Raw genomic sequence first — 72,089 nt, forward strand, 5'->3', positions numbered from 1 at the left:
GGGAGAAGTGCAAATAGCCCTAAAGCTCTGGAAACTGCCAGAGAAAAATGCCCCAGAGGCTGTTCATGGACTAAAGGCAAGGTCTCCAGCAAGTGCTATTGTCCCTAGTGTTCTTCCCTTTCTGCTTCTTCCTCCCTCCCTCCCTTATCATTCAATTTCATTTGGGAATTATCTCTTCATATCCTTTGTCCATTTCATGTATGTGTGTGTGTGTTAAATTGGTTTTTCTGTGTTGTTTATCATGTTGAGATATAATGCTAGCTCCCTATTTGATCTCTTCAGGCAGAGGACAGACTCTGAAAGGAATCTTTTTAGGTGCAATTATCTACTAGCCACCTAATTCTTGCCACTTTATGTAATGTTAATGCAGGATATATGCCACTGGACACTGGCACTTTTAGGTGAATGGGAAGCAAAAAATGCCAGCTCTTTATTCATTTTGTCTAGGCCAACCCATCAAGAATATCAACACTGGGGACTTCCCTGGTGGGGCATTGGTAAGCTCCCAATGCAGGGGACCCAGGTTCGATCCCTGGTCAGGGAACTAGACCCCACATACATGCTGTAACTAAGAGTTCACATGCCACAACTAAGGAGCTGGTGAGCTGCAACTAAGGAGCCCTGGAGCCGCAACTAAGACCCCATGGAAAGAAAGAAAGAGAGAAAGAGAGAAAGAGAGAAAGAGAGAAAGAGAGAAAGAGAGAGAGAGAGAGAGAGAGAGAGAGAAAGAAAGAAAGAAAGAAAGAAAGAAAGAAAGAAAGAAAGAAAGAAAGAAAGAAAGAAAGAAAGGAAGAAAGAAAGTCAACTCTGTTAAACCTTAAAAAATATTTTTGCTTAGTTGTCATTAGTCTTTTTCCTTTTGTTCATTGTGGGCTTTGGTGGCTAGAAGTTTTAAAGTTTCATGCAGTCAAATCTATGCTTCTAATTAGGATGTATTTCCACATCAGAGTTTCTTGCAATTCCTGCTTTAAAAACCATTGTGAATATAAATTTTAAAATATGCAATTAAGAATAAAAACAGTTTTGGGCTTCCCTGATGGCGCAGTGGTTAGGAATCCACCTGCCAATGCAGGGGACACGGGTTTGAGCCCTGGTCCGGGAAGATCCCACATGCCACGGAACAACTAAGTCCGTGCGCCACAACTACTGAGCCAGCACTCCACAACAAGGAAAGCCACCTCAATGAGAAGCCAGTGCACCGCAGCAAAGAGTAGCCCTCGCTCGCCTCAACTAGAGAAAAGCCCAGGTGCAGCAACAGAGACCCAGTGCAGCCAAAAATAAAAAATAAATAAATTTTTAAAAATTAAAAAAAAATAAAAACAGTTTAAATATAATATATAACTATATATTATCTATATGATTATATGTATTATATATACATAATTATAATATATAACTATAATAGCTCAAACCAGCACAGTGTTTCCTGGTGTTTAGCAGTATGACAATGGGCTAACAGAGTCAGGAACTTGCTTGTCTGATCTCTAACCGTATGCCTGTTGTGCATACTTGATGTTCTGCAGGAAACTCTAAGAACCTTCCTTTTTCTTTTTCCCTTCTTTCCCGAAAAAGTCAGTCCTAAAGAAGTAGAATTGAGCAAGGTAGGCATGAGCTTTAGGGCAGAGTTGTGTGGCTGGGGAGCTGGAGTGCTCCAGAGGTTATGTCAGAGCGCAAGTGGAACAGGGACTTCCCTGGCGGTCCAGTGGTTAAGACTCTGCGCTTCCAGTGCAGGGGGTGCAGGTTCAATCTCTTGGTCAGGGAACTAAGATCCCACATGCCAAAGAAAAAAACAGAGCTTGAGTGGAATGAGGAGGATGTATATCAGCCTTCACTTAATACTTGTAATTGTCAGCTCAAGGTCCACGGCAGGGGAGAATATTTCATGTTCTTATCAAGAAGCTAATTGTTTACTAGGAAGACTTCGTTCTTTAGGTTTCTATTGGTTGCAAGGGATAATGACAAGTTACATTAGCTTAAGCAAAAAATGGAACTTACTGGAAGACTTTGGAGATCTCTCACCGAATCTAAGGAGAAGGTGAATAACCAAGTCACAGGAAAGGCCAGAATGCAGTCGAGTCCTCTGGAGCAACTCAAGTCGGGAGCTTAAATATCCTTAGGTTGTTCTCTATGCCTTTCATGTCTGTTTCTCTTCTCTCTCTCTCTGTATTCTTCACATGTAAAAGAAAAAATGACTGCCAAAGGATTCATGATTTTACTTGCAACACATACAACTGCAGGAGGGAGACCACCAGTTCCAGTGTTCCCAGGTCCCAGAATCCCTGTGAATGGAGCCCTTGGCCAGCTCAGGCACCCAGTCATGGCTGCTCCTACAGCAGTGGAGCTCTGGGAGAATAAGGGAATGAGGGAGTATTTGAGGTATTTCCCAGAATGGAGATGCTGTGTAGATAACCCCTAATTGTCTCGTACGTAGACATTCCTCCTTTCTCCATCTCTTAGGGGTATAGGTGATCAGTTTTGCTTTAAACTTATCCTGAGTTAGCTCTGTTTTCTGCAAATGGCTATACTCAACTCTGGTGGTGAACTCAGGAAAAGGACAACATTTATAGAAGTGAGGATTTCTTGGTTAGTATGTTGCCTTCTGTGTTACATGGAGTCTATAAGAGATTGTCAAAAGTGAGATGTCAAAGTGTAAGCCTATCTTTAATGAATAAATTCTACCAGTTACTTTCCAAAAAGATTTCCTATAACCACATGAGCACTGGACATCATTAACTTTTTTAATATTCATCAATCTGATAGGTATTAAATGGCATACTGTTTTGTTTTGCATTTTTCTGACTACTGGTAAGATTGATATCTTCTACTATATTTATTATCCACTTTACTTTGTTCTCTAATACATTTCCTGTTCCTATATTTTGCCTATTTTTCTCTCGTTAGTTTTTTTCAACTTGTAGTATTTCTTTGTGTGAAGATATTAATTTATTATATTTTAATTTTTTATTATATATTTAATATTAGTAATAATCTCTTTGGGTAATGATCCCTGGTGGTCCAGTTGTTAGGGCTCTGTGCTCCCACTGCAGGGGGCACCGGTTCCATCTCTGGTCGGGAAACTAAGATCCTACAGGCCACACGGCACAGCCAAAAATAAATTAAAAAAATATATATATCTTTTTTGTCACATGTCACCATTTTTTTTTTCATTTTTACCTATCGTTTGTATCAGCTTTGTTTATGATGTTTCTTATACTGAAACTTTTGTTTTGTTTTGTTTTGGTCAGATGTGTTCATCTTTTCTTTACGGATGCTTATCTTCCTGACTTACTTAAGAAAGTTTTCCCACCCATCCCTACTCTTGTGGATCTATCTGCACATTTTTAAAAAATATTTATTTATTTATTTATTACTTATGGCTGTGTTGGGTCTTCGTTTCTGTGCGAGGGCTTTCTCTAGTTGCGGCAAGCGGGGGCCGCTCTTCATCGCAGTGCGCAGGCCTCTCACTATCGTGGCCTCTCTTGTTGCGGAGCACAGGCTCCAGACGCGCAGGCTCAGTAGTTGTGGCTCACAGGCCTAGTTGCTCCGCGGCATGTGGGATCTTCCCAGACCAGGGCTCGAACCCGTGTCCCCTGCATTAGCAGGCAGATTCTCAACCACTGCGCCACCAGGGAAGCCCCTATCTGCACATTTTTAAACTTTTCTTCTACTGGTTTTTATTTTAGTAATGTAGTCCAAGTGGATTTTATTTTGTATATAATGTAGAAGTCTAACTCGCAGCTGGAAAGCCATTATTCAGGACTATATAAAATAAATAAATCCCCACCTCTCCAAACGTACCCCTCAGAGTAGTACATATTTGATGTTAACCTTAGACTTTTTCCTATGCACATGTAATCGTTTGATACTTGTGTGTGTGTATGTTTGTTTATATGTACACACACATACATACACAAATAAATACTACATGTTTACCATGATGTTTTTATTTTATTCTTCTTCAGTTTGCTTTCTTTGCTTAAAATACTGCAAAAGAACTCCAAACCAGTAGTATAAGGCTCTACCTCATTCTTTTAAAAGGCATTCTTTTAAAAGCATGCTATCTTAAGAATTGACAAACCTGACTCATTAAGTCATAGCCAATTAACTGTTCCCAGATGAAGAAGTCCCCAGGGTAAAATCTTCAGCTGCCCAGGTCCTGCTCTGAATGGTGAGCTCAAATCTCTGCAAAGTTCTTTACTCAGCTCCCCAAGGACAGAGTCACAGTATCTACCACTACAAAAAGGGCAACCTTCTACTGTGCCAGCTTCCATCAGTCAGTCAGCTCCATGGTCTCTCAACATTCTGCGTTTGCATGCTTGCTTCTTAATGAGTTGCAGATCTGACTTATCCATTTAACACCCTGCATGAAAAAGGAGCATTTAAAGCACCACTATTCTATTGCTGACCTTTTTTGGTGCTTTTTAATCTATGGGAGGTTTGGGGGTAGATACAGTTAAAAATAACTGAAGAATCCTGCAATATTTATTGATCTCTCATCAATCTTTGATTCCATAGACAGGTACCACTTAACCAAGCCATATGATTCTGATATTGATTCAAGGTTTTTAATCTTCCCTTAGAGTTTTTACTGCCACAGAATCTCAAGCAGGGTTCATTCATTCCTCAAATATGTATTGATGCCACTGTTTACCAAGCACTGTGTTAAGAGCTGTGGATATACTGGTGAGCAAAATAGTCACAATGCTGGGTAGTTATGGATTGCTTTGAACAAATTCTAATCCCAAATGTGATTAAAAACATTCTTTGTCTTCAACTCTCCTTTGAAGCATCTATTTAAATATTTGATGCAGATTTAGCCTCCCTTATGTCTTCCTGCCATAAGAAACAGCCAGCTCAGCATCTTTTCCTATTGAAAAGGGAAGGTATTTCATGCCATAGGCACCACCACGACACTTTTCAAATAATTTTTGTCTGAATAGTTTAGTGTCTTTTTAATAGAACCAATATTGTTGATATGGGTTAAAGATCATTTGGTATTCAAGAAATATTTACTGAGCCCTTATTATATGTTAGACACACTATTCTAGGATCTAGACCCAGAGGCTCTTTTTTGTGCCATGGACCCCTTTAGCTTTAGTCTATGAACTCCTTCGCAGAACAATATTTTTTATAAATTCATAAATTAAAATACATTGTGCTGCAGAGAAAACCAATTGCCCAATACCTTGGTTAACAATGTTAATTCATTTCTATAAGCCCAGCTGTCTTTAAATTAAAAAAAAAAAACTGTTAATTTTAATGGGAAAATTTATTATGTATTACATCTTACATTCTAACCTAAGACACCCAAACAATTTTCAAAGATTTAAATATATATAGGATATATATCCTATATATCCACACACACACATACGTAATAAAAGTAAGTTTGTATGAGCAACAATAAAGAATTTGAAAGTAAGCAAACAAGTAATCCAGTGAAGGTTTATTGTATTCACCAAAGGAAGAAGAGATGACTGGATAGTGGGTGGTACATTGGGTTGGCCAAAAAGTTCGTTCGGATTTTTCCATAAGATGGTATGAAAAACCCAAACAAACTTTTCGGCCAACCCAATATATACAAGGAAGGAGTGAGGGAGTTTGCTATTGGAAATCTCATTATTCTTTGTGCACTATTTTCTTCATAGACTTTTTGATCTTTTGAGGGCTCATTATTATCGAGGTCAAATTTTACTTAAAATAAGCTTAAAAATTTATCTCTAGAACAAAAATAAAAGCAAAACACATGCACACAACAGACCAAAGTGTTGTAAGAAATGAAGATGCTATGTCTTCACCTCTTGCTTGGTATCCACAGGCAAAGCGAACATGTTTGCCTTCATCCAAACAGGGCAATTTGTTCCAATATAAATTTGTTCCCCATAATACTCTGACTACAAAAAACTCTTTCTTTGCCTGAGATCATCATATTGACACAATTTCTAGTACTACATGTATTTAGTGTGTTTTGGGTGAAACTTTTCTTTATACCGGACATAAAACAAAGTTGCCCAAAAGTGATATGAGTTTTTAAGAATTATATTGGTAAAAAGTCATTAACTGAACATTCATTTGGTGAGGTACATCTGTTATTAGCTCTCAGCATATTATTCTATAGACAAAACTTGAGGATCCATGGATTCAGCTAGGGGTTAAAAAGAAAAACTGAACAAAACAGACACAAATCCCTGCCTCTAAGGAGCTTAGATTTCTCACAGTCTACACAGATGATAATTCCGTTCACAGGGTCAATTTGTTCAGCTCACAGAAGGTGCCTTTTGTCCCTTATTTATGGTCCCATCACAGCACAGTCTTCCACAAAATCAAAGTCCCAAGGAAATACAGCTATCCCATTAAAGGTCTGTTTACTTAGATGTTTACCATATCCTCCAAAATCTTCCATCCTGATCTCTCTTTGATGCTGCTTGATCTAGGTCAGGGATAGGCAAAGTATTGCCCAAGGGCTAAATCCATTACCTCCTGTTCTTTGCAAACAAAGTTTTATGGGATCACAGCCATGCTCACAATGTTGATGGCTGCTTCTACACTACAATAGCAGAGTTGAATACATGTGACAAAAGATCCTCTAGCCCACAAAGTCAAAACTATGTACTATCTACCTCTTTATTTTAAAAAGTTTGCCCATCCTGATCTAGATTTCTAGGGTTTCAAGTATTATTGAATATTTGAGCAGATCTATAGAAGCTTCTTAAGAGATGTGGCCACGGTTATAGATTTTCTTATAGCTCTCTTTTTTAAAAAAATATTTATTTATTATTTATTTTATTTATTTTGGCCGTGCGGGGTCTTAGTTGCGCCATGCGGACTCTTAGTTGTGGCATGCATGTGGGATCTAGTTCCCTGACCTGGGATGGAACCCCCTGCATTGGGAGCACAGAGTCTTACCCACTGGACCACTGGGGAAGTCCCCTTTCTTATAGCTCTCTTATAAAGCAAATAAGGAATAGAGTGCCTTAGGAATGGATCTTCACTTTTTAATTTTTATAATGATACCAGAATTCTCATTGCCCTGGTACTTAATGGGTGTAACTCCTTTATTTTTTTTTTCAAAATGTCTTTTAATTATTTTTTAAAATTTAGTTATTTATTTTTGGCTGCATTGGGTCTTTGTTTCTGCACACGGGCTTTCTCTAGTTGCGGCGAGCAGGGGCTACTCTTCACTGTGGTGCACGGGCTTCTCATTGAGGTGGCTTCTCTTGTTGCAGAGCACTGACTCTAGGCATGCAGGCTTCAGTAGTTGTAGCAGGCGGGCTCAGTAGTTGTGGCTCGTGGGCTCTAGAGCGCAGGCTCAGTAGTTGTGGTGCACGGGCTTAGTTGCTCCGCGACATGTGGGATCTTCCTGGACCAGGGCTCGAACCCGTGTTGTCTGTATTGGCAGATGGATTCTTAACCCCTGAACCACAAGAGAAGCCCTGGGTGTAACTCTTAATATGCTTAAAACTCTTGGGTGATTTCCTAGTTATTCTTTGGATAAGATTAACATCTTAAATGCACCTTAAATGCAATTTACAAGGTGCCTCAGGTTCTAGCCTCACATACTTTTCCAGTCTTACCTTTGGTCTCTCTCTTACTCTCCCTGTTAGGACCACAGGATTCTGCTTTGGGCAAACCTGTGTCCTCTTTGTAAATTCGTTTCATTAGTCTGGAGAGCAATTCTCATCCCCTAAGGTCCCATCCAGGTTAATTCGTACTCATTTTCAGATCTCTGACTTTTTGCTGCTGTAGGAAAGACTTTTCTGATTGTCCTTCTGTCCCATCATCTAAGTTAGACTTTAATAGTGCCTGTATTTCTCTTTCAGCAATTTTCGAAATGGCAAATATATACTTACTTACACTATTTACTTAATTTCAGTCTTCCTACCAGATTCCATAAAGAGTAGGACAGGTCTATTCTGTTTGTGGATGGATCTTCAGGGCTTAGCCAGTACCTTATTATTATTATTTTTTTAACATCTTTACCGGAGTATAACTGCTTTACAATGGTGTGTTAGTTTCTGCTGTATAACAAAGTGAATCAGCTATACGTATACATATATCCCCATATCCCCTCCCACTTGCGTCTCCCTCCCACACTTCCTATCCCACCCCTCTAGGTGGTCACAAAGCACTGAGCTGATCTCTCTGTGCTATGCAGCTGCTTACCACTAGCTATCTGTTTTATATTTGGTAGTGTATATATGTCCATGCCACTCTCTCACTTCATCCCAGCATAACGTTCCCCCTCCCCGTGTCCTCAAGTCCATTCTCTACGTCTGGGTCTTTATTCCTGTCCTGCCCCTAGGTTCTTCATAACCATTTTTTTTTTTTTTTTAGATTCCATATATATGTGTTAGAATACGGTATTTGTTTTTCTCTTTCTGGCTTACTTCACTCTGTATGACAGACTTTAGGTCCATCCACCTCACTACAAATAACTCAATTTCATTTCTTTTTATGGCTGAGTAATATTCCATATGTACCACATCTTCTTTATCCATTCATCTGTCGATGGACACTTAGGTTGCTTCCATGTCCTGGCTATTGTAAATAGAGCTGCAGTGAATATTGTGGTACATGACGCTTTTTGAATTATGATTTGCTCAGGGTATATGCCCAGTAGTGGGATTGCTGGATCGTATGGTAGTTCTATTTTTAGTTTTTTAAGGAACCTCCATACTGTTCTCCATAGTGGCTGTATCAATTTACATTCCCACCAACAGTGCAAGAGGGTTCCCTTTTCTCCGCACCCTCTACAGCATTTATTGTTTGTACATTTTTTGATGATTGCCGTCTGACCGGTGTGAGGTGATACCTCATTGTAGTTTTGATTTGCATTTCTCTAATGATTAGTGATGTTGAGCATCCTTTCATGTGTTTGTTGGCAATATGTATATCTTTTTTGGAGAAATGTCTATTTAGGTCTTCTGCCCATTTTTGGATTGGGTCGTTTGTTGTTTTGTTATTGAGCTGCATGAGCTGCATGTAAATTTTGGAGATTAATCCTTTGTCAGTTGCTTCATTTCCAAATATTTTCTCCCATTCTGAGGGCTGTTTTTTGGTCTTGTTTATGGTTTCCTTTGCTGTGCAAAAGATTTTAAGTTTCATTAGGTCCCATTTGTTTATTTTTGTTTTTATTTCCATTTCTCTAGAAGGTGGGTCAAAAAGGATTTTGCTGTGATTTATGTCATAGACTGTTCTGCCTATGTTTTCTTCTAAGAGTTTTATAGTGTCTGGCCTTACATTTAGGTCTTTAAATCCATTTTGAGTTTATTTTTGTGTATGGTGTTAAGCAGTGTTCTAATTTCATTCTTTTATATGTAACTGTCCAGTTTTCCCAGCACCACTTATTGAAGAGGCTGTCTTTTCTCCATTGTATATTCTTGCCTCCTTTATCAAAAATAAGGTGACCATATGTGCGTGGGTTTATCTCTGGGCTTTCTATCCTATTCCATTGATCTATATTTCTGTTTTTGTGCCAGTACCATACTGTCTTGATTACTGTAGCTTTGTACTATAGTCTGAAGTCCAGGAGCCTGATTCCTCCAGCTCCGTTTTTCTTTCTCAAGATTGCTTTGGCTATTCGTCGTCTTTTGTGTTTCCATACAAATTGTGAAATTTTTTGTCCTAGTTCTGTGAAACACACCATTGGTAGTTTGATAGGGATTGCATTGAATCTGTAGATTGCTTTCAGTAGTATAGTCATTTTCACAATGTTGATTCTTCCAATCCAAGAACATGGTATATCTCTGATCTGTTTGTATCATCTTTAATTTCTTTCATCAGTGTCTTATAGTTTTCTGCATACAGGTCTTTTGTCTCCTTAGGTAGGTTTATTCCTAGATATTTTATTCTTTTTGTTGCAATGGTAAATGGGAGTGTTTTTTAATTTCACTTTCAGATTTTTCATCATTAGTGTATAGGACTGCAAGAGATTTCTGTGCATTAATTTTGTGTCCTGCTACTTTACTAAATTCATTGATTAGCTCTAGTAGTTTTCTGGTAGCATGTTTTGGATTCTCTATGTATAGTATCATGTCATCTGCAAACAGTGACAGTTTTACTTCTTCTTTTCCACTTTGGATTCCTTTTGTTTCTTTTTCTGCTCTGATTGCTGTGGCTGAAACTTCCAAAACTATGTTGAATAATAGTGGTGAGTGTGGATGGCCTTGTCTTGTTCCTGATCTTAGAGGAAATGGTTTCAGTTTTTCATCATTGACAACGATGTTGGCTGTGGGTTTGTCATATAAGGCCTTTATTATGTTGAGGAAAGTTCCCTCTATGCCTACTTTCTGGAGGGTTTTTATCATAAATGGGTGTTGAATTTTATTGAAAGATTTTTCTGCATCTATTGAGATGATCATATGGTTTTTCTCCTTCAGTTTGTTAATATGGTTTATCACATTGATTGATTTGCATATATTGAAGAATCCTTGCATTCCTGGGATAAACCCCACTTGATCAAGGTGTATGATCATTTTAATGTGCTTTGGATTCTGTTTGCTAGTATTTTGTTGAGGATTTTTGCATCTATGTTCATCAGTGATATTGGCCTTTAGTTTTCTTTCTTTGTGACATCATTGTCTGCTTTTGGTGTCAGGGTGATGGTGGCCTTGTAGAATGAGTTTGGGAGTGTTCCTCCCTCTGCTATATTTTGGAAGAGTTTGAGACGGATAGGTGTTAGCTCTTCTCTAAATGTTTGATAGAATTCGCCTGTGAATCCATCTGGTCCTGGGCTTTTTTTTGTTGGAAGATTTTTAATCACAGTTTCAATTTCAGTGCTTGTGATTGGTCTGTTTAAATTTTCTATTTCTTCCTGGTTCAGCCTCAGAAGGTTGTGCTTTTCTAAGAATTAGTGCATTTCTTCCAGGTTGTCCATTTTATTGGCATATGGTTGCTTGTGGTAATCTCTCATGATCCTTTGTATTTCTGCAGTGTCAGTTGTTACTTCTCCTTTTTCTTTCCTAATTCTATTGATTTGTCTTCTCCCTTTTTTCTTGATGAGTCTGGCTAATGGTTTATCAGTTTTGTTTATCTTGTCAGAGAACCAGCTTTTAGTTTTATTGATTTTTGCTATAGTTTCCTTCATTTCTTTTTCATTTATTTCTGATTTGGTCTTTATGATTTCTTTCCTTCTGCTAACTTTGGGTTTTTTTGTTCTTCTTTCTCTAATTGCTTTAGGTGTAAGATTAGGTTGTTTTTTTGAGATGTTTCTTGTTTCTTGAGGTAGGATTGTATTGCTATAAAGTTCCCTCTTTTAACAGCTTTTGCTGCATCCCATAGTTTTGGGTCATTGTGTTTTTATTGTCATTTGTTTCTAGGTATTTATTGATTTCCTCTTTGATTTCTTCAGTGATCTCTTGGTTATTTAGTAGTGTATTGTTTAGCCTCCATGTGTTTGTAGTTTTTACAGTTTTTTTTCCTGTAATTGATATCTAGTGTCATAGCGTTGTGGTTGGAAAAGATACTTGATACAATTTCAGTTTTCTTAAATTTACCAAGGCTTGATTTGTGAGCCAAGATATGATCTATCCTGGAAAATGTTCCATGAGCACTTGAGAAGAAAGTGTATTCTGTTGTTTTTGGATGGAATGTCCTATAAATATCAATTAAGTCCATCTTGTTTAATGTATCATTTAAAGCTTTTGTTTCCTTATTTATTTTCGTTTTGGATGATCTGTCCATTGGTGAAAGTGGGGTGTTAAAGTCCCCTACTATGATTGTGTTACTGTCAATTTCCCCTTTTATGGCTGTTAGCATTTGCCTTATGTATTGAGTGGTCCTATGTTGGGTGCATAAATATTTACAATTGTTATATCTTCTTCTTGGATTGATCCCTTGATCATTATGTAGTGTCCTTCTTTGTCTCTTGTAATAGTCTTTATTTTAAAGTCTATTCTGTCTGATATGAGAATTGCTACTCCAACTTTCTTTTGATTTCCATTTGCATGGAATATCTTTTTCCATCCCCTCACTTTCAGTCTGTATGTGTCCCTAGGTCTGAAGTGGGTCTCTTGTAGACAGCATATATGCGGGTCTTGTTTTTGTATCTATTCAGCTAGTCTATGTCTTTTGGTTGGAGCATTTAATCCATTTATATTTAAGGTAGTTATCGATATGTATGTTCTTATTACCATTTTCTTAATTGTTTTGGGTTTGTTATTGTAGGTCTTCTCATTCTCTTGTGTTTCTTGCCTAGAGAAGTTCCTTTAGCATTTGTTGTAAAGCTGGTTTGATTGTGCTGAATTCTCTTAACTTTTGCTTGTCTGCAAAGGTTTTGATTTCTCTGTCGAATCTGAATGAGATCCTGGCTGGGTAGAGTAATCTTGATTGTAGGTTTTTCCCTTTCATCACTTTAAATATGTCCTGCCACTCCCTTCTGCCTTGCAGAGTTTCTGCTGAAAGATCAGCTGTTAACCTTATGGGGATTCCCTTGTATGTTACTTGTTGTTTTTCCCTTGCTGCTTTTAATATTTTTTCTTTGTATTTAATTTTTGATAGTTTGATTAATATGTGTCTTGGCCTGTTTATCCTTGGATTTATCCTGTATGGGACTCTCTGTGCTTCCTGGACTTGACTGACTATTTCCTTTCCCATATTAGGGAAGTTTTCAACTATAATCTCTTCAAATATTTTCTCAGTCCCTTTCTTTTTCTCTTCTTCTTCTGGGACCCCTATACTTCAAATGTTGGTGTGTTTAATGGTGTCCCAGAGGTCTCTGAGACTGTCCTCAATTCTTTTCATCCTTTTTTCTTTATTCTGCTCTACAATAGTTATTTCCACTATTTTATCTTCCCGGTCACTTATCCGTTCTTCTGCATCAGTTATTCTGCTATTGATTCCTTCTAGAGAATTTTAAGTTTCATTTATTGTGTTGTTCATCATTGTTTGTTTGCTCTTTATTTCTTCTAGGTCCTTGTTAAACGTTTCTTGTATTTTCTCCATTCCATTTCCAAGATTTTAGATCATCTTTAATATCAGTACTCTGAATTCTTTTTCAGGTAGACTGCCTATTTCCTCTTCATTTGTTCTGTCTGGTGGGTTTTTACCTTGCTCCTTCATCTGCTGTGTGTTTCTCTGTCTTCTCATTTTGCTTAACTTACTGTGTTTGGGGTCTCCTTTTCGCAGCCTATAGGTTCGTAGTTCTGGTTGTTTTTGGTGTCTGCCCCCAGTGGGTCAGGTTGGTTCAGTGGGTTGTGTAGGCTTCCTGGTGGAGGGGACTGGTGCCTGTTTCTGGTGAATGAGGCTCGATCTTGTCTTTCTGGGGGTCAGGATCATGTCTGATGGTGTGTTTGGGTGTGTGTGACATTATGATTTTAGGCAACCTCTCTGCTAATGGGTGGGATTGTCTTCCTGTCTTGCTAGTTTGGCATGTGGTGTCTAGCACTGTAGCTTATTGGTCATTGAGTGGAGCTGGGTCTTAACATTGAGATGGAGATCTCTGGGAGAGCTTTTGCCATTTGATATTACGTGGAGCTGGGAGGTCTCTGGTGGACCAATGTCCTGAACTCAGATATCCCACCTCAGAAGCACAGGCCTGACACCCAGGCAGACCATCAAGACCCTGTCAGCCACACAGCTCAGAAGAAAAGGAAAGAAGAAAGAAAGAAAGGAAGGAAGGAAGGAAGGAAGGAAGGAAGGAAGGAAGGAAGGAAGGAAGATAGAAAGAAAGAAGAGAGCAACCAAACCAAAACACAAATCCACCAATGATAACAAGTGCTAAAAAACTATACTAAAAAAAAAAACAAAAACAAAAAACGGACAGGCAGAACCATAGGACAAATGGTAAAAGCAAAGCTATGCTGACAAAATCACACGAAGTCCACTGTCTCAATTTTGGGAAGATTCGTTGTCTATTCAGGTATTCCAGAGATGCAGGGTACATCAAGTTGATTGTAGAGATTTAATCCACTGCTCCTGAGGCTGCTGGGAGAGATTTCCCTTCCTCTTCTTTGTTCCCACAGCTCCTGGGGTTCAGCTTTGGATTTGGCCCCACCTCTACGTGTAGGTCACCTGAGGGCGTCTTTTCTTCGCTCACACAGGACGGTGTTAAAGGAGCAGCTGCTTCGGGGACTCTGGCTCACTCAGGCCGGGGGGAGGGAGGGGTACGGAGGAGGCAGGGTGAGCCTGCGGCGGCAGAGGCCAGAGTGACATTGCACCAGCCTGAGGCGCGCCATGTGTTCTCCCGGGGAAGTTGTCCCTGGATCACGGGACCCTGGCAGTGGCGGGCTGCACAGGCTCCCGGGAGGGGAGGTGTGGAGAGTGACCTGTGCTTGCACACAGGCTTCTTGGTGGCCACAGCAGCAGCCTTAGCGTTTCATGCCCGTCTCTGGTGTCCGCACTGATATCCGCGGTGCCTGTCTCTGGAGCTCGTTTAGGCAGTGCTCTGAATCCCCTCTCCTTGCGCACCCTGAAACAATGGTTTCTTTCCTCTTAGGCAGGTCCGGACTTTTTCCTAGACTCCCTCCCAGGTAGCTGTGGTGCACTAAGCCCCCTTCAGGCCGTGTTCACGCAGCCAACCCCAGTCCTCTCCCTGGGATCTGACCTCCGAAGCCCGAGCCTCAGCTCCCAGCCCCCACCTGCACTGGCGGGTGAGCAGACAAGCCTCTCGGGCTGGTGAGTGCAGGTTGGCACAGATCCTCTGTGCAGGAATCTCTCCACTTTGCCCTCTGCACCCCTGTTGCTGCGCTCTCCTCCGTGGCTCCGAAGCTTCCCCCGCCCTGCCACCCGCCGTCTCCGCCAGTGAAGGGGCTTCCTAGTGTGTGGAAACTTTTCCTCCTTCACAGCTCCCTCCCAGAGGTGCAGGTCCCATCCTTATTCTTTTTCTCTGTTTTTTCTTTTTTTTGTTTTTGCCCTAACCAGGTACGTGGGGAGTTTCTTGCCTTTTGGGAAGTCTGAGGTCTTCTGCCAGCATTCAGTAGGTATTCTGTTGGAGCCGTTCCACATGTAGATGTATCTCTGATGTATTTGTGGGGAGGAAGGTGATCTCCACGTCTTACACCTCCACCATCTTGAAGGTCTCCAGCCAGTACCTTATTAATCAGTCAAGTTTGTGGAATGAACTTATGAACACCACAGAACACTTATACATCAGACATTTAACAGTGAACTTATTCTCAGCTCTTGTTGGGAGGGTCAAATTAAGAATGCACTACCTGAAGCATGTTTCCCTGAACGTTTTATATAAGTATGTAAAATTGTTCCATATTATAAATTGATAAATTTATCAGAATTTAATGCTAGTACAATTTTGGGGGAATAGAGTCCTTTTTTTTAGTTAGCAAGAGCAAAATACTTTGTTGTGTTTCTCTTTTTCCTGGACGCCACGAAGCTCAAAAGTAAATATATTGCTTATTTACAGGAATGTTCTCCAAACCCAGATTCCTGGTAAAAATTCTTTCTACTTTCTTTACATGGCATATTAGGCCTTTTATTTATTTATTTTTAAAATCTGTTATTATGTAACAACCTAAGTGGGAAAAGAATTTGAGAAAGAGTAGATACATGTATATGTGTAACTGAATCACTTTGCTGTATACCTGAAACTAACACAACATTGTTAATAAACTATACTCTAATATAAAATTAAAAGTTAACATAAAAAAATTTTAAAATCTGTTAGATATTTGCTTCAAATCAAGTTGCCTCAATTTTGAGTAATTATATTTTGATCCTGTTGAAGATATAACTTTTCTCATTGGAGTAAGTCCAGAAAAATATATAAATAGCACATCTTGAGCCATACCTGAACAATTGCTAAGAATGGAAGCTACAACCAGGCTCAGATGGTTCCTGTTTTTGTTTTAATTAATTAATTTATTTATTTATTTATTTATTTATTTTTGGCTGCATTGGGTCTTCATTGCTGTGTGCGGGCTTTCTCTAGTGGCAGCGAGTGGGGGCTACTCTTCGTTGCGGTGCTTGGGCTTCTCATTGAGGTGGCTTCTCTTGTTGCAGAGCATGGGCTCTAGGCACGTGGACTTCAGTAGTTGAGGCACGTGGTCTCAGTAGTTGTGGCTCACAGGCTCTAGAGCGCAGGCTCAATAGTTGTGGCGCATGGGCTTAGTTGCTCCGTGGCGTGTGGGATCTTTGCGGACCAGGGCTCGAACCCATGTCCCCTGCATTGGCAGGTGGATTCTTAACCACTGCGCCACCAGGGAAGTCCAAGACTCAGGTGGTTCTGAGTGTCCTGAATGAAATTATATGATGGCCTTAGGCGTGGGAAAGAGAGGTTGGGGAGGGTAGATGTCCTTGAAGTCACTCTTTTTTTAAAAAAGCAGCAAAATAAACTGGAGTCGGTTATCCACTCCTCATGAAATTCGAACAACTTATTAGTACACTGTGGAAGCAACTAGGCAAAACTCAGCTTCTTGTGCCGTAAGTGGGAGGCGTAGCCTTGCCTGTGTGTATCCAGTTTGAAAACTAGGACCTGCTGGGTCAATTCTTGCTTCCCTGATAGGCAGGTTTTCAAGTTACTTCCCTAAATAGAGCAGGGGGTTGGGGGTGGATGGGAGAGGAGGTGACTTAAAAGAAATCATCCCTTTAGGAGGTGGGGGAACTTAATCATAGCTCTGCACTTTCTTCGGATTATTAAACAATGAGTGTTTATGAAATCAAGAAAAATATTTCCCCCCCAGAGTTTTCTTTTCAAAGAGTTCTCTGTGTGCTCTGGCTAATTTAAAAAGAACCCCATAGGGTGCTTATTTTTTTACACATATATTGCCAGAGTAGTTCCTGTTTTGGTTTAAATGTGTTCCTTCTTTTTAGTCAGATGAAAGAGAACTTTCTTTAAAAAGAATTTGTCTGCTGATTCTGTTTGTTCGAATGAGCCTAAATAAAACTTCTGTTAAGAGTTTAACTGTTGAGCTAAGTCCTCTCAGCTAAATTATCTGGAAATTTTCATTCTTAGTTGGACTATGTAACTAGAGTGTTCTTATTACCCTCTTTCCTACCTGAAATGTCTGCCTCCCCCGAGGACTCCTCTGAAGTAAATGTATTGAGGAAAGGGCTTTTTCCCTCAATTCAGTTAGCTTATTCCTCATGGAATGTGATATTAGGGTGTGGGTGTGTGGAATATGCTAGGCACCATAAGTGAGCAAGTCATTAATTCTGCACCAGGCAATGGCCTGGGAGAGGAATGACTAGGTCAACCTATGGAGAAATGACATCTTGAAGGCTTTAGAGATGGTGACAAATGTCTAAAGGAGAAGAGCCGTGGAAAGAGGATATAGAAGCCCCCAAAGTTGTCCCCCATCAGCCTAGCATGCAACTATAACATGAAGCTTTCTTAATGCAGAGTTTCAGTCAAGAGGAAGTTCTGGGATGATACAACAGGAAAAATAATTAAACAATCAAGCAAACGAAGAAACAAATAAATAATTCTTTGATACATGCTGAACATGGATGAAACTCAGAAACGTTATGCTAAGTGGAAGAAGTCTGATATAAGAGCCTGGAACAGCAGAGAAAGGTGCGGGGCACAACCATTAAAAGAATGACATAGCCCTTGAGGATGCAACATAAACTGGTTAGGTCCAAGATGGCAGAAGATTTGACTTCCAGTAGACCTCAAGCCTCATTATGTGCTCATTGTAATACATCAGCATGCTAAATGACACACCCATAGGCGCCATGACAGTTCCAAGGCCGACCACAGAAGGCCAAAAAGTGGGCGGTGGCCAAATTCCTGGAAATCCCTGCCCCTTCTCCAAAATAGTTGGAATACTCCTCCCATTCGTTAGCCTGTAACATTACCCAGCCCATAAAAGCTAACCGCCCAGATTTGGGAGCCACTCTAGCCTTCTGAGACAGACTGCATTCTGCCTATGGAATGTGTATCTCTCTAAATAAACCTGCTTTGACTTACTATGGCTCGCTCTTGAATTCTTTCCTGCAGGAAGCCAAGGACCCTCACTTGGTAGCCCGTCCCAGCGCCTTGCCTGAGACTTGCGACATGACCGTCCTCTCTGTGCCCCATTCTCCTGCAACAAGCCCATTTATTGCATGATTTCCTGTATATAAAATGTCCAGAATGGGCAAATCTATAGAGACAGTAAGAAAGTTTGTGGTTTCCTGGGGCTGGGCGGGCCAGGGGTAAGACTGAGATTTTGTTGAGGGAGATGAAAGTGTTCTGAAACTGATTGTGGCAATGGCTGGACAAGTTGATAAATTATCTCAAAATCATTGAATGGTACACTTGAAATGGGTGAATTTTATGATACGTAAAATATATCTCAATAAAGCTATTTTTAAAAAAGGAGAGATCATCTATTCAAAGGGACTAAGGATAGAACTTTCAAGGATAAAGATGGAAGTGCTCATCTTAACTCTCATAGCCCCCATCACCTAAAGATTATACAGACAGCTTTGTTTCTACAAGGGAGAAGACCATGAAATGAACCATTCGTGAGTGTTTTAATGCTGTGTCTCTTACTACTGTTTCAATGTTTGAAGTCTACTTGTGCAATAAATAGCAAGGTCAGACATTAAAAACAACAGGGAGACGGACCATTCCTTGAGTTTGAAGGTGGTCATCACAGTCAGAATTCAAATAAGTTCTCAGAAGATGAGAATGTTTCCTACATTTTGCTGAAAATGATGAAAAGATTTAAAGAAGAGGCCTTTACTAAGAAACATGCAAATATAGAATGTTTTCAACACATGCAGTAATGCTAATAAAGGATCCTTCGCTTTCACATTCATCTAAATTAAACTGTAAACATTATCTAGGCTGAAGATTGCTTCTGCTTCATTTACAAGTATTTACTAAACAAATGGCTAAGGACACAAGATAATGGGAAGTTTCTTACTTTATCCCCTTTGGAAAATAAATGCAATTTGACATGCTAATCATAGCCCCCCCTTCCTTTTTTTATTTCTTCAGAGGACTTCTCCATAGCTAGAATATAGTCTTTTCAGGAATTTGAATCAGTCTAACTCACTATGCCCCATAAATGATACATCCTAAATTGCATTTTCCAGTGGGATTTCAACCCTTGAATTCCTGCTAAAGTATACCAAAATGCATGATGGTTTCCACAATCATGTTGGGCATCTATATGTAGGACCTCTATGTTTATTTTTTTATTGCACTTACTTTTGCAACTTGAGTGAGGCTTTGTTTTAGTTGGACATTTAGTTTTAAAGGGATGCCGTGACATTACTTAATGCATGTAAATGCTAATCTGCTTTGAGATTTTAAATTCAAGTTCCTTAAAAAGGGCAAGTTGCTGCTTTTCTTAGAAGTGAAAATAAAAGCATGGACTATGCCAACATTTGATTAGATGATTATTTCACCAAGCTTCCTGAGTATTATCTTCTCTCTTTATAGTAACATATGGACATCACTTTATATTCTGAGAAGCTGAGAAAAATTCATTTTACCTAGACTGAAGAACCTCAGTAAAGCAAATAACCACTCACTTAAAATTTATTTGATACTTAAAGGCAGTTTTTACATATTAAATTAGTTGTTTTTTTTTTTTTTTAAGGTACAAGATTTCTGTTTGAGATAGTATATGCCTGGATAAGAAGTTTGTTTGCCAGCTTTAAATTACAGAATTTTGCCATTACTTTTTTAAAGCAGTTGTTCTGAAACATTACTGTCTAAATAGTTGAACCCCACTCCTAGAGTTTCTGATTTAGTAGGTCTGGTTTGCATTTCTATCAGTTTCCTGGGGTGATGTTGAGATGGCTGGTCTGGGGACCACGCTTTGAAACCCCACTGCCCTATTAGAAGGGGAGGTCCGTGTGCTCCATATTCAGAAAGTTATAACTACTGTAGGCCAGGATCATAACTTATAAGAACTTTGTATGATTCCTTAAAGTTTTCAGTTTTCCAAAGTTGATTCTTATCATCTGTCTCTTTCCCCACACTATTGTTAAACCTTAAAACTGAAATAGATTGTTGGTGCTGGGAAGATGCAGAAAAACATCCAATAAGCCTGAACACTGGGGGTCTGCCCCAGCAGACAGAGTAGATGGTGACAGCTTTAAAAAGAAGAAAGTAAGTAGAGTCATAGGATCTGCTAAAAAGAAGAATAAGAAGGTCTGAGAAGGAGGAGAGAGAGACTCAAAAGCAGCCCTTCTTGCTGCTCTCCAGGCCCTCCATGTTAGCTCTCAGAGGTCACCAGACTCCCCTTAGTTGTTAGCTCTCAGAGGTCACCAGACTCCCCTTAGTTGCTGGGGAAGAGGGACCGTGGGGTCGATCCACTTCCTCGTTCCTCCTGCCAATTTAGGCCAAAGGAGAAGTGAGATGCTTAAATAGTCTAAAATAGAAGGTATTTTTGCTGCTTTCTCTTATCTGCCCCTAGGGATAGTTTTCATTCCAGAGAAATTATTTTATTTGGCAGATTAATGTTTTAATATGTCCTTTGATTCATTTTTCAGTGAGCCTTTTAAGAAATGTAGCTGTATTTTCCAGGGTATGTCAGCCATGAGAAGTCTCCCAAGCTGCCTTGAGTTTTGTTTTTTTTCCTTCTACCGTCTCTACTCATCTCCAAATGGTTTTCTACCTTTATAAGGTTTTCTTTCTCACAGTCCCTTTTAGAAAAGGTAGTATCAGGAACTCACCTCCAAGTTTTGCAGTTTAGGACTTGAGGTTTCAAGTCTGGTCATAAGACCTGGAGTAAATTACTTATTTTCTTTAGGACTGAAACCTCACATGTTAAATGCTGTCAGTTATACTTAAACCTGGTGGTGTTTCTGGGAGAATTAAATGGGATGCCTCTAAAACACTTAGTACAATGTCTGGTACACCATCAATGATGGTAATCTGTATGATCATTGTTACTGCTGCTGGCAGGCAACTCTTTAACCGTTTTTTCTCCTCTTCTCTCCAAACAATCCCAATTGCTTTACAGAGAAGAAACAGTTTTGCCCTAAATCTGCACGTCACCCTCTGATTTCTAGTTCTCTTATGTTTCTTGGTCTAAACCTAGTACAGCTGTCTTAGTTTGTGCCCTTGGATTCCTACCTAAGCAAAGCAAGGCAGGTTGCCAGATGGGGAGGCTGCTAAAAGTGGTCTCCTTCCTGTGGGTAACCAAAAAAAGAATAAACAAAAGGCATTAAGCCTCTAGGTGAAGAGATGAGCCCACATGAAAGCTAAATTATTTTAAGATTTAAGTAAGAATTGGAGACAAAAATAGAAGTCATTTCAAATAACCCCTATTTAATTCATCATCCTTAGGGCTTTCCAAAAAATAAATCTGATCATATCACTTCCCTGCCAAAACTACTCACCCACCCCTCACTCCCAGCACCCTATGCCCCTCTCTACCCACCAGTTTTTTCAACATAATTTATCTTCCTCATACTGGTTTAAGTCTTTAAGATACTCCAAGGTCAGGCCCCCTCTTTTTCTTCCTTCCAGAGACCTAATTATGGGCCAACTTCACTGACTTAGTAGAGATCACTCACTTCTGGGGCTTCCTTATCTCCTTTTGCCTCCATACACACCCCAAAATAAATGCCCTGTCTCTATTTGCTATTAACACTCTGTAAAGAACTCTCCTGCTTGAACCTGTACTTGTTGGTTAAGCTGCGAGTTTTCTAAAGCAAGCACCAAGGACACCTAGCACTCTATCTGGAAGTAAGTTCACAGCAGAGGTCAGGATAGATGAAACTTTAGTGAATGCTGTCAGCTGACCAGCAACAATGAGGCTTCTCCAACTCAGCAAGGAAATCTATGGGCCTAAAGGTGTCTTTGGGGAGGGAGGGGCCAGATAGGGAATAAGACCTTTGCTGAGTGGGGATTACAGGGAGGGGAGCTGTGAGGGCGTGGGGGGGAAAGGCCTACTGGACAACCTTGTGAACTGTAATACAGCCATTAAAGAAAAAAATCTGGGACTTCCCTGGTGGCGCAGTGGTTAAGAGTCCAGCTGCCAATGCTAGGGGACACGGTCCGAGCCCTGTTCCAGGAAGATCCCACATGCCGCAGAGCAACTAAGCCCGTGCTCCACAACTACTGAGCCTGCGCTCTAGAGCCCACGAGCCGCAACTACTGAGCCTGCGCGCCACAACTACTGAAACCCGCGTGCCTAGAGCCGGTGCTCTGCAACAAGAGAAGCCACCACCATGAGAAGCCCGCGCACCACAACAAAGAGTAACCCCCGCTACCCACCTCTCTCTGCAACTAGAGAAAGCCCACACTCAGCAATGAAGACCCAACACAGCCAAAAATAAATAAATTAAAAACAAACAAAAAACTGACACTTTCCTAGCAATAATGCAGGAAGCCTGGATCACAGGGATGAAGCGAGAGGCTGGAGTTTAGGAAGGACACCTCGTGAGCAACTTCAGGATAGAATGGCAATGTGAGAGAGTGGCACACAAGCAAATGACACACATGGGTAACCTGATGTAAAAATACTAAAATGTGTCTACATAACATGTGGGGAAACAAAACAAGAAACATTAAATGGGCGCAATGTGTACACTACCACAGTATTTCTTAAGCAGCATATCCAAGTCACTTTGGTCTCCATTTCATTTGCTTTGGAAATCTAACACTTATGGCAGCCAGGAAGACAGTGCCGTAGAGTTGAGTTACTTATCTTCTTAAATATTGGCTGTCTGATTTTAAGCAGCGACAACTCTGTGTGATTTGTCACCTGACAAATTGCAAGTCATGTGGGTTTTTTTGTTGTTTTTTGTGGGTTTTGTGTGTGTGTGTGTGTTTTCTTTTGCAAGTAATGGTTTTGATGGACTCATTTGTATTTAGATGTCTATTTAACATCGGTCAACAGCATTTACTGGGTGTTGGCCTGTTTCTTAGGCATTGGGTGTACAACAGTGAATGACAGGGACTTCTCTGGTGGTCCAGTGGGTAAGACTCGGTGCTCCCAATGCAGGGGGCCCAGGTTTGATCCCTGGTCAGGGAACTAGATCCCACATGCTACAACAAAGATCCTGTGTGCCACAACTAAGACCCCGTGCAACCAAAATAAATAAATAAATATATTTTTTTAAATAGTGAATGACAGAAGATGCCTGCTCTGTAAGAATTTACAGACTAGAAAGGAAGAGGGTCTAGTACACACAGTAAATCTAGTATGTCTGATCAGTACCAGGGCCAGGGCAAGGGGAAGCAGAATACTGTAGACATTTACACAAGTCCAGAGAGTCAGGGAAGGCTTCTTAGAGGATGAGCATAAATTAGCTAGGGAAAAAAAAAAAAAGGGAGGAGATATTCCAGGCGGTGGGAATAGCATATACAATGAATAGTTTATGCTATTATTATTATGCTATTAAGCTATTATTAGCTTAATTTAGTGCTATCGTGTTCATAGATTAATAGTTTAGATGAGTTCCCAATAATGAAATGCAAAAGGTGACATTTAACGACTTAAAATTTATTCAGTTCAAAAGACCATGCTTTATTCTGATATGGATACCTTTCCTACTTTGGGGATGTTATAATGTCTTGTTTTCCCCAAAATGATAGTGACAGCAGATGATAAGGTAATTCTTTAAAAAACATCTTTGGCAAAATAAAAGATTTTCAACCTGTGTTGATCCCTAAGTTTTACTAGTCTATGAAATAGGGAAAGAAGTTCATTCCCTCACCCTATATAAATGTTTTTTCTTCTTCTTCTCTCCTTCTTTTTGGTTAAATAACACAATTGCTCAAAAAGTCTACAGATTTGGATTTGTTAGTCCAAAGCAAACTGTTGTAGTAACACTTGAGCTGAGGGATGGGAATATAACGCCCAGCCCTTTGAGGATTCTAGTTAGTTGCCTGATAGTTTCCTCTATAGAAAGTACTTTCTGAGCTCTTAAGCACTCCAAAGACCTGACATTTGTTACTTGCAAATTTATTTTGAAACCCAGGTTCATTTTCTGGATTGTTTTGACATATTTCCTAAGATTTTTTTTTTTTTAGTGCTTTGATTGAAAATTTTCTAGGTTTTAGAAATTAATTTGATAATTATCAAATTGCCTGATGATAATATATATAAGCCGGCTTATATAGATATATAAGCCGGCTTATATAGATATATAGATATATGTATTTGAATGTTTACTTAGTGCTGGAGACAGTGCTAAATAATCTCTAGTTATTCCACGTAGTCTTCACAACAACCTTTATATTTTTTAGATTACAATGCAGAGAGGTTAAATAACTTGCCTAAGGACACAGAGTCAAGAGTTGGGTTTGTAAATAGTTGGGAGTGCCCTGTAGTTTAGCATATCAACAAGATGAGAAAGTGCCTTCATAAACTTAAAAGCTGTCAAGAAATACCTCCTTGTTTCTTGGATGGGAAGAGCCTTACTAAACTTCTGGAAAAACATTACTAAACATATATATGTCTGGATTTGAAAACCATTCGCAATTAACATTGTGCACTATCTAAAGCTTACATTTAGGACCAATATTTATTTCCTTTTTTTTTTCTCCTTGAGTACTCCCTAGATCCCCTCGGGGTAAAAGGGAAATTTCTTAAATCCATTTGTCTCTTAAAGGAAAGATTTGAAGTAGGAAACACACACATACAATAAAAAACAGTGGGAGGAAAAACCCTTCAAGAATATGTGAGTTCAACTTCCTGTTAACTCTATTCAGCTGAATTTCAGAAGCATTCAGAAAGGGTCCAGCTGCTGCCTGGGAAGTAGTGGACATTTCATAATGTATGCAAATGTTAAATCATTACATAGTACACCTGAAACTAACATGATATCATATATCAAATATATTTCAATGAAAGAAAAAAAAAAGTGGAGAAAACATGAGCTGGGAGACAGGTCTGAGTTCAGATCCTAGCATTTTGTTAACTTCATTATTTATATTTTGTAGATGAGTCAATTTAAGCTCAGAATTAGTGGGAGTCCAAGTTGGAGACCAGGCTTGAAGGAGAAAAACTTTCACCTGATTTCTAATGTAATGCTCAAATGACTGATGATGTAAGGAAAATGAACAGAGCAGATGATTAAGGGTGGGTGGGGTTTAGAGGGATATCAGAAAATCTTGTTCTAGGGCTATGGTAATTTTAAAGATTTACTTGTTTCCCTATCTCCTTTTTGAGTAGTGAAAGAGGTTTCAGATCCCTAGTGAAGTAATTACCATGACGTTTATTTTTAAGCACAGTTAGTTATATCTGAAAAGTCCTAGAAGGAAACAAATGAACCTATTTCCCATTATTTTTGATGCATTGATGCATTTAATCAAAGAAAATAATTTCACAAGTCAATGCTTTTAAAGAATTTATTTTTATTATCCTTTAAAGTATTTATTTCACATGTAACTACCTAATTACTGTGTATGAATGAAATAATAATCTAGAAGTTATTCTTTCAAGCCCCGTTTTACGTATTTCATTTAAACAATAAAATTTTTTCTCCTACTGCTTTATAGTAAATTCTACTTTTCCTTCATTTCTATACCCTTTGGCTCAGTACTGTGTTTTGCAATATTGATGACCAAGTAAGCTCAGGATATTTATTTCCATCTGGCAGAGTTCAGCTTCTGCCTCTTGTTTGCTTTCTCCATCTGCCCACCCAGCTCACCATCTTTTTTTTTTTCCCTCCTCCTTAATGGAGTTCGGGTTAACCCTCTCGCAGGCCTAATCCTTTTAGCAGGCTTGCGCCTTCGTGTATTTTTTTTCCCCTAGTTTTGAAAGTAGGACTTAAAGTAAACTTAAATGTCTGCGCCTAATACTTTCACAATCTTCACATTTTACCTTTTTTTTTTTTTTTTTTTTTTTTTTATAAAGAACAGCAGAATGCTAAGGCTCAGATAGTTACTTGGATTAGAAAAAAAGGAAACAACCTTCGGTTTTGCGCGTAAACGGTGTAAAATGCATTGCATAGATTTTTTTTCTTTTTATAGACTAAACTTATTACGGTTGCCATACTTCTCTTCAATAACAGGCTTTCTTATCAGTTTTAACCTGGATTCAGTAAGGTCTCCACTCTGACTCCTGAAGTTACTGAAACAGCAACCACAAAAGGCTTACTAACCTTTTATTTATTTATTTTGCAATTAAACTTTGACAAAGACATCCCCCAATCCTCCCTAAGGGTGGAGCATAAACGGCTCTGTGGCGTCGGCTGCACGTTTGCGAGGGGAACTGGGCTCCGGAGGCTGCAGGATGCCCCGCGAGATCCGGTTCTCCCTCCTTTTCTCCGCACTCCCTGTATCCTCAGCACTTGTACCCGCCTCCCGCTGCTCCGTACGCTCTTCCTGCCTCTGGAACCAGCCACATAGACTCGGCGTGGGGACGGGATGTAAACACCGAGTACAGCTAGCGGCCGGTGCCGTGCAGGCCGATCCGTGCCGCCGGCGCGGGTGTAGACAGCCTGAGCCGGGCGGCTTTTATCTGCACAGCATTAAGCCTCCTTGCAGGCGAGCCCGGGCAACGCACTCCTTCAGAAGACGCGCTGGCGCGGCGCCTAGACTTGCTGAAGCGAGAAGGAGGGGCGAGGGCTGGGGGCGGGGCTTTCACACGCGCACCCTCGGTTTCCTCCGTCCCCCGCCACTGCTCCCCCTTCTCCGGCTGCCACTCGGGGGTTTATTTGTTTACAAGCGGATTACGTCAGCTCCTCCCTCTCTTCCCGGTCTATGGACCCGCCCCCTGGCCCCTTTTTCCCGCCCCCTCCGGCTCCGAATCTGCTTGCGTCACAATGGTGCGATCTCCGGATTGGCTGGAGTCGGCCGTCACGCTCCCGCCACGCCACTTCCTTTCCGCGGCGCTATAAAAAGTGCTGCACGGCCTCTGCTTCTCTTTGCCGGTGTGAGCTGGAAATGCAACTGTTAAGACCTTCGGAGGTTGCGGAGCTGGAGGCGGAGGCGGCTGGGGAGGTACGAGCGATGTGACGAGGCCGCCGTCGCTCATCTTTTCCTCTCTCTTGCCGCCTCATGCCTCGAAAGTAACTTTTTTACTATAAAGAAAGGAGAAAAAAAGTAGCCGTCCGCCTCTCACACCCTCTCTCCCTCTCAGCCCTCTGCCCTGTGAGGGAGCCCGGGGTGGCCGCTCCGCCGTCGGGGTCGCGCCGCCGAGCCCCGGCCGCCCCGGGCCGCCCCCGCCCGCCGCCCCCATGCATCCCTTCTACACCCGGGCCGCCACCATGATAGGCGAGATCGCCGCCGCCGTGTCCTTCATCTCCAAGTTCCTCCGCACCAAGGGGCTCACGAGCGAGCGACAGCTGCAGACCTTCAGCCAGAGCCTGCAGGAGCTGCTGGCAGGTGAGCGGGCCACGGCGGGAGGGCGAGGGGCGCCGGGGGACGCCGCCGCACACCCCCGGGCCGAGCCGTCGGGGCCGCGGGAGTCTCGGTGGCGCCGCGCTCGGGCCCGGCCGCGGGACGGTGGGTGGCGCGCTGGGCGGCCGCTAACGGCGGGTCCCGGGGAGGGTTTGGGGGCTGGGCCGAGGGCGCTCCTTCCTCCCCCCACGGCTGGCAAACCGAGGGGAGAAGAAAATAGACGCACAACAAAGAAACTAAAGCCGACCGAGTCTGGAGCTGTGGTCTTTGGACGGTCCGCGGATTTGGGGGACAAAGGAGCCGCGGGGCTGGGGTTGGTTCGACGCCCCCTCCCCACAACCCCGTCCAACCGTTGCGCGCTCGGCGGCCCGGCCCCGCGGTGGGAAAGCGCGCCGCTGCCCCGAAGCTAGCCCGGGACGGACGTGCCGTCTCTCCCCTCCTCCTACCCCTGCCCATTAATCATCGGATTTGTCACCGGTACAATTACAGCCCTGCCCAGAGCGTGGTTTAGGGTTGCTTGTTTTACTTCCCTTCGGGGTTAACAGTCTGGTGGCGCTTCTCCCTTCCAAAGCTATAAACCCCATTGTGTGCGTCTGGGGTGGGGTGGAGAAAGTAAACAGGCTCCCGGCTGGCCGAGGCTGCGCGCCTGATTCCCGTTTTGGCGGCTCAACCGGTTGGTTCCCGGAGATTGTTTTGTCCCGTACTACTGCTATTTCTAAAACCCGGCCCGCGTTTCCCATCCCCGCACACGCACAGCCGCGAACGCGATGCTGGGCATTTAAAAAAGTTGATAGTTCGCATTTTCACTCCAAGGAGCCAGCGGAAGAAGGAAACTACGGCGGGAACCAGCAGTAACGGTGTCTAAGCATTGTTTTCTCTGTTCTTTTCTTCTATAGAACATTATAAACATCACTGGTTCCCAGAAAAGCCCTGCAAGGGATCAGGTTACCGCTGTATTCGCATCAACCATAAAATGGATCCTCTGATTGGACAGGCAGCACAGCGGATTGGACTGAGCAGTCAGGAGCTGTTCAGGCTTCTCCCAAGTGAACTCACACTCTGGGTTGATCCCTACGAAGTGTCTTACAGAATTGGAGAGGATGGCTCCATCTGTGTGCTGTACGAAGCCTCACCAGCAGGAGGTAGCACCCAAAACAGCACCAACGTGCAAATGGTAGACAGCAGAATCAGCTGTAAGGAGGAACTTCTCTTGGGCAGAACAAGCCCTTCCAAAAACTACAATATGATGACTGTATCAGGTTAAGATATAGTCTATGGATGCATCGTCTTATAATGGATGGATAAATTTGATTTTTGCTTTGGGTGGGCTCCTCTTGGGGATGGATTATGGAATTTAAACCATGTCACAGCTGTGAAGATCTGGCACAAGATAGAGTGGTAAAAAAAATTTTTTAAGTGACAGTGCCATAGTTTGGACAGTACCTTTCAATGATTTAATAGCCTGTGAGTCCAAGTAAATGATCACCTTATTTGCTAGGGAGTGAAGTCCTAGGGTGGTTTCAGTTTCTCCCAGACATGATACCTAAATTTTTACATCAGTCCCTTTAACGCAAATCTGTATTTCAAAGAACCTTTCTCTGCAGTAGAAGTTGCAGAGAAAATTTGCACTATGACACCTAAAGTTGTTATCCTTTTTGGCAGCTCAATAGGAAAGCTCAACATTTTAAACATGGTAGTACTGGAAATTTTATGACAAGATTTTTACCTAGCACTTAAATATGTATAAATGTACATAAGACAAACTAGTAAGCATGACCTGGGGAAATGGTCAGACCTTGTATTGTGTTTTTGGCCTTGAAAGTAGCAAGTGACCAGAATCTGCCTTGGCAACAGGCTTTAAAAAAGACCCTTAAAAAGACACTGTCTCAACTGTGGTGTTAGCACCAGCCAGCTCTCTGTACATTTGCTAGCTTGTAGTTTTCTAAGACTGAGTAAACTTCTTATTTTTAGAAAGTGGAGGTCTGGTTTGTAACTTTCCTTGTACTTAATTGGGTAAAAGTCTTTTCCACAAACCACCATCTATTTTGTGAACTTTGTTAGTCATCTTTTATTTGGTAAATTATGAACTGGTGTAAATTTGTACAGTTCATGTATATTGATTGTGGCAAAGTTGTACAGATTTCTATATTTTGGATGAGAAATTTTTCTTCTCTCTATAATAAATTGTTTCTTATCTTGGCATTTTAATTAATCTCTTGTCATGATTACAGAGGTTCAGCTAAAAGAAATATATTTCTCAGAAGACTTAGGTTTTGTAAGCCATGTGAACGTCAGTTGCACACTGGTCATGCTGAAAAACATTTGATAAGGAGTGAAGATGATCTGTGTATACATATTTAGGTGTTGGAGGATAAACACAGGGGTAACATGCTTTTTTAAAAGTTCTAAAGTGAAAACATGGACACATTCCCAGGCTAATGAAATGAGGATAAGAGACAAAGGTAACATCAACCAAAAAGAATGATACTCAAAGGATTACATTTCACTGCTTCCCTGTTGAAGTGAAGATATAAATGTTCTATTCTGGCCCACCTTTGAAAAACAATTATTTTGCCCCATGGATTCCTTGTTCAATTAGAAAACCCTGGGGCAGGTGACCCGTAGCCTTAACCACCAGGCTACAATCACTGCAGAGAGATTGGTGGCTTTTTGCCTTTCGTCAGCTGCAAGATTTACATAAAAATCACTTAAGCTGGAATTCAACAAAAGGTATGTTTGAATTTTTATTCTGAAATTGAAATGCTGAGTTTTTGATTCCTCACTTTCAGACTTATTTCAGATAAGTACTAAGAACCTAAATGAAACAAATGAACGTTGAGTGCTGGAGTGTAGGTTACTCCACTACCCCATATGATAAAGCTTGTTTTTAATTCTTTGGCTATAGGAGGACAACATGGTTTTTACGTGAAAATTAAAAACGGAAAATTTTGTTTTTCTCTACACAAGTAACGTATTAACATATAGTGGCTTTTTGGGGGGTATTCATGTAAACATGTTCACACTGGAAATACGCAATCTGGGTTACTTGAAATCAGTAGTCCCAAATAGATTTGGAAATTGAATTCTCCCTGTAAGATTAAATTCTGATTTTGTAGCCACAGGAATACACAGCTAAACAAGCAGGTGTTTAGAATACAAAGGATGTTTGTGTACTTTATTGGCAGGCCGTCCTTGAGAGTTTGAATTACAACCACAACACATGGACTACCCTTGCCACTTATTAATGGTTTTATTTTTCAGTCTGTTCTTTGGAATCCTCCCCCCACCTCCTCCAGTTTTTCAAACTTAAATTTACAATAAAACAACTGATAGTATGGTTTCTACTCAGGTGCTAACTGCTACTGTTTACCAACTGCATTTCATCTGGTAACTCCTTGGAAGCTAGGTAACTGATAAAGCTTTGCACACTGGGACCCGAGGCAAAGGATGACTTCCAGGCAGTTGAGGAATAGGTCAATATTTTAGTACCTAAAACTTTTTTTCTCCGATGGGGAGTCATTCTTGAAGATTTTTGACATCAGACTTTTTGGTACTTTAAAGAAATTTGGTGGGAAGAGAACTTAATGAAAACATTTTATTTTAGAATTCAGGTGATGTCTGGCATGTAAGGAGCTGTTAGGAGTTCCTCTGTAAAAGGCTTGCAAACATCTCAGACCTAGCATCCAGCTGTTTCCTGTGACTTTAACCTTAACATTCCCCAAACAATTGTCTCCAGGATAGTAGCTGTTTGATACATCTTTTTCATTGCTTCTGGGAATGTTTTGCGGAGCTATTTGGATAAAAGCATTTGAGTGTCTGCCCTATGCACAGGCAGGTGTGTGCCAGGCCTGCACACGTAGACATTTATTTACGTACACACCAGTGTGTTGTGTACTCTTTAAAAAAACTTTAATAGTGGTAGAATTTAAAGGGCTTTTTACACTGCCTGAGTTAGAAGATAGTTTTTTAGAGATCCTTTTAAGAAAGGGTGACTGCTTTCAATATCATTAGTTGCCAATGGCACCAGGGATTCATAGTTATTGGCAATAAAGTTTAGAAATAATTATTCTGAGTTTTAACAGGTAGTTTTAAAATGACTTCCTTTTCTCCAAATGTGAAGTACTGTCTTGGTCTATCATGCTGAATGAAGCAGGGCTTAAAGTGAATTGTATGGCAAGAGTTACCCTAATTCATGCAGCATAATGTGGCTGTTTCCCCGCAGTCTGGAATGAGAAGCACGTGTCCTTACCCTTAATTTGTAATATTTCTGTAATAATAGACTGGAAAGGCGACCAGAAAATTGCTTTCTGGTACTATTGCACAAATGATTTCCTTAAGTCACTATAACTCAAATTGCAAATAATTCTGTTTTGTATAGGTGTTATAGATTACGGAATTGGCCTTCAAGTTAAGAGGAAGCAGTATTCCTGACTATTCTAGTGTTTAATGACTAAAGGTTTTCAGACTCCCTTTAATCTTAGGAACAACTACATCTACTATTAGACATTTTCTTAGGTGATTTTTAACATACCCGATACTCTCCTTCCTCTTTGCAGAAGAGATATATGATAACTGAAACAGTCTTGTATATTGAAGTTTAAAGATATATCCCCTCCCCTTTGCAACTTTATTTCAGACGATGTGATAAGATGCTATTGATAAGCTATATGGGGAGATTTTGTCCAAAGTTTTATATATACACAAGAGATTTCAAAAAGTGTATTTTGGATTGTCTGAAACGGTAGCTGTCGTACTTATCTGAAGGTATACAGACTGCAAAGAGTTTAGTCTCTGCTCTCAGTCTCAGCAGTCGAACTTTTGTATATGGCTGCTGCCAAAATATAACAAAGGTTTATTTTTCCATGTTTGGGACGTAACAGTATGAAAAAATCTTTTGTAGGGAAATAGTTGGTACTGCTAACCAAACCCAAACCGAGCTGCTTCACTGAGTCCTTAGTAATTTACATTAATGCAAGTGGGCCAGAGGAATTCATATGTTGAGTTATTTCTGGTTATTTCTATAGGTCTTTATGTTTTCTTCTGAGAATAGCAGGAGGTGAAGGAAGATCGTTAAGCAAGATGTTAAGTTTGGTATTTTTGAGATGCTCGTAAACAAGTAAGCCTTAAATTGTATTGACACCATTTCCTCAACAGACAATTTGTGGAGTATATGACAGTTTTTTTGACTGCCATTTTAACTTGGTTTACCAGTTTCTTTTGGCATTTTTCAGTGTGTCAAACAGGACTAGAAAAATGGTAAGGCTTCCAGTCATAGTATTCTGAAATTTTTTTTTTTTTTTTAATGCTTTGTCATCTCATAGTTGAATAATCTTACAAGGAATGTTTTGGAGTTCAACTTCTGACTTTTATATGAGCCTTTGCATGATAATTTGTCATTTTAGTGTTGAAGATGCAGTGATCTTTTGGGAATTCTATAATAAAGTAATAATAGTGAGGGAAGAACTGATTTGAGCCTAGGGTTGGATAAAAAGGGAAAGGATGGGGGAAATGAATAGTGGGAAACTTAGCTGACACGGAGGAATTTAAAGGTTTGGTAATAAAAAGGCATTTGCTGTGGTCATAGGTGTTTATCAAGAGAGGTTTGTGCAGCATGGTCTTTGGCAGAGAGTTTGGGAAATACTACTGTAGGGATTCTGTAATTCATGAATCTGGGACAAAGTCTACATTCAGTTTGTTTGTGAACAAGCAGGTCAAACTGGTAGTGAGGTTTATGGCACATACTGAGTGGAAACTGTGCTTGGGAGAGGAGTGGATGGGAAGTATAAATAAAGCATACTCCTACAGGAATTTTTAAAGAAATTCAAATAAGTGTTTAATGCCTTTTTCTCAGTGTTTTATAAAGGGAAAAGATATTTTTAAGCTGTCTGTTATAAACCGTTCGATGATTATCTTTCCGGTACCTTTAAGTTGTGAAGGCCATTTGTGACTACATTCCTGATGACAGAAGGATAATTGAGTGTAGGCCAGACACCTAACATCACAAGAGGGACCACAAGGCTGGGAAAAGCAGTGGAGTTAACTGCATTCCTGTATTTGGAGAATATTACTTCAGACACTAATTATTTCAAACTGTACATTGATAGAAGACATGTTTACTCATGGGTATACTTAATTGTCTAGATAGGTCATCTCCAAAGTTATTTTATATCATTCTTTTAAAATATCTTTGTGTGTGTTTTCATGTGTGTATGCAAAAGTACATGGTACATTTTTTAAACAAATGTGTATATATATATATTGGGGATATACTAAACATTTTGTTGACGGGTGCATGAACAAAAATGTTTAGAGACTGTTTCTCTAGATTATCACTAAAGTAGATGAGTGTTTTTTCCTCTCAAGAATAAGTTGTGATTATTATGTTCTTTAAGTGGTAAGTCTTAAAAGAAGCTGTTGTAGCAATCCAAAGAGGGTGGTCTTGTCTAAATTTCGCCTATCTGCTTGAGTCCTTAGTTGTAAAATTGAGACATCTTTTACAGCCAACAGATACCCAATATTAAGTGCTAATACCAATTAAAAACCCATGTGCTCCTCTATATTATGTATTGCTATGTGTTGAAACTCACATTTTATGTTTTTAGAAAGTTTCTTTTTAAATGTTAGGGCTCTTGTAACATTTCATTTATTTGCATGGCTGTAGAAGGAACTGACTTAATGTAGTTGTGCGTCAGTGATAAGGTTAGTTTTAGCAATTACAGTTTAGCCAGAAATCCCCTGTATCTTTTCCCTCTTCTTCTGAGCAATCCCTAAATGTTTAGGAAGGAAAGATGACTAACCAACTGAACTTTATTTGAGACGATTCTATATATGGGCATAAACCTAAAGTGATAATATGTGGCAGTTACACTATAAGCAGGATTGAATGCATTTTCCAGTCTTGACTTATGGCAGTTTTGTCCCCTCACGTCAATAGACTAAATGGAGTTATATTTCCTGTAAATTGCACTTGTGAGCCTTCAGGTTACCAATGTACATTTTTATTTGACCTTCCAACAACTGGGTGAGGTTGGTAGGTGGGTAGGTCAGTATTTTTTAATGTTTATTTTATGGATAGAAAGCTGACATTTAGGGAGTTTAATTTGCACCAAAGCTAAACAGTTAGTAAATGGTTAATTCATAATTTGAACTCAGGCCTTTCTGACCCCAGAATCCAAGCTGTTAACTCTTGGTATACTGTGGTGGACGATTGATTTACCTTCTTTTCACATTGTTAGAACATGCATGTTTTAACTTCTCATTGCTAATTGACCATCATTGGTCATTTTCAGCCTAGAAATTCTTTTACTCTCCATTCCCAGGAAGCATAGAAAGGTCTTAAAACTAGGCTTCTTTCTTTAGGAGGCAGTTGGGATTTAGTGTAAAGAATACTAGTCTTGGACTTGGAAGAGTGAGTAGGAATCCAAGCCTGTACCAGCTCCCAGCTTGTGGCTTTGGACAAGTCGCTTAGCCTCTCTGAGCTCATTCACTTCATACGTAAAACTGGAGATAAAAACATGTCTGTTGTTAACGTCAAACATAGGAAAACACGTAGCAAGGAATGGCTGGATTCTTGGTGGATAGATACTCTTTATCATGGAAGCAGATGAAGGTGGATTTCTCGGTTTCTTGAAAATTAGATGGTGTCACCTGATTGTGTTTGGAGTTTCTTGAAAGTCTGCTTTAGCCAATAACTGAGAGAAATATACTTGTGTTTTTAAAATAATATAGAAAGGAAAGTGAACTGCTCATCCCTTCCTCCCACTTTGAAGGGTGAGAATATAGATAACCCAGGCCTTGCATATTTATTTTACAGACTTTCCCTTAACACTGTGGTTTTCAGAGCTACATTCTCAACAAAGGGGTGGGGGGGCGGTGGGAATTCTTCAGATCTTTTATCTGTGTTGAAGACACTTTAAATTGGGACAGGGAGTGACATTACCAAATGTGTATAGTGTATAGAAATGCAGCCCCACACAATGCACATTTGCATCCATTATCATCTTTAATCCTCACAACTCTTTGCTATATAAAATAAGTTGACTTTTCCCAGGGTTTGCAGTCCTTCCAGCCATACGTATTTGGCATGTTTTTGCAAGAGATTTTCAAACAGAACTCAGGGGTTCCCAATCTTCTTAATCTAGAGTGGTTTGAGTACTTCCTTTACTGCAAAGAAAAGCAGTCTTTTTATAAGTTATCAGTTTGGGTTTGAGTTTCTTCTTGTGATGTAACCTGATGCAACGTTTGCTTGAATCACTAATAATGTAATTGATTTCTTCTAGTCAGTCATAAGTGACTCAGTGACCATGGGTTCTTTTTGGTTTAAACTCAAGTCCCTTTTTCTATGTGAAGCTGTCTTCATTGAATAGCTTGGTGCCAGGTTGTATAAAGTTGCATAGCTCTATGAAGTACGCGCTCAGCCAGCAGAGCTTCTTGCTAATTTATTTTGCAATAGTATCTAGGAAGCAAAAGGCCTCAAGAGAGTTATAGGCAAAATTCCTTTAACCCTTTCAGAAGTCTTGCATCTTAAAGCCCCTGTGTAGTTCGGGCCCTGCTTGGAGTTCTGTGTAGCTTTATAAATTAGTCAGTGTGTTCCTGTAGTGCTTCAGGTTGTGATGTAAGAATAATTGTGATGTAAGAATAAGAATAACCTAATTGAAAGAAGGTTTGGGTGGCCAGTGTTGTCAGAACAGTTATCCCTTGAGACAGTAGTTATGGTTATAGAGTTAGAGGTGGCGCTCTTATGAAATATTGAAATAATAGGTGTCCGCTCTCTTCTAACTCCCAGATTCTTGCATTTTCCTCATTGCCCTGTCCTTTAAGTCTGCTGGGATCCTTTCTTTTTTTTTTTGGCCATCCGACTTGCGGGATCTTAGTTCCCCTGACCAGGGATTGAACCCGGGCCACCACAATGAAAGCATCGAGTCTTAACCACTGGACCGCCAGGGGATTCCCTGGGATCCTTTCTAATGGTTAAAATATGATCAGTGTTTTGTCCTGTATCTGTTACATTTATAGAACAAATACTTACTGAGTCCTCTATGTGTCAAGTACTGTGCTATAAGCATGGAGGATACAAAGGTAGTCACTGTCTCTGCCTTCAAGGGGCTTAGAGCCTAATAGCAGAGAGAAAATTACCCAACAAATGCAAAACTTGGACCTGAGACATAGGAAAGGAATGTGGTGGAGTGGTGTCCTGAGAGATGTGACTACCACAGAAAGGCTTCCCAGAGGAAGGAATACTTGAGCTGAGATCTGAAGGATGGGTAGGGGTTTAAATGAAGAAGGCAGGGAAGAGTGAAGTGTGTGCGGTGAATAGGAGGAATTGAAGGAAGACTGGTGTGTCTGGAGTGGAGAGGAATTAAGAGATGAGGGGTTTTTTAGGTAGAGTGACCATGTAATTTGATGGATAAGTTTATCAGCCAGAGTGTGACTCTTGAGAGTAAAACAGGGTGCTATTAATAATTAAACCCAGACTACGAGCTTTGGTCAGAACATGCAGTCACTTCACTTTTATGGGCCATGTTGATATCATCTCTTTGAATAAGGGCTGGACAACCAGCAGTACCTCTGCTTCCTAGTGAACATGTCAGGGAGTTAGAACACCTTATCCAGTCCAAAAGGAACCCAAATAGAACTCAAAAGAGTGTTTTTCAGAACAGCTAGGTTGTAATGATTTGTTTTGGTACAGACATAAATGACTTTCATGATTTTAAAGGTTTAGCCTGGCAAGTTGGGTTTTAGTGTGAGCTATTGGATTAGAGGTACTTCCATGGTGTATGAAACAGCACAATTCAAACATATCTTGAGTGTTTTGCACATATTTTTGTTATAGCACTTGTCTTTTTTTTTTTTTAATTTTATTTATTCTTGGCTGTGTTGGGTCTTCGTTGCTGTGCGCGGGCTTTCTCTAGTTGCTGCGAGCGGGGGCTACTCTTCATTGTGGTGCACGAGCTTTTCATTGTGGTGGCTTCTCTTGTTGTGGAGCATGGGCTCTAGGAGCGCGGGCTTCAGTAGTTGTGGCGTGCGGGCTTCAGTAGTTGTGTCTTGCGGGCTCTAGAGCACAAGCTCAGTAGTAGTGGCGCACGGGCTTAGTTGCTCCGCGGCATGTGGGATCTTCCCGGACCAGGGCTCGAACCCGTGTCCCCTCCATTGGCAGGCGGATTCTTAACCACTGCGCCACCAGGGAAGTCCAGCACTTGTCATTTTGCAATGAGTGTTTATTTAAATAGAATTTTTTAAAAAGTTTCATTCTGGGTTTACATTTTGAGTGTAAGTAACTCCTGTACATAACTTTCAAGGTGTGAGCCACTTGAATTTTTCACTTTAAATTGATGTAGGAACTTTATACAGTTCAATGCGTAGAGTTCAGTGAATTTTGCACACCCATGTAATCCACACTCTGATCAAGAGATAGGACATCTCTTCTACCCCAGAAAACTCCCTTTTGAGGCACTTAAAATTTGATTAAGAAATATGGTTGTGGAGCCAGGCCTCAAATTCAAAATGAGTTGTTTTCTCTCTCCTTTTATAACTTTATTTTTGCTTCCTAAACATGCGGTACTGGTTACTTTAAACATGAAGCAAATTGTCGCCAGAAGAAACCGTTGCCTTTCAACTAGTTATGATTTAGTGGTTACTAATATAGTACATCCCTGCCCAATTTGCTATGGCATTTTAGTCTTTTAAAGTGAGTAGTAAAATTTGAGTCATATCCCTATCACTGACTCACAAACTTACTAAGGATTGCCTGGTGTTTATTATTAGGCCGAAACTTTAGAATCTTGAGCAACTGAAAAAGATTGTGATAATGCCAAATTTACATAATATTCTTCCCTAGCCCCCACCTTTTTCTTTCTTTCTTTTTTTTTAATTAATTAATTTATTTATTTATTTTTGGCCGTGTTGTGTCCTCGTTGCTGTGTGCGGGCTTTCGGTAGTTGCGGCGAGCGGGGACTACACTTTGTTGCGGTGTGCGGGCTTCTCATTGCGGTGGCTTCTCTTGTTGCAGAGCACGGGCTCTAGGCATGCGGGCTTCAGTAATTGTGGCACGTGGGCTCAGTAGTTGTGGCTCGCGGGCTCTAGAGCGCGGGCTGCAGTATTTGTGGCACGCAGTCTCAGTAGTTGTGGCGCACGGGCTTAGTTGCTCCGTGGCATGTGGAATCTTCCTGGACCAGGGCTCGAACCCATGTCCCCTGCATTGGCAGGTGGATTCTTAACCACTGCGCCACCAGGGAAGTCCCCACCTTTTTCTTTTAGCCCGATGACGTCAGTCTATAGTAGACGTTGCAGATACGGAGAGGAGACAAGCAAATCTTAAACCTGTATGTAGAGCTGAGTCCTAACCTTGAGTACTTCCTTCCATCTCAAAATTCTCAACTCCAGTTGCCAAGGAGCAGTTAGAATATTGACCTAAGTTACAGCACAATTAGTTGTGAAATTGATTGAACTCAAGAGCTGTATGTCACTGTCTTTAAAGATTCTTGAATGCAGAGATGGGAAGACTTGTTCTAAAGTGACTGTTAATGAGTTTGGAATCTACTGAGGGATAGGGAAAGAAGATAATTCATCAGTGATTGAAAAAGGGGTTTACTCCTTTTTTTCCCTGTAGATTTAATGTTCTAATTTGGAACCTGATCTGGAATCAGATCTTGAATTAACTTTTTTTTTTTCCCCTGAGGAGGACAAAGCATTTTTCTTAGCAAAGTATCTGTTGCCAAAGCAGTGGTGGGTCATGATGGTGATGGTGACGAGTGGCTTAGACATTTCTTTCTCAGGGCAATACTACCTAATATTTCACTACTAGTTAGACTTTTTTCCCCCCCTAAACTCCGTTTTAGAAAGAATGAGTCAAAATGTATAGAAGGTTAAAGCCATATTTGGTTAGTGGAGAAGCTTCTCAGTAACCCATTTCCAGTTGGAGAAGCCCCTTCTCTGATCACATATTTATATTACTAGCAGATTCATTCCCCATTTTAAAAAAGTTTCATGCATTAAGCACAGGAAAATTTAATATGACATTTCATTGTATGTGTGTTGAGGATGATTTTTCCTTCCTTCCTACCTCAGTCCTCTTACTGGCAAGTCTTCCAGTAGCACCAGACAGCTTTAGACTCCCCGCTCTGCTTCTCTGCTTCTGTAAAAATCAGACCTGATGCTGCAGGCACTTCCTGTAGACTTTGTGAGTGCCAGGACTGTGCTAAGCACCTATCTGCATCCCTTCAGTGACTCCTCATCACAGGCCTGTAAGTAGACGAATTGTTAACTATAGTCATCTCTGATTCAAAGAGATTGTGGTATAGCGATGTTATAAAACTTGCCCAAGGGACAGTTTGAGGCTGGAATCCAGGTTTGTTTGAGGTCAAGCACCAGTTCCTAACCAATATCATGTCCCTGTGCCCTGCTCTCTGATCCCATAGTATTGTGATTGTTTGTATTCATGTCTGATTTTCCCATTAGACAGAAGGTCTTAAAGACAGGAACTCTTAGGCCAGAGCTTTAGAAGATGCTACAATTAGTTAAGCTGCTTATTCATAAATATTTACTGAGCACCTACTATGTGCCCAGCATTGTTCTAAGCACTTGGAGTTATAGCAGTGAACCGAACGAAAATCATATCCTTAGAGTGGGAGGTAAACAGGCCAGTAAAATGTATGCTATCTCAATTGGCACTTGTGCTGAGGGTCAGGGCTGCTGTGTTGGTGCTGTGAAAATTGCCTCAGCCTTGCAGCATTGCGGGGACCCAGCAGAAAAGGGTGTAATACAGGGAAGAGGGTACTGTTGCTATTTTTTTTTTAATTTATTTATTTGTTTTTGGCTGTGTTGGGTCTTCGTTGCTCAGCGCGAGCTTTCTCTAGTTGTGGTGAGCGGGGGCTACTCTTCGTTGTGGTGTACGTGCTTTTCATTGTGGTGGCTTCTCTTGTTGTGGAACACGGGCTCTAGGCGCACAGGCTCAGTAGTTGTGGCTCCCGGGCTCTAGAGCGCAGGCTTGGTAGTTGTGGCGCATGGGCTTTGTTGCTCCGCGGCATGTGGGATCTTCCCAGACCAGGGCTCGAATCCGTGTCCTCTGCATTGGCAGGCAGATTCTTAACCACTGCGCCACCAGGGAAGTCCCCAGGTTGCTATTTCAAGTAAAATAGGGAAGGTATCACTGATAAGGTGACATATGAGCAGAAACTTGGAGACCAGAGAAACAGCCTAGGAGATATCTGGGAAAAGAACATTCCATTCAAATAACTGAGTGAATTCCAAAATCCTTCTAGGCTCATTTCTCCCCAAATACATAATTGTAATTTGGCATTCTTGAACACTGTTACAATGTCAACCAACCTGGTTTATGGCAGTTTTTTCCTGACCACTTCTTACTTAGTTTTCTGGTTAGTGTATGCCCCACGAATTAGCACAACTTTGATTACTGGAAAACCCAGCTGGATTTTTTTTTTCTCCTCTCCATCTTAGAGAGAATTGCAAATCATAATAAACAGGCTGATAGACTGCCTTGAACTTTTTACAAAAAAGAATCTGATTCCTTTAAACTCTATATATACAATAAATATGAAATGAGAACTGATGTTCAGTATGATACAGCAAGGTGCTCAATATTTTGTTAGGCTGTTTAGCTAGGCAAGCTAACAGACAAGCCCTGAAAACAAAAAGGGTTTTCTTGCTGACATTTAGATAACTGGAAAATTCAGTTATCCAAAATGTCTATTTCTTACAGAATCTGAGATTACAGTACAGAGACTTGTTATCATTTAGAGCCCCAGGCCTTTCCTATATGAGACAAGATAAAAGCAAGGGTAACATTACCTTCATCATACAGTCACTCAAAAATCATGGAATACTTGCTCTTTAAATTCTGGCAGGTAATTTGGTCTATTCTTGAGTTACAGGAAGCCCCTGGTGTTAGGATATAAAAATGAATATTTCTATGGTTCCACTTGCCTTATCAAAGATGAATGAAACGTACTTTCTCAAATATGTTTCACCATGAATTCTATCCCATCCATGCTGCAGCCCAAGAAGTAATATCTCCTTTCAAAGAGTTTGAAACTTGCTGTATCCATCCAGTCTAGGTGGCCTTCTTTTTGCTGTATAAAAATTGGATGAGTACTTTAGGCATTTCAAGGTTGAGTCCAGATAAATACTAACCAGATAATTCTGGCAATTTGACTAAAGATGGTGGGATGGGATTGTGGGGAAAGGGGAAGAGAATGAATTTAAAAAGGGAAAATAACACTTTTTTTTTCTTTTTGGCTGCGTTGGGTCTTCGTTGCTGCGCGCAGGCTTTCTCTAGTTGCAGTGAGCAGGGGCTACTCTTGGTTGCGGTGCGCAGGCTTCTCACTGCAGTGGCTTCTCTTGTTGCGGAGCACGGGTTCTAGGCACGCAGGCTTCAGTAGTTGTGGCTCACGAGCTCAGTAGTTGTGGCTCGCGAGCTGTAGAGCTCAGGCTTGGTAGTTGTGGCGCACGGGCTTCGTTGCTCGACGGCATGTGGGATCTTCCCGGACCAGGGCTCGAACCCATGTCCCCTGCATTGGCAGGCGGATTCTTAACCACTGTGCCACAAGAAACCCCTGCCTTCATTTCTTAATGAGTGTCCCCTTTGTTTTTCTTCCTTCCACCTACTCACACTGATCTTGTCATCTTAGACAGAAAAACACTCTACTGTGTAGAATAAAGTAAAAACATCTAAATGTGTGGTTGGACAAACTTATTTTTAATTTTTTTTGGTGTAACACTGTGTGTTAGGCAATAATTAAAGTTCTGGTAAAGCTAATTGAAATGGGGCTCTTTAGTTGACTATTGCATAGTTAAAAGGCTTTAGGGTGTTATTAGAATAAAAATACATTTCAGCATCTTGAGTATAACTCTCTGGCCTAGTAGAGTATATTTTTTCTGTGAAAATGTTCATTTCACCAGAAATTTATATCAAGAGAATAAAACCCAGCATGTTTGTGTGGTTGGGTGTGTTACATATGTTTGCTGGAGGGCTGGGGTGAGTAGAGGGTTAGCATTGGGAAGAGGAGAGGGTAAAATTCAAGAAATGGCACAAAAGGAAAACTTCTGCAGCCTTTGAGTGTCACATGTGTATGCCTGTGTATGCTCTTCTTAAATCAGTGCAGGGAAGGAAATGTGCTGATAAGCTTTAATTAAAAAAAAAAAAATAGGGTTTATTCTGATGCCTGGCCACTGATTTTGAAAAAAGAAAGTAACAGAGAAAGAAGAATATTTCTTTTACCACAGTCTGTTGTCACACCAGAAAACTATGTCCCTGGGTCCATAACATTTAAAACCTTGTCCATTTTGACTGAGACTAAAGTACCTGACAAAGAAAATGTATGAAACCAGGAGGGTAGAATTTTCATAAGCTTTTCAAATCACCAACCTTTAGGGAGCGCCTACTATGTGCAGGGTCTCTCTTCATTAGAGTCAAGTTCTTCATGCTGGAAAAAGCAGTGTACAACTTGGCAGACCGACAAGGTCCTAGCTACACACTGGTGGTGAAGTACCAAAAGCTACAGCATTAAAAAGGACAAAGTAGCAAAAGGAGCCTTCCATTACAGAAAGAAGGGGTGAAGTTAGAATTCCCCCTTTATACTTAGACCTGGATTAAATGCCCATCTATGAACTTAGCACCCAGGATGGTAATGCTAAGGGGGCATTGATTATAAGGTGGGGTTGCCCTGATTCCAAGGACAGAAGATAGATACTGAGGCTGCTGTGCCCATGCAAGGCTCTGATTCTGTGGGCTTGGTTTTTTCTGGCATTAGCTTGGCCACCAAGCTCAAGTTTAGCCATTAGGATTTCAAATTTAAAATGCCAACAAGGACTTCCCTGGTGGTGCAGTGGTTAAGAATCTGCCTGCCAATGCAGGGGACACGGGTTCCATCCCTGGTCTGGGAAGATCCCACATGCCGCGGAGCAACTAAGCCCATGTGCCACAACTACTGAGCCTGCGCGCCACAACTACTGAAGCCCACGCACTCTAGGGCCTGCGTGCTGCAACTACTGAAGCCTGCGCACCTAGAGCCCGTGCTCTGCAACAAGAGAAGCCACCACAATGAGAAGCTCATGCACCACAAAGAAGAGTAGCCCCCGCTTGCCGCAACTAGAGAAAGCCCACGTGCAGCAACCAAGACCCAATGCAGCCAAAACAAACAAACGAAAAAAACAAAAAACAAAAAAAACTCAAAAAACTGCCAACAAAGGGTCTCAGCCCTTTTCCTGCTTTGATAGGCTCAGCAAAAAACAATCACAAACCACAAGTTCCTGTGGTCATTTCAGGGTCATGTGTAATTTTGGGTACACTCCATTCTCTCCTGGGAGAAAGCATATTAGAACATTAGAATGTAGGAGGGAAGAGTAACACTGCTGAAGATACTGTATCTCTGCACATAAAAAGTTAACCCTCCACACACCATGGCACCTACTGTAACCCCGATGCCAGCCAGGGTCACCCGGCTGCTCAAGAGCTGGAGGGATCAGGCCCCCACTCTTCCAGCCTGATAAAGTCCAATGTCATTCTCAAGTTTTCGCTCATCCCTAGGTAGCACACCCTCTTCTCTGAACTCTGTCCTTGATCCCCCAGCTGCGTGGGCTGTGCTACCCAGATGTGGAACTCATCCGGCATCTTCACTCATAGAAGTAGAACATCGCTTTGTGCAGGTGGCTTTAGCAAACGAGCCGAGAAGATGGAGGAGACTGGCGCTGCAGCAGCCTAGACATCTCGAATTACTTGGATTTTTGTAATGCTTTGGTTCTTTCTGGATCCCAGGCTCCAGGTCCTTTCTCCTTTCCCCTCCCCACCCCCATCATCTCCTCTCTCTCCCTCCCTTCCTCTCTCCTCCTCCTCCCTCCTCTCCCCACTTTCCCTTCCTTTCCTTGTCAGTTTTGTCTCTCAGGAGCAAACCTCAAATTCCTAACGGAACAAAGAGATCAAGGCTGATACTGCCTCTTTCTGCTATCGCTGAAGGAAAAACAATGTTTTCCCTTTTTTTCTTCTATTTACAGTCATTTTTTGGATGAGGTTGCAGAGAAAGACAAGTAATGAGGGACAGGGAAGGACAGTTTGAGTCTTCAGGATTAGCAGAAAGACACCTGCCTTTACTTAGACACCCCAAGAAAGCCTGAGGGTCAGGGTGGCGGCAGGGTGCTTTAGGCACAGGCTCTGGAATCTGAGATTTGAATCCGGCTGCTTGAATCCAGCCGAAGCACTGTTGCCGGTGCCAAGAGGCAAGGCACTTAATCCTCGCCGAGTCCGGGTTGGGTTCTTGGCCTGGAAAATGGAGTTGAGAATATATCCAACCTTCAACTCCAAAATTCAACATCTGAAAGCAGGTTTTGGCTTTTTTTCCTATCTAGGTTTGGCAAAAACACTTTTGGCAGTAAAACCTCACCTGGCGTGAAGAAGCAGTCTTCTTCCTTCTGTATCTGTTCACACATTGTGCTATAGGAATGTTCACATGGTTGAGTTCCAGGCCCCAAGGAAGGGGTTCATACCATGCTCCATATGCACTCCCCAAATCTGAAAAATGCTGAATTGCAGAAACACAAGTGGCCCTTAGGCGTGGGATAAGGTTATCCACCTCGGAGGGTATTGGGGCATAGCTAATAGCTGTGAGGGGGTTAATGGGAGCCAGCATGGTGTAATCACTCAGTGTTGGCTGCTTTCACCATTGCACTGTGCTCTTGAATGACAGCGGGAGGCTGTGTCTAGCTCCAGGAGTAGCTATAAAACTTTGTGTTAGGAAGTACCTAAGACCCTGCAGGTTACACATCAGCTTATTTTATTTCTGTTGTTTATATTTATCTTGATTGTTGAATTTGCTTCCGATTTTCTTTTGGGGTGGTTTCTCAATGCCCTCTAACTCCACATTTTTATGAGGAAAAATAGCATTTTCTCCCGCCCCTGCCCCCCACTCATCTCTCTCTCTCTCTCTCTCTCTCTCTCTCTAACACCTAAATGCCCTTTCTCCTTGATCACAGGGAACCAGAGAGCTGGTTACTGATGCTGCTGCAGAGCCTGTCTCTGACAGCGGTGATTAATGGTCAAAAGATGCTAAATGTGAAACAGTAATTCAGGAAAGCTCTCAGGACGTTTTCTCCGGAGCCAGGTGCTAAGAACTTCTCAACAGGGACAACTTAGTGGGGGAAATGGAAAATGAACACACACAATGTAAAACTTTGGCTATAAATATAAGCTGGTTTGCAGGAGAGAGTACTATTTTGTTTGGTGTTTCCTCCATGGTATGGCCTGTTGCCTGAGGTAGTTAAAATTTTTTTTCCCGCATATAAACTTAGGAGCTTGAGTATGAGGAAGAATAAAGAGGGCTAAGCTAGAAGAGCTTGACTGATTGAAATAAAAAAGTAAACACTTTTTGTCCCATGGTGATAAGGTAATCAAAGTATCCTTCTATTGTAAGAAATACTGATGTTTAGTAAAAACAAAACAAAAGAAAAAACTGGCAGGAAGTTGTGGATTCATTTTGCCTGTTGAAGCCAGTTTCCCAAACTCTTGCTGAGTGGAGACTGCTTTCTGAGGATGCACTCCATGAAATATTTTAAGTTGTTAGAAGTATTTTTGGTTCTGTTTTTTGTTGTGTTTTGTTGTTTAGACTTTGGATTCTCAGATTCTAAGATCTGAGTTTCTGTGTTGTTGTCTTCATCAAAAAAAAAATGTAAATGAGTGAAGTAAATCATAGTAAGTGCAAAGGAGGCACAAACAGCAATGAGAACTTAAAGTTTTCATAATGTTTTACTTTGTAAACTCAGCCACAAGTCAGCTTGCTGACAGCTATTTTAGAGGCTGAAGAAATAAATTTGTCTTGAGCACAATTGCTATGAATTTTTTTATATAATCCACATTTTCCCTATTTAATTGTCATGGCTTTCTGAGTTCTGAATGGCACACAGCTCCCCCACCTCCTCAGGTCATATTGTCTCAAGACAAATACAGAATGTGTAGAACATTAAAGCACTCACAATTGGTGTTAGGGGAAAAGAAGGAAATCACAAAAGCTCTCTCCTTATCCTGTAACGGAAGAGCGCAAGTAACCACATTTTTCTTGGCTTTCTCTAAGGGCACTCACAGCCCATGGAATCCACTTGAGAGTAAATCAGTAACCACCCCCCCTCCCCACCATCCCTGTGATCAGGGCTGCATTTATTCAGTCCCCAGGTATGGAACCACAGCAGGCAAAGTCTGATCTTCCCCTCAAACAAAATAAGATTTAATTTCTTTTTGTTTCTTAAATGTCTTTTTAAATTTCTGAGTCCTTTGTTTCTTAATTTTTTTTTTTCATTCAGTGATTGTTTTTAATTTTGATTTTGTTCAAAGGTAAACCTAGCTCCTGGTGTCTTCCTTCTTCTGTACTAAAAACACCTGCATGACAATTTACCAAAGACTGAGGAGAAAATGGCTCATTCTTGAGTGACGTGTTCAGTAGCAGAAGAAGTTAGGATCTGGGAAGTTTCTATATATGAAAGGGTCTGGAAGGTCTTTGTTTCAAGCTGTTTGAGTCCACTTTAGCCAGTCCAGGCACATTCGTTGTATCTAAACCTCTTTTCCTTTCCTTTCTTCTTAAATATGTGTTCAATATCTGATTTTATGAGCATCAGCCAATGTGCAGGATTCGGCTCAGCTCTAATGAGAATTCAGAGGTCATGACGACACAGTCATCACCCCTGGCAGTTTATAATCTAATGCAGAAAAGGGACTGACAAAATCTAATAGTAAGACAATATTTTGTGTCATGATAAAGGTACGGAGTGAAATGCTTAATTTAGGGAAGGCTTCATAAGAAAAGGGGCATTTAAAGGAGACTGATGGGTCAATAGTGAAAAGGGAAGGATATCAAGACTGAAGGCTTAAGTTCAGTGAACAGAGTATTCCAGTGTACCTAGAGCTCAAGGTATGTGTATAAACTAAGACCTTGTCCTAAAAAAAAAATCACAGTCTAGCGAGGGAGAAATGTAAATAAACGAATGAATGAGAGTACATTGTGCACCCTGAGTTACACCCAAAGACCTTTGGAACATCGAAGAAGAAACCCTAACCGTGGTGGAGGCTGGGGGTTGGTTGGAAAGCTTCACTGGGGTCTGAATCTTGAAGGAGTAGTACTTTACCCACAGAAATAAGAGAAAAGCATATGTAAGTTCCCCTTACCCTTTGAACTTGTAACAGACACACAACTTTTCTGGGGCTTTCTAAGGAAATTTTATTTCAAGATTCTGCTAGGCAGTAGTTCTCCCTTCTCTGAATTGACGTGTAAGGATGCCAAGTTCTGCTTTTTCTTTCCTTACTGATTTCTCTTAGTTTTTTCCTCTCACTGTTCTTATTGGTATTTATCACTTTTCTTTCCTCAGTAAAGCTCCATTTGCTTCTCAACCTGGACCCTGTAGGAAGCACCAATACTGTTTGGTCACCAGGCTGATGACCTTCCAGAGGTCACCATCTCAGGTCATCTTCCCCGGCATCCCTTCAGTTTCATTAAGCAAAACACCTAGTTGTTATAAATGCATGGTGGGACCCTTGCTTTCTATAGAATAGCAGTATAAGAAACGGCCTCAGGATTGCACCAGGAGATGGTGTTTCAAGTTGAGGCTTTAAAGTCAAATTGCTCAATCCTGCCACTTAGCAGATGTTTAATCTCAAACTAGTTACCCAATCAGTCTATGCCTCAATTTCCTTTTCTATAAAATGGAAATAATACAGTACCTACCTCACAGGGTTATTGTGAGAATTAAATGAGATAATCCATGGAGAGCATTTAGCACTGTGGTTAGGAAGGATGTAGTCACATTTTCATAAATATTAGCTATTATTTACATTTTTTGGCCAGCCATATAGCACCTTCTTGCTTTGTATGCTGTATGATGTCAACCTGCAACGGTCTATTTTATGTGTCACCTTGACTGGGCCACGGGATGCCCAGATATCTGATTAAACATGATTTCCAGGTGTGTCCATGAGGGTGATTCTGGAAGAGACGAGCATGAACAGGTGGGCAGCATAAAGCAGATGGCGCTCTGCAGTGTGGGTGGGCGTCATCCAGGCCGTTGAGGACCAGGAACTGAACAGAAAGGCTGAGGAAGCTTGGGTCCTTGTCCTGCTGACTGAGCTGAGACATCAGTCTTCTCCTGCTCTTGAGAACGCTCAAGCTTTTGAACCACACCATACGCTTTCTTGAATCTCCAGCTTTCAGACAGCAGATGTGGGACTTCTCAACTTCCATAATTGGCGTGAGCCAATTGCTCATAACAAATCTCTTTCTATATATATATATATATATATTCCTATTAGTTCTTTTCTCCTGAGAACCTACTACGCAGCTTTTCTAATCAAAGTGTAACCACTTTGCAGCGAGCGGCATCAGCATCATCTGGGAGCTCATTAGGAATACCTATTCTCAGGTCCCGCCTTGCAATTTTAACAAGACCCCTGAGTGAGTCCCAAGCACATTAGAGCATACAGTTCCCTTATTCCCCATGAAAACTTCTTGGTTGTATCAATGCTTTATCAACTATGGAATGGCCACAGCCTCACACCACAGACTGAAGATCAGCCAATTAAAGACAGTTTCAGCCAAGACGCAGAGTCGACAAAGATGTAGCCCCATTTCAGATGGTGCAGTTCTAGGGAAATAAGTTATAAGGGTTTTTTAAGGCCTCACAATTTCAGAAAGATGAGAACAGGAGGAATAGATCCCTACTCTGAATATAGTTCCATGCCACAGGGGAGGAGGGGAACTGGAGGGGAAGAGAGACCTAGTGACCAGGGACAGTGTTCTTTACCCTGCTCTTTAAAAGAGGCAACCTAGAAGAGCATCAAGGGAACAAGGGAGAGGAGTAGCTGAGACTCAAGCATCTACTGAGGAAAGTTGACTAGACAGAGATAAGTAAGAACTGATGGAAGGCCTTTAAGCCAAGAGCTCTCACACTAACCTGGTTTCCTGTGGAGTTAACTTTTCACAAAGAAAGGGGAGAATGACAAGAACTTAAGATGTATTTTTCTTAATGGGATTGGCTGGGGTGAGGATCAAGACATTTGTTGGAAAAGTACTTACAGACAATAGAACCATACCTGAGCTTTAGTTACTCACTACCTTCTCTTCCCTCCTAAGTTTTCCGAATGACTGAAAAAATACACATTACCTTCTCTCAAATGTTCAGATTTCCAGCCTGAGTCCTAATGGACAATTCAAGGGGACCAGGTAAACACTGAATGGATGTGATGGTAATTCTCCAAAGTTATTGGGCAATATCAGGACCAGATGAAATTGTACCCAATAAAAGTTGAATAAGTAGCAGGAAAAATGGGATTTCCTTACAATCATTAAAAAAAATGAAAAAGCAATGTGACATGTAAAAGAAAGGTGGCACATAATACGTGTTAGAATAATAATTACTTCAGGAAATTAAAAACAATAGACTAGATTTCCTCCATCCTCTCAAAGGGATTTCAGTCCTGGTGAATGGAAAGGTGACCTGGCATGCTTAAAGAAATTGAAGGAGAGAATAGGATCAGTTTTGAAATGAAAATGGCTTTAGAAGCAGAGAAGAGAAGCGTCAACATTGAAAAAAGATCAGAGATATGGAGGGTAAGCAAGAGAAGAACCACACAGCAGGCAGTGGAAAAATAGAAGGCAATGAAAGAAATTAACCAGGAGCTCATAGAAGTGAAGACCCAACACAAGGATGATTTGAGCACCAGACGATGGAGCTAGATAATGCATCAACAACTTATGAACATACTGTTTTCCAAAACAAAACAAAGCAATGGCAGAGGAATGCATGCAGGGTTTTATCATTTATTTAAAGCTTAAAAACAGATAAACATTTCTATATGTATAGCACATTGTGAGAATATAAAGCAATAGATGAGAATGATAAACTCCTAATTTGAAAGAGTGACTACTTCAAGGGATTCGGGAATGGAATCTGAAATGTATACCCAGTGAGCTTTGATGGCATTGTTATGTTTTGTTTTGTTTTTTTTCAGGTAAGGTAGTGGGAGGATGGTTATTCATTGTATTATTATTTATAGCTCTTTGTTTTGTGCTTTTGAAGATGTGGTAGAACAGCCCTCCTCATACTTTATAGATGAGAGTGTAAATTCTATTAAATTATTTCTGGAGCTCTGAGCATTTTCAAAATTCATATTCAGGCATTCCTTTTTTCAGATTTCTTCTATTATATCTTAAAATTTTTATATTACAAAATATTTAATGTATACAACAAGGTTTAAAGAAAACCTTTAGAAATTCTAATTGTAGTTGCATTAATTTTATATTCTTTTTGAAAGGATTAACATTTTAATGACAGTGAGTCTTTCCACATAGGAGATGAAAAATACCACAATAGCTGATCATATTTGGTTTCTAAGGTTTGGATGAGAAAGCCAAATATCTGTTCTCAAGAGTTGAGAAACCAAAGAATTTGTTCAAATTTTCTGAATATATTCGGCTCCTTAATTGTACAGTGAGAATTGAGATTAGTAAGGAGTACTATCTGAACTGTAATTTGTTATTTTGCAACCTAAACTCTCTGCAGTAAAATGAACTGGGCCCAGACTCTTTCTAATGGTAGATTGTTCACGATATTCTAATTTCTTCTTTGGTGAAGAAGAGAGGGAAAATGTTATTTTTGTTTTACATTGTCTTTTTTGTATTATTTATATCTCCATATCCTTGCTTATTTGTATCTGCTTGATTCATCAAATTCTCATGCAAAGTCATACCCACTATGGCTGTGATTTTTATGATGGTTATACCTGTCTTTGTCAGAGTTTTTTGCTTTATGTATTTTGCTGCTGTAGTTTTTGGTGTGCAGGAATTCATTCATTGTACTTGTAGATGTCATATTATGCCTCTTTTCCTTGCTTAATGGCCTTGATCTTGAATTCTTCTTATCTTATCTTGATTCTGCCATTTCTGCTTTCTGTTTGCCTACATTTGCCTGGTGTAATTTTCCACATGCCTTTATTTTCAAGCTTTCTTTATCATTCTGTTTTAGGCATGTTTCTTGAATACCACATTGGGCTGGTATATCTGTTAGGATAATTTGGGTTGCAAATAATGTGCACTGGTTTCAAAAAATAGAGGAAGATATATTTGCTCTTATAAAGTTGCAGGATAGGTTTCGTTTCAAGCATGGCTTATTTCGGTTTTGCTGCTTGATTTCTCTCAGTTCTTTCAGCTCTGTGCTCCTTTGTGTGTTGGACTGCTTCTCTCATGGGAGCAAAATGGCCAGAGAGGTCCCAGGCGTCCCATGTGTTTATACCTCACAGTCCAGAGAATGAGAAAACTCCTCTTCTGAAAACCTTGAAAACTCTTTAATCACATGTCAGACCCTAAAACAAAAAATCACTATGACCAATGGTGTGCCATGCCCCATTGAGTCTGGGCCTGTGTTATTCATCCTTGAACCAATCACTTTGGTGAGGAGATTGGTATCATGATAAATGGTTAGTTTGGGTGAATTAAGGCTCAAGCCTAAAGCTGAAATTTGAGATTAATTCCCACCCAAACTAATGTGCTATTATTCAAGAGAACAGAGTAAGTAAGTACTGTAAAGAAGTTAGCACAATTCTCACTATTGCATAACAATATAATTCTATATCTTCAGAAGCCAAATGGATCAACTGATAAAACATACCAGAAATAATTATAAATAATGAGTAAGATTGTTGTTGGAATATTAATATTCATAAGGGAAAAATCAATATTTTTCCTGTCACAAAGAATAACCAATTAGAAAATATAATTGAAGAAAATATTAAGTATAAAATATATTGGAATATATTTATTAAGAAACATGCAGTATTTATATAAAAACATATTAACTTTGAGATTTAAGATGTTTCTGGCTAGAAAAACTTAATTTTGTAAAGATGTCTGTCCTCTTTAAAATACTGTCTTTGGGGTGTGTGTTTGGGGAGGGAGGTTTGGCAGTTGAGACGAAAGATTTAAAAGTGCATCTGATGAAATGAATTATGCTATACTATCCAGAAAATTTCTAAAAAACAAAACAAAACAAAACAAAACAAAAAAACCCCAAACCAGGTGTAATGGGCCTTTGAAGAAGAAGAAAGCTTTTTCTCACCAGATATATAGACATAGTATAAAGCTACAGTAATTAAAAGCAATGGAGTGCTGGTGCAAAAACAAATAGAGAAAAATAGTTAAACACAATAGAAAAATCCAGAAAAAGACTAAAGTAATATAAAGATGGCTTAGCACATTAACACATTAACGGAGTGTGTGTGTAAATCCAAGAGAGTATATGAATTATTCAATATATAATTAGACAATAATTAGTTATTTGAGAAAAAATATAAACCAGATCCTTATCTCACAGCTCATACTAAAATCAGTACCAGATGGAATTTAACTGTAAATTGAAGTAGAGTAGGTCTTTTTATGAATGATGGGGAAAGCAATCAAGAAATATGACTATATAGTTTTTAATTTTTGTATGTGAAAACAAATACATTAGCAAACAATCCTTTCCTTCTAGCTAAGAAAACTATAAAATCTGGACAAAATTTTAAGAGAAAAAAACCATTTAAATCACCAGTGAGCTAATAAGTCAAAGAAAAGAAGGAAAAAATTAAAAAAGAAAAGAAAAGAGAACTGAGCTTTGCATTTGGGACTGCTTTTCCCTAGAGGCATCTGCCAATTTTGGAAGTTAAGTGGGAGGCTGATAAGGTGAGCTGAGCCTTTAAAGACACTTAGGTCTAGGGGAGGAAAAGAAGTTCAATGCTGCCAAGGAGGGAAGCATTGGTAAACTCACAGATTTTAGGTTAGGGCTCCAAACTAAAGAGCTACTACATTCCATGAATAAGGAAGGTCCTGAAATAGATCTTCCCCAGAAGGGACTGATTTTGTCATTTAATGATTGAATTAGCATAATTCAGGATTGCTAGTATCCCTAGCCACCAGTCATAAGCAAACAAAATCTCTGAAGGAAGGTAACATCCTAGTCTCAAATTACCTCTTACCACTTATCACATGCAATATCTGACATTCAGTCAAAAATAACCAGACATACAAGGAATCAAGACAGTGTAATGGAAAATCAAAAGAAGCAGTAGTTGGTATAAGGAACCCATCAGGTACCTTAAAATTGGAGTTTTCATACAATGGATTTTAAAGTAAATATAATTAATATATCTGAGATAATAAAACATGAGATTGATAATTTCAACAGATAACTGTAAATTATAAAAAGGCACAAAATGGAAATTCTAGAACAGAAAAACAAATATAACTGAAATCAGGAATTCAGTGGAGGTTTAACATGAAGCTAGACACACAGAAGAGAAAATTAGTGAACTGAAAGATAAATATGAAAAAAATATACAGAATGAAGCACATAAAGATGAAAAGATTAACACACCCACACACAGAAAACAATGTAAGAAACATAGGGGAACTAGTGAAAAGTTCTAACCTATTTGTTAAGACTCCCAAAAGGAGGGAATTCCCTGGTGGCCCAGTGGTTAGGGCTCTGCGCTTCCACTGCAGGGGGCATGGGTTCGATCCCTGTTTGGGGAACTAAGACCCTGCATGCTGCATGGTGCAGCCAAAAAAATAAAAATAAAGATAAAAATAAAAGTAAAATGATGGGAAAACTCCTGCAAAAGAGTTTCTATAAGCTGAAGTCTCATCCTTCAAAAATGAGCATGAAATAAAGGCATCCTTTGATAAACACTGAGGGAAATTTGGCACCCACAGACCCATACAAGAGGAAGTACTAACATGTTCTATTCTGAAAGAAGACAGTTGTTTTGGATGGAAACTCAAAGATATAGGACAGATTTAGAGCCTTGAAAAGGATAAATATTTAATGTTGTTGTGAGGCTATAATAATAGTATCTTGTAGGGCTAAATGTATCACAAATAACATGTGTTAAGAGAAGATAAAAGGAGTTAAAGTGTTCTAAGGCTTTTGCATTGTCTGGGAAGAAGTAAATATACTCATTTATCTTAGACTACAATATGTCATCTATGCAGGTTGTAATCTCTAGTTTAACAAATAATAGTAAGATTATGTATAGCTACCAATTTAATAGAAGGAGGAAATAGAATTATAAAAAAGTAATCAAAAGAAAAGAAAAGAAAAAGAATACAGAACAGTAAGTAGTACAGATAAAAAGCAAATAGCAAAACCCAATCATATCAATAATTACATTAAATGTAAATGGACTACATATTCCAATTAAAAGACCCATATTGTCAGACTAGATTAAAAAATAAAAACAACCAACTATGTGTTATTTTTAATTAGACAGACACGTACAATATACAGAAGAGACTGAAACCAAAAAGATGGAAAAGTTATATCATGCAAAAATTACCCAAAAGAAAGCTATTATCACTATGTTATTAAAAGTAGACTAATGAAAAATGAAGAAGAAAAAGTTGTGGCAGGGAAGAGGAGAGAGAGACCAGGCATTCACTGTAAGCAATGTTTTTGAAGGAGCCAACCTCTTTCTGAAGACAGTGGGCAAAATGGGGTAAATGGGCTGATGAATGTGGAGCATGTGTGCTAGAAACTAGTGGGAGATAACATAGGCTTGGAAAGATGGAATCAGATTAGGGAAGGCCTGCAAATTCTTTCAATGGACATTATATGTCATAGATTTGGTCATGACTTTAATCAGTGAGAAGCTGGTATATCTGCAGTTAGTGGTAGTGAAAAATAAATTTAAACCTGTCATTATCAACCTCATTAACAGCTTTTGGATTATTGGAATAAGTCTATTTATTACCTACTGTAAGTGTTAAAGTCTCCTTAATCACCCTCAAATAGTACAGTGGTGGTGGTTAAGAACTCTGGCTCTGCAGAATTTGCCTGGGTTCAAGTTCTGCCCTCACATTCTGCATCCAATTCTTCCTAGCTGTATGACCATGGGCAAAGACTCTTAACCTCTCTGAACCGCTGTTTTTTAAATCTATAAAATGGGAGTATTGGGAGAATATAACTACTAGGCTTGTTCTAAGAATTAAATGAGTTAATATTCATGAAATATGAGAACAATGGCTGGAGCATAGTAAATGCTCAACAAATGGCTGTTATGTTTTATTTTTATTAAAATTACGCCTTTTACATGGGAGATTGTTTCGGTATCTAAATTAAATGCTGATTCAGTAAGTCTAAGGAAACCAACTGAACAGCATTTTTTTCTGGCCTTGCTCTATCCTCAACTCTGAACCAGGAGCTTAGTAATATGTCTGGTCTTTCCTGCTTGAAATATATTTCCCGAAATCTGGCAAACAGTGAAGGAGTCGTTCCTATGTGCGGGCCCTCTGGTTGGCACTGAGAATATTCTCCTGTAAGGCACAGGCTGTACCCCTGAAGGAGCTCACAGACCTGGGAGTTAAGAATTTCCATGGGGCTTCCCTGGTGGCGCAGTGGTTGAGAATCTGCCTGACAATGCAGGGGACACGGGTTCGAGCCCTGGTCTGGGAAGATCCCACATGCCACGGAGCAACTAGGCCCGTGAGCCACAATTACTGAGCCTGTGTGTCTGGAGCCTGCGCTCCGCAACAAGAGAGGCCGCGATAGTGAGAGGCCCGTGCACCGCGATGAAGAGTGGCCCCCGCTTGCCACAACTGGAGAAGGCCCTTGCACAGAAATGAAGACCCAACACAGCCATAAATAATTAATTAATTAATTAATTAATTTAAAAAAAAAAAAGAATTTCCATGAATAAAGGATTCCCATGCAGTGGGATATGGCTAATAAGAGGAAGGATGTAGGATGAAGAATGTACTTTGGAAGCAGAGGAGAGGGATATTTTCTGGCTGGGTCATAAGAGGAAGGCTTCCCAATGGATTTGGAAGGAAAGGCTGGAGAGGAGATTCTAGGCATAAAGAAGTACATGTGTATAGAGGAGACTGGATGTACTGGCCATGCTGGGGAGTAGCTAATGACCCCATAGTGTGGGGACCATCAGATGAACAGAATGGGAAGTGGCGTTTGTGAAGGCTGGAACAGCAGGCCAGAGTTGGGTTGTGACTGCTTTTCCATGAAATTTAGAATTATTCAGGATTATTTTAAAGCCACTCTTTTGTAGCAAACCTTCAAATAAAGTTATACTTAAGGTATAGTTGTACTTTTCAGTTTATGGAAGAAATTCAGTATGCATGTTCCCTAAGTAGTCAAGCATTGATAGGAATTTAGGGCTTAGACATAGAATTATTCTTTCATTATTCTTTCTTTCTTTTTTTTTTCCTTTGGATTTGTTTTATTTTCACACTGATTACAAGAAAAACTAAAGGACTTTGGGTTTGGACTTTCAAGGTGAAAAAGTACTACATTGGATCAACTTTTTTTTATTTTTCATTTGTTTGTTTTTTTTAATTGAAGTGTAGTTGATTTACAATATTGTGTTAGTTTCAGATGTACAGCACAGTGATTCAGTTATACATATATATAAAATAGATAACCAACAAGGACCTACTGTACGGCACAGGGAACTAGACTCAATATTCTGTAATAACCTATAAGGGAATATATATATTCTTTTTCAGGTTCTTTATGTGTGTATATATATATATATATATATATGTATGTGTGTGTGTGTATATATATATATATATATAAAAAACAGAATTACTCTTTCTTAAACTAAGTGATACTATGACCAATTAAATGTGCCCTCGTACTTGCTGAACTGTTCCGTATATGGTTATACAAATTATGACTATAATAACAGTGATGAAAATAATAGCATGAGTAATAATAATGCTATCTAACATTGATTGACAGCATTTTATGTGTCAGGAACTATTGCAGAATCTATTAATTTCATTAGCATATTTAATACTCACTTTGAGGCAGATATTATTATTATGTATATAAGAAAACATAAGCCAGTGAAAACACTAAACCAATGGTAATGGTAGGTTATGTTATTTTCTTAACATGCGCAGTAGGCCTCATCTGCCTCTTATTTTCCTTATGTGCTCATCTTTTCTTTAGTTTTATGCTATAGGCTAGAGAGAGACACAGACAAAAACCAAGAGGAAGGAGGGGGAGAGGGAGATAGACAAAGAGAGAGACAGAGACAGAGGGAGAAAGAGAAGAGAGAAATGGGGAAAGGGAAGATCTTTAGGAAATTATTATCCCTAACTGCAGTTTGAGTTTTGTTTTTCTTTTTAAAACTCATTCAGAGAAAAAAAAATAAAGACAATCCTATCATATAATAATATTATTCTACCTTGCTGATTTTGCCTAGGTTGAGACTGGTAGGTGCTGAATTAGAGATTATGGAAGATACGCTGGGTTTCAAGCAGATGGAGAGTTTGTCTTGCCTTTCGAGCCAGACTCAAAGTAAGCGCTATAATATAATATCATTCTCCTCCCCACTCACTACATTTGCACAAAATCAGGTTCTCAGGTACCAACTCAAGGTAGTCACTAACTTTCCACTTAGAACATTTACTTGGTTGTGGGAAAAAATAGAATAATGAACATTTGAGACTCTCAAAGTACTATTAGGAAGATATTAATGGACATCCCCTTAAGACTGTAATTAATTCTGCAAGGAAATTATGATGGAATTATCAGTTTAGAAATTTAAATTTTGAACTTAGATTCAAAAATTTTAAGAAGAAGAAGAAGGAAAAAAAAACCCTTGCAGAAGCAGGGATTCACTTAAAGTTCTTTTTAATCCCTAATGACTGCGGGTCTAAGAATTTTACAAAATGGGAGGAAAGAAATTATGTGTAATTTTCTCATCTGAACTAGTCTCCTTTTGCCCACTCCTTCCCAAATTTCAGCTGCTTAGCATGTCGGCCAAATCCTGCAGTGCACGTCACTTTAGAACAATCTAAATGGGAAAACCACGGAGATGCACTTCTTTAAAATTACGCACCAACAAATCCAGAATAATCAGAGGAAGCACAAGACAGATTAAGTTTTACCTAAAGTGGAATTTAAGGCATGCCATAAGTAATAGATTCTCTTTCTAGGATAATTCAAGAACAAAAGCTTATTTGACTTCTTCAACAAAATAGCAGGTCACTATTTTAATATTAATGTCACCAGAATCATGAAGACCTTTCCTGATAAAACTTATCTATTTTTTCTTTTTGCCACCACTGTACCACCCTCTCTATTTTAGTATCTGCTACTCTCTGTTGCAATTCTTAATTTATATGCCTATCTCCACTATTAGATTATGAGTTCCTTGAGAGCAGGAATCTCTTCTTATTCACTCTTATACAATGTATTCTCAGTATATGCCATTATATCTGGTACATGGTAGGCAGTCAACCGATGCTTGTTGAATGTATGAATGAATGAGTGCATGCATGCCATGGCAAAAGCAGTACATTAATAGTTACAAGTCCTGGATTCTATTTGAGCTCTGCCATTAACTAAGTTACTTTGATGGCTGATTTAATGTTTCTTCATCTATAAAAGATGATTTTGAAAATTTCTTCCTGCAAATGTTTGTTTCTAGAGCAAGAGATTCACAGCATTTTATAAAATGTGAAGTATAAAACACATATTATAAATGAATATTTCAAATTGTGATATCTGACCACTATGTTTTGGATGCTGTGGATATTGTGTACTCCTTTTTTCTCACTTTGCCAAAGGTTTCAATTACTCTCCTTTCTGGCTTATTTTGTTTCTTTTCCACTGATTCTTAGGGTAAGAATAGAAGTGAGGAAAACAGTCATTGTATTGAAGATATTGAAGGTCAGAGAACTTTGTTCTTAATGCTGGCTGCTAGGAGCTTCATTTCTCTGAGCCGTTTTCATGCCAGCCTAAAATAGCAACCTGGTGCCTAACGTGTGTTATAATTCTACTACAGTTTATGACTGTGAAGGGAAACACAGTGGGAGAAGGTAGATCAAGTTGGATTTTTCGAGAAAATTTCAATCCACAGGTTTGAAATTGAGTGACATCTCCTTATTTTTAAAGTCATCTAGATTCTTACAACTATGTTTCGGCAACAATTGCCCTAGAAATGTTCCATGCTTTGGGAAGGCTTACATAATTGCTCATGTGGAGATTGCGAAATCATTCCTCAATGTGAACCTAACCCAGAGAAGGAAAAGTCCTACTCGAAATTTCAGGCTTTCCCTCCTGCAGAGATGGAAGCAGGGAGGGGGACGTTAGAAGGGGAGATAGGAAGAGGGAGGGGTTTGCGTAACGAGTGGAAAAGTCATTGAAGAGTTTATAAACAGCCGCAGAGCACTGAAGCAGCTGCATTTGAGACTGTGGGGGAAAGAAACGTACCAGAAACCCGACCACTGGTCCTCATTTCAGCAGAGAAGGAGATTGTTGGCCATTTTGTGTCTTGTTCTTCTATGCTTTGAAGATTGATGTCAAAATAAAAGCAATGAGATACTCATGGTCTTTTCTTTCCTAATTTGTCAACTGAAAAGCAACTTCTGAGAAGGCAGGATTTTGCGTGTGCTACAGATGAGTTTTATTCAGAACCTCTGTTAGCTGTCACTTAAGAAAATTGTTTTTCTTCTTAATTTTAAGAGAGCAATGAAAGCCTCATGGAGAAGTTTGTTACCAGAAATCAGTTTAGGAGTCTCTGATTTGGGAGAGGGTTGGCGCTCTATGATCTAATCCAAAGAGGGAGGGATTTTTCCAAATTATTGAAAGCAGGGTAGGTGTAGAAGATATTAAAGCTCTTAAAGAGAGTCTAGTTAGGGGATTTCAAGGCCAGGTACTTGATGTTTTCCCAGACAGTCTTGTAGCTTGGAAAGGAGAGATCTTTAAAGATCTTTAAATCCTTGTCCTCTCCTTGTGTCCGTGTCCGCGCGTGCGTGTGTGTGTGTGTGTGTGTGTGTGTGTGTGTGTGTGTGTGTGTGTGTGTCTGTGTGTGTCTGTTTGCTAAACAATTAAACAAAGAGACAAATAATGCCCCCTTTCCCAGGTCTCCTGGATATTTTCCCCCCAAGCAATGTCACGTGCAACCTCTGATTTTGCAGGTTCAGGGCAGCTTGCCCTGTGTAAGACAATAGATATGCAAGATAGCAACAGGGCAGTTGCTCTGAGGCCTTGGTCTTTATCAGGATTAACTGTTACACCAGTAAACAAAACAGGGCGGCAGGGTTTCTTCCATCACTGGCCTTGGCTGTTCCTGGGTGCCAGATGGCATTATATCCATGAAAAAAAAAAAGATGCTGCAAGTTATAATGTTGACCAGGCACTGTTACTTCCACTTGATCACACTGTTTGGGGGCATGCTTTGATGTACAAAACACTCCTAAGATAATGAAGTGCATTGGCAGCTGGCTAATGGCTGGGAAAGTGCAAACCCTGCATTGAACTCTTCTACCAGACTATTCAATGGCAAGGTAATGGCAGGCCTGAGCTGGAGAGGGAGCAAAGAGACTCGTTGCCAGGCAGGCCCGGGACTCCTGGGCCAGCGGCTGTGGAAGGGCTGGTATTTTTCTCTCTTCAGTAGAAGTGGTCTGTGCCTGCAGCAAAGGAGAGAGAAATCCATCGAGGCCAAGCTCAAGCTTATTTTGAAGTGGCTGCTGGAATTTGCATAAGAGCCTGGTGCAACAGGTAAACAAATATGGACTGAAGTGGAGGTGATCTGAGAACTGTTAGCTTTTGTTTCTGTACAAAGTAGGGCCTCATCTTTATGCGAAAAAAAAAAGGTCTTTCGAATTAAATTTGACTTTGCTGCCGCTAATCTTTTCGCTGGCCTGATTCACTGGGAAAGTAGAGCATGCATAATTGGATAGGAAGGCATTTTCTCACCCCTCTCTCCCTTGATGCTACAGGCCAGCTCCATGGAGATACACCTCGGGTACCAGTCCCTTTGGGAGGTCCTCCTGTGCCCTTTGCCCCACAACCCTGCCCCAATCCCCAATGATTTGCCAGCCGCCAAAATTTCTTCCACCAGCTGGACTCCCTGCATCTAAGCAGCCTCTCCATTTAAAATGCTTCCTGGGACTTCCCTGGTGGTCCAGTGGTTAAGATTCCATGCATCCAATGCCGGGGGTGCGGGTTCGATCCCTGGTCAGGGAACTAAGATCCCACATGCTGCGCAGCATGGCCCCCCCCCCCCAAAAAAGCCTCCTGATTCTCCAGTCTGCTCTTATCTATGTTGTTAGAACATAAACTCAGGCAGAAACTCTCCTTTTAGACCAAAGGTCAGGAAACGATGGGCCAGCCCAGGAACCAGATCCAGCCGGCCACCTGTTTTTGTACAACTAACAAAGCTAAGAAGAGTTTTTGTATTTTTAAATGATTGGAAAAAATCAAAAGAAGAATCTTTGGTGACACAAGATCATTCTGTGAAATTCAAATGTTAAGGTCCAGAAGTGAAGTTTGATTGGCACCCTGCCGCACCGCTTACTTACATAACATCTGTGGCTGCTTTTCGCTACTGCTGCTGGGCTGAGTAGTTGCTTCAGAGACTGTAGGATGGCCTGCAAAGCCTAACATGTTTACTATCTGGCCCGTTACAGAAAATGTTTGATCCCTACCTTAAGCTTTTTGCAGAACCACAGAGTGGGTGCTCAATGCATCTTTCTGATCCTTTCTGAAGTCTGAGGGTAAGTTTAGCTGGGTGAGAAGTTCTCCACAACCCCGGTATTGTCATCCCCTTTATCTGAAAAAGTTGTTCGTGTTACCATTTGAGACACTTCCCTTCCTTCCTAGCTTAAAATGGAACCAGTTTTTGAAGTTCTTGCTAAAGTTTGTTTTCTGCACTCTGTCTCTCCACAGTCAACGCCTATATGACCTTTAAACAAAAACTTCAGGCTTGAAATGTCCCATGGGTGTCTGTTCAGCTTAAGTGGAACTCTGTGGGGAAAAGTTGGGGTGGGAGGAATCTGATGATAAAGCTTCTTATTGCGGCGTTTTCACTTTGCAGATGCCCTCTGCCAATCCACAGCCTTGGGTTCACAGCTCAAGGTTGGAAGCTTATCTGAGCCAACAGAAATGGATCTGCCCATCCCATAACTGGTGTCTGTTTCTGCTCGGAGCTCTGCCTTTCTTGGTTTGAATAGTGTCTTCTTCTTCAAACAAAGTCACTGACCACGTTTTTGTTTCCTCCTCATCCTGTTTGTCAGGGGGTGCTGAGTGTGTGGTCTGTAACTTCCTACCTACTCCACTTTATCTTACGGTGCTGGGACCTTCTTTTTGAACTCTGGCTTCGCAAGATTGTGGACCACAGCCGTTCAGGGATCTATTAAATGCAGAGTCCTTCTTCATGAAAAGATACAGCGGTTGGCTCTATATGGTGGATTATGGGTGACTCTTTCTTGTGCTTTTCTATGCTTCTTAAAGAGAACATGTATTCCTTTCATATCAAAGAGAAAAAAAGATTTAAAAAAAGGGAAAATATTTTTAAAGTAACAATTTGGTAATAATCGCTGCTTACTGATGAGTGTCTCAAGTCCTTCCTTCCTTCCATCTCTTCTTGAAGTGTGCCCAGATGTGTACAAACAGTATTTAAACCCATGAAACTAGATAGATCAACTTTGTATATTATGATTTTATCAAAAAACCGTATGTGTGAGAGAGATAGAGAGTATCTGAGAACGTTGTACTTGCATTAAAAAACAAACAAACCTGGACTTCCCATTTCCAAGGACAGTAAGTAAAAACCTGAACAAACTGAAAAAAAGACCTGGAATGATTCTCATTGAATTATCAACAGTAGGTATCTCTGTAAGTAGGTTGAGAGGTAATGGATACTTTTACTTCATGTTAAACTTGATGGATTGTTTTAAATTTTTAATTGTGATAATATATTACATTTAGAATGATAAACAATATTTGAAAATAATTTTAAAACTCCAATGCCACATATATTTTCCACAGACCCTTTGAATATCCATTGTCCCCACCTACATCTGTTATTAATCAGCCCCTCACTCCCACCCCCTCCCATGGCAAGCAACCCTGACCCTTAGATCCCTAGATCACCCTCCATGGAACATTTGAAAAATGCTAGTCTTATAGCTCATCTGGGATGGGAAAGGGAGTCAAACTTCCTTTATGGCTTCAGGTTTTTGAGTTATGCATGGAAAAGCTTTCTTTGCTCCAAGGTTATATTATATATATAGTCAGCTATGTTTTCCTTTGTTATTTGTGCTTATTGTACGATTTCTAATCCATCTGGAATTTATTTGTGTATAAATTGTGAGGTGGGAATCTGATGTAGGATGTTTGGACCCCCACCATTTTGTCATCAACACAAATTAAAGCTGACAGTTACAAGTGCACATGGTAAAATCAGTTACTAACTAGTTGCTTCCAGAAGAATAAATCTTCTTGACAAATTTATATCTGCAGTATTTGACTTGGAAAAAATTGGACTTGATAAAAGCAATGGCCATAGAGAAAAGCTAAGAGTTTTTTTTTTTTAATTAAGTAATTAATTAATTTATTTTTGGCTGCGTCGGGTCTTCGTTGCTGCCCGCGAGCTTTCTCTAGCTGTGGCGAGCGGGGGCTACTCTTCGTTGCGGTGCGCAGGCTTCTCATTGCGGTGGCTTCTCTTGTTGTGGAGCACGGGCTCTAGGCCCGCGGGCTTCAGTAGTTGTGGCATGCGGGCTCAGTAGTTGTGGCTCGAGGGCTCTCTAGAGCCCAGGCTCAGTAGTTGTGGCGCACGGGCTTAGTTGCTCCGCGTCATGTGGGATCTTCCCGGACCAGGGATCGAACCCGTGTCCCCTGCGTTGGCAGGCAGATTCTTAACCACTGCGCCACCAGGGAAGCAAGTTTTAATTAGTAAGATCTAATAAGGGTAAAGCAATGTTCTGTAAGCCATTATAAGATTTACATGAAAAATAAATTTTTGGTCTCAATGAAAATAATTTTTGATAAGATAAAAATGGAAACAGTGATAATTAGAGAAATATTTTAATTATGCTATATAGCAAATTCATCAAGGAAAAATAAAAATAGTTTGATTCCAGAAAATTTTCCAAGGAAAATTCATTCAGTGTTGGTAAAATTATGATTTTTAAAAATTGTTTGTATTGATAAAACCAGAGCGAAAAGGTTCTTGGGGCCAAATCAATGGCATCAAGTTGCTCCTTTTCTGCGGAGATCATACTTTATTTTTCTAAATGAGTTTCTTACTATTTTGACACTATGTATGTAGGCACTGATCAGTCCTTCCAACTGGTTTGAAATGAACCTTTTTCATTCACTGAATTCCCATACTTGGGTCTATGTCTGAACTCTTATTTCATCAATCTTCTTGCCTAATCTGCACTGTTTTTAATTATTGTAGATTTAAAGTAGTGTTGGTAACTAGTGAGTAAGCTCCCTCTACACCCGTATTAGAATTATTTTTCAACATGTCTTACTGCTCTCTCACATTTATTCTTCTAAGGAACTTTTTTTTTTTTAACATCTTTATTGGAGTATAATTGCTTTACAATGGTGTGTTAGTTTCTGCTTTATTACAAAGTGAATCAGCTATACATATACATATATCCCCATATCTCCTCCGTCTTGCTTCTCCTTCCCACCCTCCCTATCCCACCCCTCTAGGTGGTCACAAAGCACCGAGCTGATCTCCCTGTGCTATGCGGCTGCTTCCCACTAGCTATCGATTTTACGTTTGGTAGTGTATATATGTCCATGCCACTCTCTCACTTCATCCCAGCTTACCCTTCCCCCTCCCCGTGTCCTCAAGTCCATTCTCTACGTCTGTGTCTTTATTCCTGTCCTGCCCCTAGGTTCTTCATAACCATTTTTTTTTTTTTAGATTCCATATATATGTGTTAGTATACGGTATTTTTTTTTTTAAATATCTTTATTGTGTATATGGTATTTGTTTTTCTCTTTCTGACTTACTTCACTAAGGAACTTTAGCATCAGATAGTTAAATAGACCAGATTTTTAATAACTCATTGACAAGCTGCATAATATAGATATTTTAGCTTTAATCTCCTACTTAAATTTTTTTTTAATATCTTGGCTTAATTTTATATATATTTATACCTATCTATCTAATCTTTATATATCTCTACATCTGCATATAGAGATATATATGTAGATATATGTGTGTGTATATATGTTTGGTTTTTAGCTTTTAAATTAATCAAAAATATTTTATTTTTAGCTTCAGACATTTTCTTTTTCTTTGTATATATATATATATTTAAAATTAAAGTATAGTTGATTTACAGTGTGTTAGTTTCAGGTGTACAGCAAAGTGATTCAGTTATCCATATACATCTATTCTTTTTCAGATTCTTTTCCCTTATGGGTTATTACAAAATATTGAGTACAGTTCCCCAGACTTGTTTTCTTGTTTTGAGCCTTTAATGATCCTTTGTTTTTCATTCCTTTTGAAGATAATTTTAGTTAGCATATTATATTTTGTCCATTATCTGTTTATTTCCCATAATGATAAGGGCTAAGAGCCCTAGGATCTTCAATATGAGATCATTTTGGCACCTACTTGGAAGTAAAAATGACAAAGGTTTATTTTTTTCCCTGAAATTCAATATATACTCTGAGTGTTGATGAAGGGCCAAGATGTTTAAGTGTCCTTGCTAGTGGGATTTCCCTATGTCTTCTTTCTCTTTTCCAAAGAACAAGTTATTATTTATCCTGTCCTTTGCTGTGTCCTCTAAATTCTTGGATGAAAATCACAAGATTTTAAGGTCTACCTCCCCTTTGATGATAGCTGGTGATTTGAATTTGCATTCTCATGTCTCTCCTAAGAGGAGAGCCTTAACCTTCACAGTGCTATCCTTTGCAAATTTGATACTAGATAATGGACAATTCTTTGAACTGTTGTCTCACTTATATATCACTGGTTTATGGTTTATTTGGAGGTTCATCATGTGACCTTTGGGTTTCTGTGGGGGTTTTTTTTGCCAAACATCCTTTCATATACAAGTCATATTCCATGAAGGCAGAAATGAAGTCTAATTTCTAATTCTATTCAGTGTATAAAATAATGCCTGGTGTATAGTAGGTACCCAGAAAATATTGTTGGTTGAATGACTTGTGTTCCTTTATTTCCAAACAGAACTTTTGAAAAATGCCAACTTATCCGAATTAGCGATTTGTCTGCCCCAGAATTCATTATGGCACATCAGAAACCAGTCTGACATCCCCGAGCCTCTGACTCTTATTGCCAAATTCTGATATTGTTGTCCTCCTCATAATGTTTAGGCTCAGCTTGTTTCCGTCATTTCGATCTTTTTCTCTTCTCTCTGTCTCCCCCCACCCCCCTTTATATCCACAAAACGTGTCGATTCTACTTTACACTGTCTCTACACCTGTTCTGTTCATATGGTTCCCACTGCCCTAGTTCAAGACATTGCTCCTTCTCGCTTGGCCATTCAAATTTCTCCCTAATCATTACCCCTTCCTTCTCTCCTCTCTCTCACCTCACCAAAATCCATTTTAATATTGCTTCTAGAACAATCACCCTTAAACAGGTGTGGCCCCCATCCTTATGTGCCTATGATGATTTCTTGTTGCCTATAAAATACAGTTCAAACCCTCTAACCTGCTTTGCATATTCTTCCAGAAATTGAAGAGTCCCAATCATTATTTTCAGCTTTTTCTGTCTCCTGCCATGCACATTTTTCTCCAGCCTGGGTAGTAGTGTACTGTCATTTCCTGGACAAACCCCGCAATCTGTGCAACTGGTCTTTGTTCCATCTTTCTGTGCTGTAGCCACACAGGCTCTTTTCAGTTAATTGCCCTCCAAGACCTCTCCCACTGTAGTCCTTGCCAGCCGTGCCCTCCCTGGTTTGTCTGCCAGCTGCACTTGGTTGTTTAACTGTCACTCATTCTCCAGATCTCACTCCAAAATCACTTCACGGGGAAGCCTTCCATGATCCCTTCCAAGGGAGCCTTCCCTGTTTCCCATTCTTTTTTTTTTTTTTTTTTTTTTGGTGCCAATCCCTGGATTTATTACTAAACCAAAGTACTAGTGGAGAAGAAACACCAACAGAAAGAGAAAAAATCATCTTGCAAGAAAACACATCCAACTGTTCATATAGTAGTGATGTTCTCAGAGTGATATGGTAAAAGACAAGTGACCTTGACATAGCATAAATGTGTGCCACTTCGTATGCGAGGCTCCTTATAGACCCAGCTTGGTTCTTCTCCAGTTTCTTCTCTTGGAGTTGTACCTGATTTTATTACCAGTTTTCGTTCGAATTCATTGGGGAATGGGACAGTTCTGCTTTTGTTTCTCAGCCAGCAATCGCTTAATCCTGAAAGTCTTGTGAGAAGACATGGCGAGGAGCAACTTCAACCACACATAGGATGCTGGAGAAGAGAAGAGAGCCCATTCTTACACTAGTCAGATTAAACTGTCATAGCTCTGGTACTAAAAGGTACCTGATATTTATGAGATTATTTGATTAAGGACTGTCTCCCCCACGTTACTTTAAAGTCTGTGAGTGAAGAGATCTGGCACACTCTGCTTACCACTGAATCACCCCTTATACCTGACACAAGAGCACACACTAAATTCTAGAGAGTAGTCATCTGTCTGATCTATACCACATGCCCCCTTAGGAAGCTAGAAGAACGGTCAATTTTGTGTTTAAGGCTGAGCGCTAGCACAAGCCTTTGTTCATGGTAGTGAGTAATCAAGGTTTGTAAAAGTTGAAATGTTGGCTCCATTTGAAATATTCCGAGTATTATGTATCATGCTTCTAATAACGTTGAAGGTAGGGTCAGAAGCCTGTCTGAACCAGTGTCCTCTGCTTATACCTCAGTCTTAGCCAGTCAACTCACAGATGTGTGAGGATGTTGATGAGGAGACTGGGATGGAATATGTGATAAGTTCGGTGGGAATCCATCCCTACTAGTAGAAACCCATGCCCTGGTGCTGGTGGGTTAATGATGTCTTCTTACATTCTTACTTGGCATACCTCACTTGATAATCTTGTTAACAAATTCTAGTGGATAATGATAATCAGGAAATGGCAGGAAATAATGATTAACTAATCTGTGTTTATCCTGTCAACTGCACCCTAGCTGAGGACCTAAACACTCATGGAAAACTTTGGTCTTTGTCTATTTAAGTCTGCTTTCACAAAGGAAAGGTGGTGCTTGAGTTTTACCAAGGTTGCAGGTTTATTGCTCTTAATTCTACTCACAACAAAATGAGTTGTCCTTCAGCCTGCTTTTGCCAACTATTTCATTTTGGACTAAGAAAGGGTGTATTTCAAAAAGCCATCAAAAAGTGATGTAACACAATCAGTTTTAGATTGCCACAGAGAGTTTGGAGAATTTCCTGGGGCCTAGGTGTTAATTTGAAGTCCGAGGAAAGAACACGGGATGGGACAGGAAAAGTTATACTCTACCCTGCAGCTGCCAAGGAGGTAGATATTCATGGCATCTTGCAGGGCTGCATTCTGGGTTTTTTCTCATCTTAGCCATTGGAAATGTAGTGTGGGGGGGGGCGTTAATCACAGAAAATGTACTCATTTATCTTTCTTGTTCTTGTGAGAAAATTCCTAAGAGATCTTCTTCTGAGAATCAGAAAATGTATTATTCTGATCTCTGTGGGTGTCAGAGATGCAAATTCCTCAATTTTGATGACGTTAGCACCTAGTGTGTTTCTTAATTGTTTCTTTGATAAAGAGAGGACTCGCCTGAAAGATAAGGGCCAGAAGAGGGAGAAGTCAAATTTCAGTGTTCTAGAAGAAAAAGCTGAGGTCTTTGGGATTTCAGGTAACCTGCTCAGTGGGGAGTCAGATTCTACAGATCAGAAAGAAAGACAATGAAATCATTGTCAGGTTCTGAGACTTTTGTAACTTGTCCATGTTTGCCATTGTGGTCATTTCCCATCCCCATCATGACCATCAGCAAAATGCTTAAAATTAAAATCATTGATGGGCAATATGTTAAATATGGTAAATTAATTAACTAATTCAACCCATTTTTATTGCGTGCCTATCCTGTACCAGGGGTTCTTCCAGAGCTTGGGAATAAAGCATTGAACACAGCAAAGATCTGTGCCTTCATTGAGCTAACATTCTAGTGGAAAAACAGACAATGAAGGAAGTAAATAAAATCCACAGAGTGTTAGATGCTGTTAAGTGCTACGTGGGTGGTGGGCGGGAAGGAGAATAGACATGTTGAAGAGGAGGGTTGCAATTTTAAATATGATCATCAAGAAATGTTTCATTGAGAAGGTGACATTTAAATAAAGATCTGAAGGAAAGGTTAACTATGTAGTTATCTGGAGGAAGGGTGTTTCAGGCAGAAGAATGCAAAGTTCAAAGACAACTTCTAGGTTAGAAAAGGAATTTATTGGCTCAATGTATCTGAAAACTCAAGGGCTCAGGCCGGCTTCAGGCATGGCTTGATAAAGGGATTAGGAAAACATATTCTTTTTCTGTTCTCCTCTGTGTGTTGGTTTCAATCTTGTGTAGGTTGGCCTTTTGTTGCTCTAGGAGAGCTATAGTGTCTCCCGTTCTTACATCCTTGTACTTCAACTCTATGGGAAGAGTAAAGGTCTTTGTGTCAGCATCACTAGCAAAAATCTCATTTTGTCTCTTGTTCTGATTGCAGATTTGCTGATTTCTGAACCAATTATTGTGATCAGAGTAAATGCTGTGTGCTAAGTGTTTTATGCTTGTATCACTTGCTCCACTGGAATGGCATGGACTGAAAAAGTACCTATGTGTCTGGGTTTTTTTTGGGGGGGTGTAGTGTTCCCCTAAGGAAAATTGGGAAACCAAGAGAAGGGTGAGTGGATTTGGGAGCACAAAGGCAGGAAGAGTCCATTATACTATGTCTTTGTGCTTAAATGAGATCCTTGATAGAGCTGTATCTATCACAAACTTGCTGGGGAAAATCACTTCATCTCTACTGAATCTAGTTTGTCTTTCTCAAAAAATCAAGAGGTTAGACCCATGAACTTTGTCACATTTTAATTTATACTCTCTGACTATGTGTATTTCTTAAAGTCTTAACTTACAAAAATCATATTATATTATGATATTACAAATATAATCCGTTGAAGGGAAAGTAAAAACGGAGAATTTAGCCTTTATAATGACTGTTGATACTTGGCATAAAGGCCAGCATGCATTTTTGAGTATAGGACTAAGACGCAAGGTTCTTAAAAGCTGGTGTGATCAATCCCAGATGGCTCTGTACTCTGATTTACTGTTTCCTCTACTTGACGAGCTATTGGAAGAAAGGGACAAAGAAAGGGTGTGTATCAGAATTCTCTGCTGGGTCAACTTCCAGCTTGGAGTTGGGGGACTCTGTTGAAAGACCAGCTCCAGGAGAATTTTTTTTTTTTTCCTTTTTTGGCCACACCACGTGACTTGTGGGATTTTAGTTCCCTGACCAGGAATCGAACCCAGGCCCTCAGCAGTGAGAGCACGGAGCCCTAACCACTGGACGGCCAGGGAGTTCCCCAAGAGCATATTTAACACAGCTTTCTATATTTGAAAGTGAGTGGAGAGTCTGCACACCCTTTTGTGTTGGCCTTTGTAACATTATGATAATGTGAGCATAGGCTCTCCTAAAGGTAGAAGACACCTGTGATTCATTTCCTAGACTTTGAGGATTGCACAGCCCTTCCTTAGTGCTGGATTAGAGGGAGAACGGCTGAAGGAAACGGCCCCTCCCCCATGCGACATCTTGAGCCCTAGACCCTCCTAACAGCTGAAATTTCCAACAGCAAGAGACCTCCATTAGCGTTTTGCCTATGTGTAATATCAGAGCTCAGCATTTTCCATATAAATTTGTGAACGTGTGTGTCTGACACTTGGCATTGCATAACAGAGACAAGTATCTCCAAGCTTTCTGCATGATTCGGGCAACACCTAAATACCTTCGTTTACAATTTCCATGTGTCAGACGTAATGCACTTAGGTGACCCAAGACCTGCCTCTGGGAATATTCTCTTGGAAATTTCCATGCTCTTGAGCACAGTGCACAAAGACCATATCGGACGCAGAGTATCCTTCTTTTATGACAGATTCAGGGATTTATGCACTCTTGGCTTCCTTAACCAAATCAAGATAAATTTCTATCTGGTTTCAGGAGGTCTTCGGGATCCCATGAAGACCATTTGCTTTATTCCAGTCAGCCTTTGTTTCAAGTTGGAAGGGCAATACTTCAGAAGGAAAGTGGGGTCCCAGAAACTCCTTCCTCACCCGTCCAAAATATTCTCCTTATCGTGGTTTTACATGGTTGACTCATCGGAATGATATTTGTCTCTGAAGTATTTTCCTAAAATAAAATATATATAATAATCTATTACAGCACACTGTGGTCACATATTGTTTCCATACTCTGAGTGTTATCATGTGCTCTCAGCCAATAAGATCTGGTCCAGCAAACTATTCTATACATGTTTGATCAATGGCTACAAATCTGTACTTCCTGAGTCGAGTGTGTCTGCAATGTGTGTTGTTTCTTTCATTGTGGTCTCCTTTTCTGTCATTTTTTGTGTTCTTTTCATGGCTTACAGAAAAAGCAATAGCAATAGACTTGTTGCAAAGAAAGATATTTGCAATAAATGTGAAAACGTAAGTTTTATCAAGAGATGAGAAGACAAGCCACAGACTGAGAGAAAATATTTGCAAGAGGCATATCTGATAAAGGACTGTTATTTAACATATGCAAAGAACCCTTAAAACTCAGCAATAAGAAAATTAAAAAAAAAAAGAAACCTGATTAAACAATGGGCAAAACCCAGATAGACGCCTCAGCAAGGAAGATATACAGATGGTAAGTAAGCATATGAAATGATGCTCAACATCACATGTCATTAGAGAACTGAAAATCAAAACAAAAATGAGATATCACTACCTACATATCACAACGACCAAAATCTTGAACACTGACAACATCAAATGCTGGTGAGGATGTGAAGCAACAAGAACTCTCATTCATTGCTGGTGGGAATGCAAAGTGGTTTAGCCACTTTGGAAGACAGTTTGGCAGT

General features: G+C 40.0%; 2 protein-coding genes across 2 annotated transcripts; one reads left to right on the forward strand and one right to left on the reverse strand.

Moving 5' to 3' along the window:
* Window positions 1-25,949: 25,949 nt before the first annotated feature.
* LOC309640414 (uncharacterized protein) lies at window positions 25,950-26,828 on the reverse strand (the record flags this gene model as incomplete). Its single annotated transcript, XM_082419165.1, has 2 exons — window positions 25,950-26,394; window positions 26,611-26,828. 2 exons carry the CDS (start codon window positions 26,826-26,828, stop codon window positions 26,238-26,240), a joined length of 375 nt encoding a protein of 124 aa, XP_082275291.1. The 3' UTR covers window positions 25,950-26,237.
* Window positions 26,829-27,030: 202 nt separating this feature from the next.
* Window positions 27,031-29,401, forward strand: BTG1 (BTG anti-proliferation factor 1; the record flags this gene model as incomplete). The annotated part of the gene is made up of 2 exons (XM_082419147.1): window positions 27,031-27,178; window positions 28,090-29,401. The coding sequence occupies 2 exons, from the start codon at window positions 27,031-27,033 to the stop codon at window positions 28,455-28,457; spliced, it is 516 nt and encodes a 171-aa protein (XP_082275273.1). The 3' UTR covers window positions 28,458-29,401.
* Window positions 29,402-72,089: the final 42,688 nt, after the last annotated feature.

Source organism: Balaenoptera physalus, assembly GCF_965194825.1.
Source record: "Balaenoptera physalus genome assembly, chromosome: 13".
NCBI classification, from domain to species: domain Eukaryota; kingdom Metazoa; phylum Chordata; class Mammalia; order Artiodactyla; family Balaenopteridae; genus Balaenoptera; species Balaenoptera physalus.